Raw genomic sequence first — 71535 nt, 5'->3', positions numbered from 1 at the left:
ATGGCTGATGTGCACGGGAGAGTTGATGGGGGGGGAGGGTTGATGATGGAGGGAGGGTTGATGACGGAGGGAGGGGGAGGGAGGGTTGGGAGGATGAGGGAGGGAGGGATGAGGATGACGGAGGGAGGATGAGAATGAGGGAGGGAAGGCGGATGAGGAAGGCGGGGAGGGAGGATTAGAGAGGGAGGATGAGAGGGAGGGAGAATGAAGGAAGGTGGAGGATGGGGAGGAGCGAGGATGATGGAAGGAGGATGAGGGAGGGAAGGAAGATGAAGGAGGAAGGAAGATGAGGGAGGGATTGAGGGAGGGATGATGATGGAGGGAGGTGAGGGAGGGAGGATGGGGTAGGGAATGATGATGAGGGAGGATAAGTGGGGAGGGGGAGGATGAGGGTGGGAGGATGAGGGAGAGAGGGAGGGAGGACGTGAGTGGAAGAGGGAGGGAGTGAGGAAGAGGAAGGGAGGGGGAGGAAGGAGGGAGGATGAGGGAATGAAGATGAGTGTGGGAGGGAGGTGAGGGAGGGAGGGAGGTTGAGAGGGCGGGACGATGAGGGAGGCAGGGAGGGTGAGGGAGGGAGTGAGGTAGGATGGGGTAGGGAGGGAGGATGAGGGAGAGGGGGAGGGCTGGTGAGGAAGGGAGGGAGGTAGGATGAAGGAAGGAGGGTGGGTTGAGGCAGCGAGGGAGGGATGACGAGGGTGGGATGGATGGATGACAAGGATCGGAGGGAGGATGTGGGAGGGAGGGAGAGAGGATAAGGGAGGGAGGGAGAATGAGGATGACGGAGGGAGGATGATTGTGTGTGGGAGGATGAGGGAGGGAAGTAGGATGAGGGAGGGAGGATGGGGGAGGGATGTTGAGAGTGGGAGGGAGGGAGGAAAGGATGATGAGGATGACAGAGGGAGTGTGAGGGTGAGGGAGGGAGGATGAGGTAGTGTGGAAGGATGAGGGAGGGAGTGGGAGGGTTGGTGAGGAAGGGAGAATGGGGAGGGAGAGAGGGAGGGATGGTGAGGCTGGAAGGGATGATGAGGGAGGGAGGATGAGGGAGGGAGTGAGGGAGGGAGGTAGGATGGGGTAGGGAGGGAGGATGAGGGAGGGAGGGTGGGTGAGGGTTTGTGAGCAAGGGAGGGAGGTAGGATGAGGGAAGGAGGGAGGGTGGATGAGGGAGGGAGGGATGATGAGGGTAGGATGGGATATGAGGGAGAGAAAATGAGGGACGATGAGGATGTCAGAGGGAGGATGAGGTAGTGAGGGAGGGAGGGAAGGGGAGGGTTGGTGAGGAAGGGTGGGAGGTAGGATGAGGGAGGGAGGGAGGATGAGGGAGGGAAGGAGAGAGGATGAGCGAAGGAGGGAGGATGAGAATGAATGTGGAAGGATGAGCATGAAGGAGGGAGGGAGGGAGGATGAGGAAGGGAGGGTGGGAGGATGAGGGAGTGAGGGAGGTAGGGTGGGAGGGAGGATGAGGTAGTGTGGGAGGATGAGGGAGGGAGTGGGAGGGTTGGTGAGGAAGGGAGGATGAGGGTGGAAGAGAAGGAGGGATGATGAGGGAGTGAGTATGAGGGAGGTAGTTAGAGCAGACGAGGGAGGGAGGATGAGGATGATGGAGGGAGGATGAGGGAGGGAGGGAGCATGAGGGAGGGAGGGATGATGAGGGTGGGAGGGAGCATGAGGGAGGGAGGGATGATGAGGGTGGGATGGAGCATGAGGGATGATGAGAGAGGGAGGGAGAGAGGATGAGGGAGGGAGGGGGATGAGTATGACAGTGGGAGGATGAGGGAGGGAGGTAGGGTGAGGGAGGGAGCATGAGGGAGGGAGGGATAATGAGGGAGGATGAGGATGATGGAGGGAAAGTGAGGGTGAGGGAGGGAGGATGAGGTAGTGTGGGAGGATGAGGGAGGGAGGGAGAGATGGTGAGGGAGGGAGGATGAGGGAGGGAGGTAGGATGGGGTAGGGAGGGAGGGTGAGGGTTTGTGAGCAAGGGAGGGAGGTAGGATGAGGGAAGGAGGGAGGGTGGATGAGGGAGGGAGGGATGATGAGGGTAGGATGGGGTGTGAGGGAGGATGAGGGAGGGAGAGAAGGGGAGGGTTGGTGAGATAGGGAGGGAGGATGAGGGAGGGAGTGATGATGAGGGAGAGAGGATGAGTGAGGGAGGGAGAATGAGAACGACGGTGGAAGGATGAGGGAGGGAGGGAGCATGAGGATGGGGGGGATGATGAGGATGGGGGGGAGGATGAGGGAGGGAGGATGAGGATGACGGAGGGACTGTGAGGGTGAGGGAAGGAGGGAGGATGAGGGTGGGAGGAATGATGAGGGAGTGAGGATGAGGGAGGGAGGGAGGATGAGGGAGGGAGGGAGGATGAGGGAGGGAGAGAGGATGAGGGAGGGAGGGAGGTTGAGAATGGCAGTGGAAGGATGAGGATGACGGAGGGAGGAAGAGAGGTAGGGTGAGGGAGGGAGCATGAGGGAGGGAGGGATGATGAGGGTGGGAGGGAGCATGAGGGAGGGAGGATGAGGATGACGGAGGGAAAGTGAGGGTGAGGGAGGGAGGATGAGGTAGTGTGGGAGGATGAGGGAGGGAGTGGGAGGGTTGGTGAGGAAGGGAGGATGAGAGAGGGAAGGAGGGATGATGAGGAGGGAGGGATGATGAGGGAGGGAGGAATGACGAGGGTGGGAGGGATGGATGACGAGGATCGGAGGGAGGATGTGGGAGGGAGAGAGGATAAGGGAGGGATGATGAGGATGACGGGGGGAGGATGAGCATGAGGGTGTACGGGAGGATGGGGGCAAGTAGGATGAGGGAGGGAGGGTGAGGGAGGGATGTTGAGGGTGGGAGGGAGGATGAGAGAGGGATGGAGGAAAGTAGATGAGGATGACAGAGGGAGGGTGAGGGAGGTAGGGAGGATGAGGTAGTGTGGAAGGATAAGGGAGGGAGGGAGATAGGATGGAGTAGGGAGGGAGGATGAGTGAGGGAGGGTGAGGTTTGTGACCAATGGAGGGAGGTAGGATGAGGGAAGGAGGGGGTGGATGAGGGAGGGAGAGATGATGAGGGTAGGGTGGGAGATGAGGGAGGAAGGATGAGGATGACGGAGGGACCATGAGGGTGAGGGAGGGACGGAGGATGAGATAGTGTGGGAGGATGAGGGAGGGAGCTAGTGGGAGGGTTGGTGAGGAAGGGAGGATGAGGGAGGGAGAGAGGGAGGGATGATGAGGGTGGGAGGGAGGATGAGGGAGGATGAGGGAGCATGGAGGATGAGGGACGGAAGGAAGATGAGGCAGGAAAGGAAGATGAGGGAGGCGGGAGGGTTGATAAGGGAGGGGGGGATTTATGAGGAAGGTGGGAGGGATGATAAGGAAAGTGGAGGTTTGATGAGGGAGTGAGCGAGGAGGGAGGGAGTGAGTGAGGTGGGAGTGAGTGAGGAGGGTGGGGAGAGGGAGTGAGTGAGGAGGGTGGGAGGGGGAGGGAGGGATGTGGAGGGAGGGAGGTGGAGGGAGGAGGTTGGGAGAGGAGGGGGAGGGAGTTTGGATGGGTGGGAGGGGGAGGGAGGGAATGAGGAGGTGAGGAGGAATGGTGTGAGGAGGGAGGGAGAGAGTGAGAAATGAGTGAGGATGGAGCGAGGGAGTGGGGAGCGAGGGAGTGGGGAGGGATGGAGGGAGTGAGGTCATGAGGGGGAGGAAGTGAGGAGGGAGGGAGTGAGAAGGATAGGAAAGAGGGAGAGTGGGGAGAGAGGGAGGGAATGAGTGGGGCGGGAATGAGGGAATGAGTGATGGTGTGAGGAGGGACAGAGGGAGGGTTGAGGTGGGATGGAGGGTTGATGAGAGGCGAGGGTTGCAGACAGAGGGAGGGTGGAGGATTGGGGAGGGAGGGAGAGCGGAGGGTTGGTGAGGGAGGGAGGGATGGGGAGGGTTGGTGAGGGAGGGAGTGGGTGGGGAGGGTTGGTGAGGGAGTGTGGAGTGTAGGTGAGGGGTGGTTGTGGAGTGAGGGATGGGAAGGGTTGGGGAGGAAGAGGGGAGGGTTGATCAGGGAGGGAGGGAGGAGGAGGGAGGTGGAGGGTTGATGGGGGAGGGTTGATGAGTGAGGGGGAAGGTTGATGGGCGGAGGGAGGATGAGGGAGAGAGGGAAAATGAGGGAGGGAGGATGAGGGAGGGTGCGGGTGGGAGGGTGAGGAAGGATGAAGGAGGGAGATTGAGGGAGGGAGTTTGAGGGATGGAGGGATGATGAGGGAGGGGGAGGTTTGATGAGAGAGGAGGAGGGTTGATGAATGATAAGCATTTGAGGGTTGATGAGGGAGCGGGTGAGGGTTGATGAGGGAGGGGTAGGGTTGATGAGGGAGCAGGTGAGGGTTGATGAGGGAGGAGGGAGGGTTGCTGAGGGGGGAAACCTGATGAGGGAGTGGGAGGGTTGATGAGCGGGGGAGTGTTGATGAGGGGTGGGAGTGTTGATAGGGGGAGGGTTGATGAGGGAGGGAGGGATGGAAGAGGGTTGGTGATGGAGGGAGGGGAAGGGAGGGTTGATCAGGGTGGAAGGGGGAGGGTGGGTTGATGGGGGGAAGTTGGGAGGATGGGGGAGTGAGGGAGGATGAGGATGATGGAGGGAGGATGAGGGAGGGAGGATGAGGAAGGCAGGGAGGGAGGATTAGGGAGGGAGGATGAGAGGGAGGGAGGGTGGAGGATGAGGGAGAGCGAGTATGAGGGAGGATAAGGGAAGGAAGGAAGTGGGGAGGGGGTGGATGAGGGTGGGAGGATGAGGGAGAGAGGGAAGGAGGATGAGGGATGGAGCATGTGGGAGGGAGAGCGGAAGAGGAAGGGAGGGGAGAAGCGAGGGTGGATGAGTGAATGAGGATGAGTGAGGGAGGGAGGTTGAGAAGGAGGGAGGATGAGGGAGGCAGGGAGGGAGTTAGAATGGGTTAGGGAGGGAGGATGAGGGAGGGAGGGGGAGGGTTGGTGAAGAAGGGAGGGAGGTAGGATGAGGAAAGAATGGAGCTTGGATGAGAGAGGGAGGGATGATGAGGGTGGGAGGGAGGATGGTGGGAGGGAGAGGAGATGAGGGAGGGAAGGAGGGATGATGAGGGTGGGAGGGATGGATGATGACGGTGGGAGGGAGGATGAGGGAGGAGGGAGTGGGAGGGTTGGTGAGGAAGTGGGGATGAGGGAGGTATGATGAGGGAGGGAAGGATGATGCGGGAGGGAAGGAAGTTGCGGAAAGGAAGGAAGATGAGGGCGGGAAGGAGGAGGGAAGGAGGATGAGGGTGGGAGGATGAGGGAGGGAGGGAAGGAGGATGAAGGAGGAAGGGTTAAAGGGGGAGATTGGGAGGATGAGGGAGCGAGGGAGGGAGGATGAGGGAGGGAGGCGTATTGTGGGAGGGTGGGAGGGTTGGAGGGAGGATGAGGGAGGCTGATGGAGGGAGGGAGGGATGATGAAGGTGGGAGGATGAAGGAGGGAGGATGATGGAGGGAGGTGAGGGAGAAAGGGTGGATGGGGTAGGGATGATGGAGGGGGAAGATGAGGGTGGGAGGATGAGGGTGAGGGAGGGAGGATGAGGGGGAGGGAGGGTGAATGAGGGAGGGAGGTTGAATGAGGGGGATGAGGGAGGGAGGGAGTGAGGGTGAATGAGGGAGGGAGGAGGGGTTGATGAGGCAGGGAGGGAGGGAGGGTGGGTTGATGAGGGAGCGAGGGAGTGTGGGTTGATGAGGGAGTGATAGATGGAGGGGAGAGGAGGGAGGGAGAGGGAAGGTTGATGAGGCAGTGAGGTAAGTGGTTTGAGGGAGGGTTGATGAGTGTTGATGAGGGAGTGGAGGGATAATGAGGGAGGGTGGGGGAGGGTAGATGAGGAAGGGAGGTTGAGGGTGGGAGGAATGATGAGTGAGTGAGGATGAGGGAGGGAGGTTGAGAGGACGAGGGAGGGAGGAGGAGGATGATGGAGGGAGGATGAGGGATGGAGGGTGGGAGGATGAGGGAGGGAGGGAGAGAGGGGGAGGGAGGGAGGATGAGAATGGCGGTGGAAGGATGAGGATGATAGAGGGAGGGAGGGATGATGAGGGTGGGAGGGAGCATGAGGGAGGATGAGGGAGTGAGGATGAGGATGACGGAGGTAAAGTGAGGTTGAGGGAGGATGAGGTAGTGAGGGAGGGAGTGGGAGGTTTGGTGAGAAAGGGAAGATGAGGGAGGGAGGATGAGGGAGGGTGAGGGTTTTTGAGCAATGGAGGGAGGTAGGATGAGGGAAGGAGGGGGGTGGATGAGGGAGGGAGAGATGATGAGGGTAGGATGGGAAATAAGGGAAGATGAGGGAGGAAGGATGAAGATGATGGAGGAAAAGTAAGGGTGAGGGAGGGAGGATGAGGTAATGTGGTAGGATGAGGGAGTGGGAGGGAGAGAGGGAGGGATGATGAGGGTGGGAGGGATGATGAGGGAGTGAGGGACAACGAGGGAGGGAAGGAGGGATGACGAGGGTGGGAGGGAGGGATGACGAGGGTGGGAGGGAGGGATGACGAGGATCGGAGGGAGGATGAGGGAGGGAGAGAGGATAAGGGAGGGAGAGAGGATAAGGGAGGGAGGGAGGATGAGGATGATGGAGGGAGCGTGAGGGTGAGGGAGGTAGGGAGGATGAGGTAGTGTGGAAGGATGAGGGAGGGAGAGAGGATGAGGGAGGGAGTGAGGGAGGGAGATAGGACGGTGTAGGGAGGGAGGATGAGGAAGGGAGTGTGAGGGTTTGTGAGCAAGGGAGGGAGGTAGGATGAGGGAAGGAGGGAGGGTGTATGAGGGAGGGAGAGATGATGAGGGTAGGATGGGGGAAGAGGGAGGGAGAGAAGATGAGGGAGGGAGGGAGGATGAGAATGACAGCGGAAGGATGAGGGAGGGTGGGAGAATGAGGGTGGGAGGGATGGATGACGAGGATCGGAGGGAGGCTGAGGGAGTATGATGGAGGGAGGATGAGGATGACAGAGGGAGGATGAGGATGAGGGAGGGAGGATGAGGGAGGGAGAGATGATGAGGGTAGGATGGGGGATGAGGGAGGATGAGGGAGGAAGATGAGGGAGGAAGAGAGGATGAGAATGATGGTGGAAGGATGAGGATGAGGGGAGGGAGGTAAGGTGAGGGAGGGAGCATAAGGGAGGGAGGGATGATGAGGGTGGGAGAGAGCATGAGGGAGGATGAGGGAGGATGAGGATGACGGAGGGAAAGTGACGGTGAGGGAGGGAGGATGAGGTAGTGTGGGAGGATGAGGGAGGGAGTGGGAGGTTTAGGGAGGGAGGATGAGGGAGGGAGGGTGAGTGTTTGTGAGTAAGAGAGGGAGGTAGGATGAGGGAAGGAGGGAGGGTGGATGAGGGAGGGAGTGATGATGAGGGTAGGATGGGGTGTGAGGGAAGATGAGGGAGGGAGAGAAGGGGAGGGTTGGTGAGATAGGGAGGGAGGGAGGTAGGATGAGGGAGGGAGGTAGGATGAGGTAGGGAGGTAGGATGAGGGTGGGAGGGAGGGATGACAAGGGTGGAAGAGAGGGATGATGAGGGAGGTAGGGAGGGATGATGAGGGAGGTAGGGAGAGAGGATGAGTGAGGGAGGGAGAATGAGAATGACGGTGGAAGGATGAGGATGAGGGAGGGAGGGAGCATGAGGGAGGGAGGGATGATGAGCCTGAGAGGGAGGATGAGGGAGGGAGGATGCGGATGACGGAGGGACTGTGAGGGTGAGGGAAGGAGGGATGACGAGGGTGGGAGGGATGGATGACGAGGATCGGAGGGAGGATGAGGGAATGAGGGAGGATGAGGGTGGGAGGGAGGATGAGAATGAGCGTGGAAGGATGAGGATGAGGGAGGGAGGGAGAATGAGGGTGGGAGGGAGGATGAGAATGACGGTGGAAGGATGAGGATGAGGGAGGGAGGGAGAATGAGGGTGGGAGGGATGGATGACGAGTATCGGAGGGAGGGTGAGGGAGTATGAGGGAGGGAGAGAGGATAAGGGAGGGAGGATGAGGGAGGGAGAGATGATGAGGGTAGGAAGGGGGATGAGGGAGGAAGGGAGAATGAGAATGACGGTGGAAGGATGAGGATGAGGGGAGGAGGTAGGGTGAGCGAGGGAGCATGAGGGAGGGAGGGATGATGGGGTGGGAGGGAGCATGAGGGAGGGAGGGATGATGGGATGAGGGAGGAGAGGGGAGGGTGAGAGGGTCATGAGGGAGGAGGTGTGAGGAGGTGAGGGATGGTGAGGGAGGTATAGGAGGAGGGAGGATGAGGAGGTGTGATGGGAGGGATGATGAGGGAGGAGAGGGATATGATGGAGGGGGTGATGAGGAGGTGGAGGAGGGAGAGATGGGGAGGTGGAGGATGATGGATGAGGAGGATGATGAGGGAGAGGAGGGAGGTGAGGGAGGGAGAGGGGAGGAGGGTATGGAGGTGAGGGGATGGGATTGATGAGAGGGGATGGGAGGGTTTGAAGGAGTGGTCTTGAGTGGGTTGTGAAGAGGGAGGGAGGTTCTTTGATGAGGGAAATGAGGTTGATGAGTGTGAGGTGTGGAATGAGGTTGGAGATGGAGGGTTGGGAGGGTGTGGAAGAGGGTGAGGGGGAGGTGAGTGAGTGGGAGGGACGTGAGGTGGGAGGGAGGGTGGTGAGGGAGGTGGTGGGGGAGGGAGGTGAGGAGAGGGGGAGGGAGAGAGGGGAGGTGGTGGAGGGGAGGAGGGAGTGAGGGAGTTGGGGGGGGAAGGGGTGAGGGAGGGAGGGGGGAGGGGAGGTGATGAGTTGGAAGTCTGGTCGTGAGGGAGTAGGAGGAGGAGGAAGGGAGAGAGGGAGAGTGTAGTTGTGATAGGGGGAGGGGGTGTGGGGAGGAGGGGGAGGGAGGTGGGTGGGAGAGGAGGGGGAGGTTGGGTGGGAGGAGGGTTGAGGGGAGGGTTCATTAGAGGGAGGGAGGAGGGTTGGGTATTGAGATGGATGACGGGAAGGATGTTGGAGGGAATGAGGAGGATGAGGGGAGGTTGCAGTGATTTGGGAGGTGGGAGGGGGGGAATGGAGAGGGGAGAGGGTTGGGGATGGTGATTGGAGAGGAAGGAGTGGGGAAGAGTGGGGTGTCGATGATTGTGTTGAAGTAGGTGGAGGTGTGGGTTTGGTGAGGGATGGGGGGGAGGTTGAGTAGTTGAGGTGAGATGGAAGATGAGGAGGGAGGAGGGTTAAGGGGGGGGGAGGGGGGGGTTGATGAGGGGGAGGAGGAGGAGTTTGAGTGAGGGAGGGGAGGGGAGGGGAGGTTGAATGAGTTGGGAGGGGGGGGTTGATGAGGGAGGGGTTGAGGAAGGTAGGGAAAATGAGAGAGGGAGGAGGCTGGAGGGAGGGAGGGTGATGGTGGGGAGGATTGATGAGGGATGAGGTGAGGTTGAGTGGAGGATGTTGATGGGGGGTTGATGAGGGGGGAGGGGTTTGAAGGAGGGTTGATGAAGCGTTGATGAGGGAGGTGAGGGAGCGGGAATGATGGGAGGTGGGGATTAATGATGGGGGATGGAGGGATGGGGATGATGCGTGAGGATTGATGTGAAGGTGTGGATGTAGAGTGAAGTTGATTGAAGAGCGGGTTTGATGAGTAGGAGGGTTGATGAGTGAGTTGAGGGAGTGGAGGAGGGTTGAATGAGGCTTTCGTGAGAGGAGCTTTGATGTCGGGGGGGGGAGGCTAGACTGGTGGGGAATGTTTGATGAGGGAGGGAGGGAGGATGAGGCCGGAGGGAAGGAGGAGGATCGGAAGGGAGGATGATGGCGGGCAGGAGGGGATGAGGGCGGGAGGGGGAGGATGAGGGAGTTGATGAGGGATGGAGGGAGGGTGGGGAGGGGATGGAGGTTGGGGAGGGAGGAAGAGGGAGGGATGTGGATGAGGATGGGATGTTGGATGGGGGGATGAGGGTGGATGAGGTGGGAGGAGGAGGGGAGGATGATGAGGAAGGGGGAGGAGAGAGCCTGGATGAGGGAGGAGAGGGAGAGGGTGATGGAGATGCTTGAGGAGCGGTGAGGGAGTAGTTATGAGGGAGGATTGGGAGGAGGGAGATTGGGGTGAGGGAGGTGAGGGATGAGGGAGGGAGGTTGATGGGGGAGGGTTGGTTGGGTGGGAGAGGGAGGGAGGTGAGGGAAGGAGGTTGAGGAAGGGAGGATGAGTGAGAGGGGGGGGTAAGGTGAGGGAGGGAGGAGTAAGGGTGATGTCGGTAGGATAGGGAGGAGGTGATGGAGGGAGGGATGACGGAGGGAGGGATGATGAAGGCGGAGGGGGGAGGAGGGAGGATGGTTCTGGAGGGAGGGTTGATGAAGGGAGGTGAGGATGGGTAGGGATGATATGAGGGTGGGAGAATGAGGGAGGGAGGATGAGGGGGAGGGAGGGTGAATGAGGGAGGGAGGGTGAATGGGGGAGGATGAGGGAGGGAGGGTGAATGGGGGAGGATGAGGGAGGGAGGGAGTGAGGGTGAATGAGGGAGGGAGGGAGAATGATGGAGGGAGGAGGGGTTGACGAGGGAGGGAGGGAGGGTGGGTTGATGAGGGAGTGAGGGAGTGTGGGTTGATGAGGGATGGATGGATGGAGGGGGAGGGGAGGGAGGGAGAGGGAAGGTTGATGAGGGAGTGAGGTAAGTGGTTTGATGAGGGAGGGTTGATGAGTGTTGATGAGGGAGTGGAGGGATAATGAGGGAGGGTGGGGGAGGGTAGATGAGGAAGGCAGGGAGGAGGGAGGGTTGATGTGGGAGGAGAGGTTTGATGAGGGAGGGAGGGTTGATGAGGGAGGGTTGATGAGGGAAAGATGGAGGATGAGGGAGGGATGGAGGATGAGGTAGGGAGCATGAGGGAGGAATGATGAGGGAGGGATGATGATGAGGGGGAGGGAGAATGAGTGAAGCAGGGAGGGAGGGAGGATGAAGGAGGGAGGGAAAATGAGGAGGGAGGATGAGGGAGAGAGGGAGAGAGGATGAGGGAGAGAGGGGGAGGATGAGGGAGAGGAAGGAGGATGAGGGAGGGAGGGTGAGAGGATGAGGGAGAGAGGATTAGGGGCAGAACCTTGAGGGTGGGTGAGGTTGTGAGGGAGGAATGAGGACGGAGGATGACGGAGGAAGAGAGGGACGGAGGATGAAGGAGGGAGGAAGAGGGAGGGAGGATGAGGGAGGGCAGATGAGATAGGGAGGATGAGGAATGGCGGGAGGGGGGGTGTTGGTGAGGAAGGGATGATGAGAGTGGGAGCATGAGGGAGGGTGGATTGGGGGAGAGGGAGGGAGGATTGGGGGAGAGGACGGGAGGATGAGGGAGAGAGGGAAAGAGGATGAGGGAGGGAGGGAAGTGAGGGAGAGAGGGAAAGAGGATGAGGGAGGGAGGGTGGGAGGATGAGGGGAGAGAATGAGGATGAGGCTGGGAGGGAGGTAGGGTGAGGGAGGGAGGGAGGATGAGTGAGGGAGGTTGACAGAGGAAGGGAGGGAGGGAGGATGAAGGATGGAGGAAGAGGGAGGAGTGAAGAGGGAGAGAGGATGAGGGAGGCAGGCTGAGGGAGGCTGAGGGAGGCAGGATGAGGGAGGGAGGATGAAGGAGGGCAAATGAGGGAGGGAAGAAGGATGAGGTAGGGAGGGAGGATGAGGGAGGAAGGGGGATGGTTGGTGAGGAAGGGATGATGAGGGTGGGAGGAAGGATGAGGGAGGGAAGGATGATGAGGGTGGGAGGGAAGATGAGGGAGGGAAGGGAGATGAGGGAGGGAAGGGAGATGAGGGCGGGAAGGAGGAGGGAAGGAGGATGAGCAAGGGAGTGAGGGAGGGAGGAGGAGGAGGAAGGATGAGGGAGGGAGGATCAGTGGGGTAGGATGAGGGAGGATGAGAGAGGGAGGGGAGATTAGGTAGGGAAGGAAGATGAGGGAGGAAAGGAGGAGGGAAGGAGGATGAGCAAGGGAGGGAGAGAGGATGAGGGAGGGAGGATGAGGGAGGGAAGGGAGATGAGGGAGGGAAGGAGTAGGGAAGGAGGATGAGCGAGGGAGGGAGGGAGGATGAGAGAGGGAAGGGAGATGAGGGAGGGAAGGAGTAGGGAAGGAGGATGAGCGAGGGAGGGAGGTTGAGGGAGATGGATGAGGGAGGGAGGATGATGAGGGTGGGAGGGAGGATGATGGAGGGAGGATGAGGATGAGGGAGGGAGGGGTGGATTGGTGAGGAAGGGAGGAAGGTAGGTGGAGGGAGGGAACATGGAGGGAGGGAGGATGAGGGAGGGAGGATCAGTGGGGGAGGATGAGGGAGGGAGGGAGGATGAGTGAGGGAGGAAGAATGAGGGAGGGAGGATGAAGGAGGCAGTCAGGGAGAATGAGGGAAGGAGGATGAGGGAGGGAGGGTGAATGAGGGAGGGAGGATGTGGGAGGGAGGGAGGGTGAATGAGGGAGGGAGGATGTGGGAGGAATGGAGGATGAGGAAGAGAGGGAGGGAGGATGAGAGACAGAATGAGGATGAGGGAGGGAGATAGGATGAGGGAGGGAGGATGAGAGAGGGCGGATGAGGGAGGGAGGAAGAGGAAGAGGGTGGGAGGCAGGATGAGGGAGGAAGGATGAGGGAGGGAGGGCGGATGAGGGAGGAAGGATGAGGGAGGGAGGGCGGTTGATGGAGGGAGAATGAGGGAGGTATGGAGGGAGTGAGGATGAGGGAGAGGGGGAGGATTGATGAGGCAGGGAGGGTAGGTTGATGAGGGGAGGGATGGGGAGGGTTGATGAGGGGGGGAGAGTGGGGTTGATGTGGGAGGGAGGGAGAGGTGGGTTGATGATGGAGGGGCGGGTGGTTAATGAGGGAGGGGGGCAGGTGGTTGTACTTGAATCATAGAAGACACAGGTTGATCCATCTAGCATATCCAATGCTGACCTCGGATCACCAACAATCACCAACAAATCATTCCTTCATGCTTGTATCTCCACAGGAGAGGTGAAGAAACTACAGGCCAACTTGTAAAATATTCATGATGCCTGCAATTCCCTGCAGATTTGTGCCATTGTAATGGTGCATCAATGCGATAGGACCCAATTGATAGGGCACATTTACTAGCAAACTATAGTATTTATAAGTTCGACCGTTGCTTACACCGTTCTCTGTTTTCCTGAGACTTTTGAATTGCTCCATCATTGCCCTTTCCAAAACAGTTGAAGAGTTAATTGTCATAGTCAACACTGCATTACCATTGTGGTAGTTCTATGGTTATATTACTGAATGAGTAATCCTGTCGGCCCAGTCTAATGATCCAGAGATAAGAGTTCAAATACCAATATGGCAGCTGGGGAATTTAAACTCAGTTAATTTACTAAAACCAGAATAAAACGCTTGTATCACTAATAGTGACCTTGGAATTACTAGATTGTTGTAAAAATCCATCTGGCTCAGTAATGTCCTTTAGAGACAGAAATCTGCTGTCCTTACCTGGTCTGACCTAAATATGGCTCCAGTCAACGGCAATGTAGTTGACACTTAACTGCTCTCTGAAATGGCTAGCAAACCACTGAAAAAGTGTAATAACAAAATTAGATGGATCACCTGGCATTGATCTAGGCACTGAACACGGCAAAGGCACACGCAGCCTATTTGATCCTGTAAGTCGTCCTCACTAACACCTGGGGACTCATGCCAAAGTTAGGAGATATAGAAGCTCAAAACTGGGCAGCAGTGAGACCATCAATAGTAGCAAAACTGTATTCTACCACAATCTGTAACGTCATGGCATATACCTCACTCTATCATTATATTCAAGCCAATGGACTAAGACTGGCTAAATGAGGAGTGAAGCAGAGCATGCAAGGGCATCATCAGGCATAACTAAAAATGAGGTGCCAAGCTAGTGAAACTACAACACAGAACTACCTGCATGCTAAACAGTGGAAGCAGCATGCAACAGACAGAGCTAAGCATTCCCACAGCCATCTTCAGCCAGAAGTGCCAAGTGGATAATCCATCTCAGATCTGAGTGTCCAGAGATCTCTCATGTCATGGATAACAGCTTTTAGCCAATTCAATTCACTCAATTTGATGTCAAGGAATGGCTGAAAGCCCTAGATACTGTTGGCTTATTGGCTCTTAACACAAACGTATCAAACACAATGAAATGATTGGTGATCAAAAGGGTATGTTATTGCAGAATAATAGGATTTCACAGGAGATCTTCATACACATGTTACCTGCCGATCAATACTGCTCCAAATACTATATCAAATGTTGACTTGCATCACTTCCTGTGATGATGTATGCCAAACTATTTACATATTCAGCAGTGTGTTAATCAGTATGTTAAACTGCATGCACTACAAAGCAACATAATAAATAAATACAGCAAAGGCTATGGCTCTCGAAAACATTCTGACTCTAATGCTAAAGACTTGTGCTGCAGAACTAGCCGCTAAGCCAGCATTTGTTGCCCATCCCTAATTGTCCTTGAGCTAAGATATAACAGACCCTTCGGTTCCGCCCAGGTTTGGTAGCAGGGCTGGGTGAGGGAATAAGCTCTATTTTCCGACACAGCTCAATGACCTTCCATGTCTATTCTTGAGGACGGATGGGGATGAGGGTGGAGCTCTTGGAGTAAGCGGCTTTGTAGTTGGTGGCTGCCAGTGGCCAATGGTATCTCAGGGTATTTGGAAGTGGAGGCATTGGCAGTGAAGATGGCGACGGCTGTGCTTAGGTTGACTGGCTGCTCAGTTACCCTGAGCAGAGTGAGGATGACAGTTTCGTGTCCAGCTGTTCGGACTTTCTCCGTCTTTAGTGTCCATAATAACTGCTACACGTCTCGGCTCCTGGACACCCAGCGGCCGAATAGCGCGGGAGGGCTCCGCCTTACCGGCAGCTGCAGAAGCGGACAGGTAGAGTGAGTGAGGGTAGCCCAGCCCATGGAGGGGCTAGTGGTAGAGTTGGTTAGTGGTTTATGCAAGGGCCTGGGCTCTGGCTCAGGTCTCCCATCATCGTCTCCGAGCACTAGGAGGGGTGGATGGAGTGCTGCGGGCACCAGTGAACAAACTGAATCCTTGGGAAGTTTTTAAAGGCAGGAAAGTAAAACCGTTTAAGAGAAATTTCCGTGATTAATGGCTCGTTGGCTGCAAGATTCAGTATTGATGGTGGAGCTGAGGAAATATTCCATCATCAGAGGATTGGCGAGATAGACTGGTGCAAGACTGGAATAATTCCCTAAATATGGGGTATGATAACATATTGCAGTGATAATTGAGACCTGGCTCAGTAAAGGGCAGATAAAAGCAAAATACTGTGGATGCTAGAAATCTAGAACAAAAACAAAAATACCTGGAAAAACTCAGCAGGTCTGACAGCATCTGCGGGGAGGGGTACAGTTGACGTTTCGAGTCCGTATGATCCTTCATCTGGGGTCATATGGCCTCGAAAGGTCAACTGTATCCCTCTCCGCAGATGCTGTCAGACCTGCTGAGTTTTTCCAGGTATTTTTGTTTTTGTTTCAGTAAAGGGCAGGACTGGGTAATAAATATTCCTGGAGACAACAAGGTACTCTGGAAAAAGAGGGAAGGGGGAACAAAGGAGGCAGCATTGTAGATTAAGGAGTACATTATAGTGCTGGAGAGATAAAATGTTGTACAGAATCCGTTTAGAGCTAAGAAACAATGGTGGTACCATTACATTGCTGGATGTATTCTACAGGCCGCAAACTTATGGAAAAGATATAGAGGAAAACATTTGCAAGAAATTAGAGAGGTGCAAAAATTACAAAATGGGAACCTATTCCAATATGGACTGTGACAGTAATAGTGTAGAAACTCTTGCCCTTCTCTGTCCTTTAGAGTTACCATTCAGGATAATTTTCTACATGGGTATGCCCAGTCCAGTGAGGAAGGAGATATTGCTGGACCTGATCCTGAGGAACGGTGTGAGTCAACTGGATTACAAGTCAGGAGGGGACCATTTAGGGGACAGCGATCATTAAGTTTAAGTTAGTTATAGAGGAAAATGAGGAGCAGCCCAGAGTAAAAATAATTATTTGGGAGAGGACCAACCTCAATGGCATGAGAAAGGACCTGGCCCAGATGAATTGGAAACAAAACAGTAACGGAACAATGCACTCCCTTTAAATCGATGGTTTGGGTACAGTTAAGGTGCACATTGACGGGAAGGGAATGTCAGGCAAACAACTCTAGAGCTCCCTGGATGAGGAGAGAGAGTGAATAATAATTGAGAATCAAGCTGAATATAGAGAGTTCAGTGGAGAAGTGAAAAACAAATATGAGAAGCAAAAAGAGGGTACGAGAAGAGACTGGCAGCTAATATAAAAGGAAATTCTGAAGTCTTCTACAGTGATACAAATAGTAAAAAAGAGGAATGGGGGCTGATTCAGGATCTATAAGGGAATTTACACTTGGAGAAGAGGAGAATGACTGAGATACTAAATGAGCACTTTGCCTCTGTTTTTGCCAAGGAAGAAGATGCTGCCCAAACCATTGTCAAAGAGGACGTAGTTGAAATACTGCATGGGCTAAAAATTGATAAAAAGTATTAGGCCACCAGGACTGGATAGATTGCGTCGAAGGATACTGAGGGAAGTAAGGGTGGATATTGTGGAAGCACTGGCCATAATCTTTCAGGATTTTAGAATACAGCAAAGGAGGACCAAGAAACTGATAAAGGGAGAATAGGATATGATTATAAACTAGCAGAAAACAGAAATGGACTGCAAAAGCTTCTATAGGTATGTTAATAGGAAATGTTTGGCTAAGACAAATGTGGGTCCATTAAAGGCAGAGGCAGGAGAATTTATAATGGGGAATCGAGAAATGGCGGAGAAGCTAAATTATTACTCTGCCTTCACTGAGGAAGATACACGAAATCTCCCAGAATTAGATACTCAAGGGACTAAATTAAAACAAATTAGTATTAGTAAGAATGTTGTATTGGAGAAATTAATGGGACTGAAGGTTGATGAATCCCTGAGTCCTGATATTGTACATCTGAGTTTTGAAAGAGGTAGCTATGAAGATAGTGGATGCATTGGTGATCATCTTCCGAATTCTATATATTCTGGAATGGTTCCTGCAGATTGGAAGGTAGTGCATGTCACCACCCCCCCCCCCCATTTAAGAAAGGAGAGAGAGAGAAAACGGGACTACAGACCTGTTAGCCTTGCATCAGTAGTAGGCAAAATGCTAGAGTCTATTTTACAGGATGTGATAAATGGACACTTAGATAATAATGATCTGATTGGGCATAGTCAGCATGGATTTATGAATGGGAAATTATGTTTGTTGAACCTGTTGGTGCCTTTGAGGATGTTACTAACAGAATTGATAAAGGGGAGTTGGACCACGTAATATATTTGGAATTTCAGAAAGCTCCTGATAAAGTCTCCCACAGGAAGTTGGTTAGCAAAATTAAGCACATAGGATAGAAGATAATATACTGGCATGATTAAGCATTGATTAACAGGCAGAAAACAGTAGGATAAATGTGCCATCCTCGCACTGGCAGATTGATTAGTGGGGTACTGCAGGGATCAGTACTCAAGGCCTCAGCTGTTCACAATATGTATCAATGATTTGAATGTGGGGTCCAAATGTAATATTTCCAAGTTTGCAGATGATACAAAGCTGGGTGGGAATGTGTGTTGTGAGAAAGATGCAAAGTGGCTTCAGGGGGATTTGGACAGACTTAGTGAGTGGGCAAGAACATTGCAGATGGAATATATGTGGGAAAATGTGAGGTTATCCACTTTGGTAGGAGGAACAGATGTGCAGAGTATCTCTTAACTGGTAAGAAATTAAAAAGTGTAGATGTACAAAAGGACCTGGGTGTCCTCATCATTCAGTCACTGAAAGCTAACATGCAGGTGCAGCACGCAATTAGGAAGGCTAATAGTATGTGAGTCTTTATCGCAAGAGGATTTGAGTACAGGAGTAACGAAGTCTTGCTTAAATTGTATAGAACTTTGGAGTACCTGGAGCATTGTGTGCAGTTTTGGTCCCCTTACCTTAGGAAGGATATTATTGCCATAGAGGGAGTGCAACGAAAGTTCACCAGGCTTGTTCCCCAGATGACAGGACTGTCTTATGAAGAGAGATTGGGGAAACCGGGCCTGTGTTCTCTAGAGTTTCGAAGAATGAGAGGTGATTTTATTAAAACCTATAAAATACTGAAAGGGATAGACAGGGTAGATACAGATAGGATGTTTTCCCTGGTTGGGGAGTCGAGAACCAGGGGACAAAATTTCAGCATAAGAGGGAAGCTGCTTCGGACCAAGATGAGGAGAAATCTTTTGACTCGGTGGGTTGTGAATCTTTGGAACCCTCTACCCCAGAGGGCTATGGAAGCTCAGTCATTGAGCATCTTTGAAGCAGGGATTGATAGATTTCTAAATACCAATGACATAAAGTGATTTGGGAATAGTGTGGGGAATAAAGGCATTGAAGTGGACGATCAGCCATGATTGTGTTGAATGGCGGAGCAGGCTCGATTGGCTGAATGGCCTATTCCTGCTGCTATGTTCCAATCCTCTTTGTATGCAGTGGTGGCACCAGAAAACTGGAGAATTGCGAATGTTACACCCTTGTTCAAAAAAAGGCTGTAAAGATAAGACCAGTAACTGCAAACCAGTCAGTTTAACCTCAGTGATGGGAAAGCTTTTAGAAACTATAATTCAGCGCAAATTTAATGTCACTTCGAAAATGTGGATTAATTGAGGCAAACAAGCACAGATTTGTTAAAGGCAAATTGTGTCTAACTAACTTGCTTGGGTCTTTTGATGAGGTAACATAAAGGGTTAATGAGGGTAAAAGGCATTTGATAAAGTGCTATGTGATGGGCTTGTCAGTAAAATTAGAGCCCATGAAATTAATGGGACAGTAGCGGCATGGATATGAAATTGGCTGAGTGTCAGGAAATGGAGAGTAGTGGTGAAAGGTTGTTTTCAGACTGGGTTCCCTGGGCCTGTGTCAGTTCTTATCTTGATTTATATTTATGACCTAGACTTGTGTGTGCAGGGCACAATTTCAAAATTTGCAGATGACACAAACCTTGGAACTGCGGGGAGTATAGTGATAGACTTCAAAAGGACATAGGCTCCTGGAATGGGTGGACAGGTGCCAGATGAAATTTAATGCAGGTAAGTGTGAAAGTGATTCATTTTGGTAGCAGAGTTCAAAATGTATGGGGGCGGCAGGCAAATTCACCCTCAAGCCCCCAAAAGCCTTGTGAAAAATCAATGACAGGTGACAAATGAGAGAAGTCACCTCCTCCCCTGACGTGGGAGAGACAGAATCTATGAGGAGCCTTTCATCAAATCACAGATTCGGTGTGTCTCATTGCTCCAGCTCCTCCAATCACAGGTTCCCTCTCTCCCACCTTTGTTGCTCCTCAAGAGTCAGCATCAATGATTGGAGGAGCAGCAAGGTGAGAGGGAACGCGTTGGTGGAGTTGGAACATTTATTCTGGCTGGCCCTGTTGCCGCCCACCACTCACTTCAAGAGAAGGCCATTTAGAAGGGAGGTAAGAAATGGTTTCTGCCCACCGAAACCTGGACCCTCAACTGCAGATCCCCAAAACCCTTACTTGGACACCCAAAATCTGGATGCTGACCTCCTGAACCCTAATTCAGGACAACCAAAACTCAAGCATCTCTAAAATATAGATGCAGAGCATACTTAAACTTGGATTCAAACGCTGCAAAATCTTGACTCTGAGCCCACAAAACATGTACCCAGATTCTCTACAGCCTGGACCTGTACCTTTCAATACCTGGAAATCCCAAAACCCAGGGCCTCACAACCTGGATCTGGAGTACCCAAAACATGGATATGGCCTGAAAGATGGACCTGAACTACCCAAACACAATCCCAAAACAAGGTCCTGGAATCTCAAAAACCCAGACCCAAAACCACCAAACCCTGATCATTCAAAACCCTGGAGCTCCAAAAACTGGACCCAGACCCCAAAAGCTAGACCCACCAAAACCTGGATTTGGTTTCTCAAATCCAACTTGGACCAAGGCACACCAAAACCCGAACCCAAACCTCTCAAAAGCTGGACCGTCACAAATTGGAACCAGACAAGGCCAAGATCCATTGAAAGCAGGACTCAGACCTCCAAATCCTGGATGCAGGATTTGAGAACCCAAAACCTGGACCCAGAATCCCCTAAAATACAGACCTGCATATCAGACTGGGGAAATTAAAGATATTTTGGATATCCAGCATATCTCTGTTTTTATATTTGTGTACAGACTTTCAATGTCCTTTGTAAAAAGGCATTGGGGGTATGGTTAGTTCATTTTTAAAAATTCATTCAAGGGATGTGAGCTTCACTAGCTGGGCAAGCATTTATTGCCCATCCCTAGTTGCACTTGAGAAGGCGGTGGTGAACTGCATTCTTGAACCGCTGTAGTTTATGTGGTGTGGTGCACCCACAGTGCTGTTGGGGAGGGAGTTCCAGGATTTTGACCCAACAACAGTGAAGGAACAGTGATATATTTCCAAGTCAGGATGATGAATTACTTGGAGAAGAACCTCCAGGTGGTGGTGTTCCCATTTATCTGCTGCCCTTGTTCTTCTAGGTGGTAGTGGTCGTGGGTTTGGAAGGTGCTGTGGAAGGAGCCTTGGTGAATCCCTGCAGTGCATCTTGTAGATGGTACACACTGATGCTACTGAATGTTTGTGGATGTGGTGCCAGTTAAGTGGACTGCTTTTTCCTGAATGGTGTCCAGCTTCTTCAGTGTTGTGGGAACTGTACACATCCAGGCAAGTGGGGAGTATTCCATCACACTCTTGACTTGTGCCTTGTAGATGGGGGACAGGCTTTGGGGAGTCAGGAGGTGAATTACTCGTTGCATGTTCCTAGCCTCTGACCTGCTCTTGTATCCACAGTATTTATATGGCTAGTCCAGTTCAGTTTCTGGTCAATGGAAACCCCCAGGGTGTTGATAGTGTGGCATTCGGTGATGGTAATGCCATTGAACATCAAGGGGTGACGGTTAGATTCTCTCTTGTTGGAGATGGCCATTGCCTGACACTTTTATGACGTAAATGTTACTTGCCGCTTGTCAGCCCAAGCCTGGATATTGTCCAGGTCTTGCTACATTTGGACATGGACAGCTTCAGTATCTGAGGAGTTGCAAATGGTGCTGAACATTGTGCAATCATCAGCGAACATCTTCACTTTTGATCTTATGATGGAAGGAAGGTCATGGATGAAACAGCTAAAGATGGTTGGGCCTAGGACACTACCCTGAGGAGCTTCTGCATTGATGTCCTGGAGCTGAGATGACTGACCTCCAACAACCACAACCATCTTCCTTTGTGCTAGGTATGACTCGAACCGGTGGAGAATTTTGCCCATGATTCCCAATGTCTCTAGTTTTGCAAGGGTTCCTTGATGCCACACTCGCTCAAATGCGGCCTTGATGTCAAGGGCAGTCACTCTCACCCCACCTCTGGAGTTCAGCTCTTTTCCATGTTTGAACCAAAGCTGTAATGAAGTCAGGAGCTGAGTCGCCCCAGTGGAACCCAAACTGGGCATCAGTGAGCAGATTATTGGTAAGCAAGTGCCGGTTGATAGTACTGTTGATGACCCCTTCCATTACTTTACTGGTGGTCAGGAATAGACTGATGGGGTGGTAATTGGCCGGGTTGGATTTGTCCTGCTTTTTGTGTGCAGGACGTACCTGGGCAATTTTCCACATAGCCGGGTAAATGCAAGTGTTGTAGCTGTACTGGAACAGCTTGGCTAGGGGCACTGCAAGTCCTGGAGCACAAGTCTTCAGTACTACTGTTGGAATATTGTCAGGGCCCGTAGGCTTTGCAGTATCCAGTGCCTTCAGCTGTTTCAAGGTGTCATGTGGAGTGAATCAAATTGGCTGAAGACTGGCTTTTATGATGCTGAGGACTCTGGAGGAGGCCGAGGTGGATCATCCAATTGGTACTTCTGGCTGAAGATTGTAGCAAATGTTTCAGCCTTATCTTTTGCACTGCTGTGCTGGGCTCCTCCATCATTGAAGATGGGGATATTTGTGGAGCCTCCTCCTCCAGTGAGTTGTTTAATTGTCCCCCACCATTCACGACTGGATGTGCCAAGACTGCAGAGCTTAGATCTGATCCGTTAGTTGTGGGATTGCTTAGCTCTGTCTATCATTTGCTGCTTACGCTGTTTGACATGCAAGTAGTCCTGGGTCATAGCTTCATTTTTAGGTATGCCTGGTGCTGCTCCTGGCATGCCCCCCTGAACTCTTCATTGAATCAGGGTTGATCCTTGGCTTGATGGTAATGGGAGAGTGGGGGATAGATGGTAATGGTAGAGTGGGGGATATGCTGGGCCATGAGGTTACAGATTGTGTTTGAGTACAATTCTGCTGCTGCTGATGGCCCACAGCGCCTCATGGATGCCCAATCTTGAGTTGCTAGATCTGTTTGAAATCTATCCTATTTAGCACGGTGGAGGGTCCTATTTAGCACGGTGGAGCGTGTCCTCAATGTGAAGGTGGGACTTTGTCTCCACAGTGGTTGACTGTGCGGTGGTCACTCCTGATACTGCCATGGACAGATGCATCTGCGGCAGGCACGTTGGTGAGGATGAGGTCAAGTGTGTTTTTCCCTCTTGCTGGTTCCACCACCACCTGCCGCAGACCCAGTCTAGCAGCTATGTCATTTTGGCCAGCTCGGTCAGTTGTGGTGTTACTGAGCCACTCTTAGTGATGGGCATTGAAGCCCCCCACCCAGAGTACATTCTGTGCCCTTGCCACCCTCAGTGCTTCCTCCAAGTGATGTTCAACATGGAGGAACACTGATTCATCAGCTGAGGGAGAGTGTTACGTAGTAATCAGCAAGAAATTTCCTTGCCCATATTTGACCTGATGCAGTGAGACTTAATGGGATCCGGAGTCGATGTTGAGGACTTCCAGGGCAACTCCCTCCTGACTATGCCACTGTGCCACCACCTCTGCTGGATCTATCCTGCTGGTGGGACAGGACATACCCAGGGATGGTGATGGAGTCTGAAACATTATCTGTAAGGTATGATTCTGTGAGGATGTTCGTCAGGCTGTTGCTTGACTAGTCTGTGAGACAGCTCTCCCAATTTTTGCAGAAGCCCCCAGATGTTAGTAAGGAGGACTTTGCAGAGTCTACATGGTTGCGATTGCCATTGTCGTTTCAGCTGCCTAGGTTGATGCCGGGTGTTCCGTCCGGTTTCGGTGGTATGTTTACATTAAAAACACAGAGTGCTTCTGTGCTAAGGGATTCAAACCTATGTCTCATTAAAGTATGGATGATTATACGAGGAGGTTCATTTGCTTGGCGAAAGAAATCACTGCAATGTGAAGTAAAGCATTCGTTATCTGATGTTTAACTTGGTGCTGCAGAATTAATTTGTGTATTCCCTTGTTGCACAGTTGGACTTTTAGAAGGTAGTATCTTGACATTTGTCAGCATTCACTTTAAACAGAAATATTGAGGGAGAAAGAAATTTGAAATTGGCAGAACAAAATCAAAGAATTCTGTAGAGTGCTAATTGTTTGCAATTCATTTTTAAAAGGGTTGAAGAAGTAGTTAGAATTTTCATTTTGAACCATGGAGTTCAAATTAACAAAAACCTTTATAAATTCCAAGTTAAAAGATTTCATTATATATTACATAAATATACTGTCTTTTATGTTTATGCTACCTTCTATCTAAAGGAGGAAACCCTAACAACATTCAACACACATACAGAAGGTAATGTTACTATGTGACTGCATCACCTAATAAAGGAATTGGTGAGAATGAAAAAGGAGCCCCTGAAAACCAACAAGTTGTCCTTGAGAGAATCTCAACAAGAGCCTTTTTGTGTGTGTGTGTGTGTGTGTGTGTGTGTGTTGGGGGGGGGGGGGGGGGGGGGGGGGGAATTGACTCCTGTTTGTAGAAGGAATGAGGAGAAGCAATACAAGATAAAGGGTACAATTCCAAAGGGGCTGCAGGATCAGTTAACTTGGGGTATATGTGCAGATATCATTGAAAAAGCTAGGGCAGGTTGAGAAAGCAGTAAAGAAAGCATATGTGAACCTGGGCTGTCTAATAAAGGCATTGAGTGCAAATGCAAGAAAGGTTTGACAAAACACTGGTTTGGCCTCTTAACTGGAGTATTGTGTGCAGTTCAGGGCACCACACTTTGGAAAGATTGTAGGCATTAGAGAGAATGCAGCAAAGTTTCACAATGATTCCAGGGATTAGGAACTTCAGTTACATGGATAGATTGGAGAATCTATACCTGTTTTCCTTGGAGAAGAGAAGAATAGAAGTAGAGTTGATAGAGGTCTACAAAATGATGAGGGGTTTGGACAGAGTAGATGGGAAGAAGCTGTTCCCAATGGTGGAAGGATCGATAACCATAGGACACTGATTTAAGGCGATTGGCAAAAGAAGCAATGACAAGATGAAGAAAAACTTTTTTACGCAGCAAGTGGTTAGGATCTGGAATGCACTGCTTTGGATCCAAGCATGGCTTTCAAAAAGGATTTGGATAATTATCTGAAGAAAAAAAGAATTGCAGGGAAGCGTCAAAGCAGTAGGACAAAGTGAGTTGCATGTGTAGAGAACTGGCATGGACACAAAGGACTGAATGGCCTCCTTCTAAAGTGTAAACATTCTATGATTTTATAAGGTTACCTGAAACTATGAAGTGATTTAAAGGCGATGAAACATAGAATGGTCACAGCACAGAAGGAGGCCATTTAGCCTGTGACCAGCATCTTGAACTTGATTTGCTGGAACAAGGGACTTCTAGTGGGAGAGGACTTGGCCATAGAGCTGATTAGAGAAGTTTGTGGCATGGTGTGGCCCATGAAGATAATATTTGCTACTGCTGTCAGGGAGGGTTATAACCAGATTGGCAGGGGGGAGGAAATCTGACTGTAGATTCAGAAGGAAGAGAAGCAAAACTAGAAATAGGAAGCAGAAAATTCATAAACAAGCATAGTCGGCTGAGGCAACAAAGACAAAAAATAGACAACAAAGCAATTGTTCAGTGATCAGTGCTATGTACTTCAATGCAAGGGGTATTGTGAATAAAACAGATGAGCTGTGGACACAGGCACTTGGATGTATGATGTAGTTGCTACTGAAATGTGGCTTGAAGGGAAGGAATGGCAGCTTGAAACATTCCTGGTTTAGGGGTTTTCAGACACGATGAAGGGGCATGTAAGAGGTAGTGGGTCACAATATTAGTTAAAGAAACAGCTGTGATTAGGAACATATGCGAGAAGGAGCATCAAAAGAGGCCAGATGGGTTGGAGGGGGAATCAAAAAAAGGAAATCAGACTGCTGGCAGCATACTATTGAATACCCCCCCCCCACCGCCGCCCCACCCCACCCCCTCAATAGTCAGGTAGAGATAGAGTAAAATTATAGGCTGAGAAGTGCAGAAACAATAGGGCTGTCATTGAGGATTTCAGCTATCCTCATATTATCTGGGATTAATTAAGTGTAAGAGATACAGAGAGTGCAAAATTCTTAAGATGTATTTAAAAGAACTTTTTTAGGTAGTACTTAGCAAACCCAATAAGGGAAGGAGTAATTTTGGACTTAGCTTTAAGAAATTATTCTCGGCAAATGGAAGGCACATCAGTGGGGAGAGCGTTTTAGTGGTAGTAATCATGATTTAGTTAAATTGAGTAATTTTGGAAAATGATAGACCGAGATTGAAAATTTTAAAGTGGGAAAAGTCCAATTTTACTAAACTGAGATGTGATTTGACAATAGTGGATTGGAAACAACAATTTGAAGTTAAATCCAAGTCAGAGCACCAAGAGACATTCAAGCAGGAGTTAAGAGAGTTCAGAACAAATATGTTTCTAGAAAGGTCAACAGTGGGATTTTCAAATCTAGGCCTCCCCTGGATGTCAAAGAGCATACAGAGCAGGATAAGGCAAAAAAAAGCTTGTCAGAGCCAAGAGCTCAATGCTCCAGAAAGCCTAGAGGAGCATAATAAGCGCAGGGCTTAAAATAGGAAAGGAGATTAGGAAAGCAAAGAGAAGGCATGAAAAAACATTGGTAAGTAAAATCAGGGCAAAGCCGAAGATCTTTAATAAACATATGAAGAGCAAGAAGATAATGTTAGGAAATAGAGATAGTTAAGTAAGTTATATTTGTGTTTTTTGTGGGTGTTAGGAATGAGCTTTAGCTGTAATGTTTAAGTTTGATTTGTATTTCTGTATCTGTGTTAAGAAAGATCAAATTGAGTTTTAGTTTCATTTTAAAAGGTGCCTGCATCTCTAATGAGAGTTTTACGACTGTGACAGCTAAGCTAAACAAACAAGTAGAGAAAGTGGGCTGTTGCCTCGCAACAAGAACCCAGAGAGGCAGGTCCCTCCCACAGACACACACAGAAATTACTCAATTACTCGCACACAAAGAAACAGCAGTTTTCCTTTCAAATTTGAAGACAGCTGCCAAACAGAAGCCATCTAGAAGGGACAGGTAGCCACTTCCAAGCTAAAATTGGGTGAAAGTAGCTGCCAGAGAGAGACTGGAGCAAAAGGGACAGCTAGCAAGTCCCAAGCTAAAGAAAAAAAACCCAAAATCCACGGGAGTGGAACAGTCCCAAGCAGCCTTTCTAGTCAAAGGAAGGACAGGAACCTGCAATTACTTGGGCTATTCCTTCCTCCCTTCTAAACAGTGATTCAACGTTAGCAATCCTCTGGCATTGTGACTGTAGCCTGAATGTAACCTGGAAATAGGTCTTGTTCAGTGAAGTTAAGAGTGAGGGGCAGAGACGGAGGCTCCAAATTTCAGATTTAGAGACAAAAGCTGCAGAAAACAGATTTAAAGTGAGAACAGCTTGCAAGAGGCCAGAAGGTCCAGAAAGACAACTGAAGGTCTCTAACTCTTTGCTATGGGCATGTGAAGCTGTGGTGTATTGTTGATGGCTGAATTAGAGAGAGAGAGTGCATGGAAGAAAGCTTGAATGCATGTGGTGATCCAGGGGAGAAGAACATCGGAAGGAAAGTTTGAAACCCTTGAGGTGAACCCTTACGGAAGGCGTCTGAGAGAAAGTAAAAAAAATAAAAACAAAAAACTGCGGATGCTGGAAATCCAAAACAAAAACAGAATTACCTGGAAAAACTCAGCAGGTCTGGGATCATCGGCAAAGAAGAAAAGAGTTGACGTTTCGAGTCCTCATGGCCCTTCCACAGAACTGAGTGAATATAAGGAGAGGGGTGAAATCTCAGCTGGTTTAAGGTGGAGTGGGGGGGTGTGGTGTGGTTGTAGGGACAAGCAAGCAGTAATAGGAGCAGATAATCAAAAGATGTCACAGACAAAAGAACACAGATGTTGAAGGTAGTGATATCTAAATGAATTGTGCTAATAAAGAATGGATGGTAGGGCACTCAAGGTACAGCTCTAGTGGTGGTGGGGTGGAAAGACTAGCAGGGCATAAAAGATTTAAAATTAATGGAAATAGGTGGGAAAAAAAAATCTATGTAAATTATTGGAAAAAACAAAAGGAAGAGGGAAGAAACAGAAAGGGGGTGGGGATGGAGGAGGGAGTTCAAGATCTAAAGTTGTTGAATTCAATATTCAGTCCGGAAGGCTGTAAAGTGCCTAGTCGGAAAATGAGGTGCTGTTCCTCCAGTTTGCGCTGGGCTTCACTGGAACAATGCAGCAAGTCAAGGACAGACATGTGGGCAAGAGAGCAGGATGGAGTGTTAAAATGGCAAGCGACAGGGAGGTTTGGGTCATTCTTGCGGACAGACTGCAGGTGTTCTGCAAAGTGATCGCCGAGTTTACATTTGGTCTCTCCAGTGTAGAGGAGACTGCATTGGGAGCAATGAATGCAGTAGACTAAGTTGGGGGAAATGCAAGTGAAATGCTGCTTCACTTGAAAGGAGTGTTTGGGCCCTTGGACGGTGAGGAGAGAGGAAGTGAAGGGGCAGGTGTTGCATCTTTTGCGTGGGCACGGGGAGGTGCCATAGGTGGGGGTTGAGGAGTAGGGGGTGATGGAGGAGTGGACCAGGGTGTCCCGGAGGGAACGATCCCTACGGAATGCCGACAGGGGTGGGTGAAGGGAAGATGTGTTTGGTGGTGGCATCATGCTGGAGTTGGCGGAAATGGCGGAGGATGATCTTTTGAATGCGGAGGCTGGTGGGGTGATAATTGAGGACAAGGGGGACCCTATCATGTTTCTGGGAGGGAGGAGAAGGCGTGAGGGTGGATGCGCGGGAGATGGGCCGGACGTGGTTGAGGGCCCTGTCAACGACCATGGGTGGAAAACCTTGGTTAAGGAAGAAGGAGGACATGTCAGAGGAACTGTTTTTGAAGGTAGCATCATCAGATCTGACACTTCTCTTCCCTTCCTTGACCTGTCTGTCTCAATCTCTGGTGATAGACTGTCCACCAGTATCCATTACAAGCCTACTGACTCCCACAGCTCTTCACACCCCGCTTCCTGTGAGGACTGCATCCCATTCTTTCAGTTCCTTCGCCTCCGTCGCATCTGTTCTGATGATGCTACCTTCAAAAACAGTTCCGCTGACATGTCCTCCTTCTTCCTTAACCGAGGTTTTCCACCCACAGTCGTTGACAGGGCCCTCAACCGTGTCCGGCCCATCTCCCGCGTATCCGCCCTTATGCCTTCTTCTCCCTCCCAGAAACATGATAGGGTCCCCCTTGTCCTCACTTATCACCCCCACCAGCCTCTGCATTCAAAGGATCATCCTCCGCCATTTCTGCCAATTCCAGCATGATGCTACCACCAAACACATCTTCCCTTCACCACCCCCTGTCGGCATTCCGTAGGGATCGTTCCCTCCAGGACACCTTGGTCCACTCCTCCATCACCCCTACTCCTCAACTCCCACCTATGGCACCTCCCCATGCCCACACAAAAGATGCAACACCTGCCCCTTCACTTCCTCTCTCCTCACCGTCCAAGGGCCCAAACACTCCTTTCAAGTGAAGCAGCATTTCACTTGCATTTCCCCCAACTTAGTCTACTGCATTTGTTGCTCCCAATGCAGTCTCCTCTACATTGGAGAGACCAAATGTAAACTCGGCGATCGCTTTGCAGAACGCCTGCGGTCTGTCCGCAAGAATGACCCAAACCTCCCTGTCGCTTGCCATTTTAACATTCCACCCTGCTTTCTTGCCCACATGTCTGTCCTTGACTTGCTGCATTGTTCCAGTGAAGCCCAACGCAAACTGGAGGAACAGCACCTCATTTTCCGACTAGGCACTTTACAGCCTTCCGGACTGAATATTGAATTCAACAACTTTATAGATTTTGAACTCCCTCCTCCATCCCCACCCCCTTTTTGTTTCTTCTCCCTTTTTTCTTCCAATAATTTATATAGATTTTTCTTTTCCCACCTATTTCCATTAATTTTAAATCTTTTATGCCCTGCTAGTCTTTCCACCCCACCCCCACTAGAGCTGTACCTTGAGTGCCCTACCATCCATTCTTAATTAGCACATTCGTTTAGATAATATTACCACCTTCAACATCTGTGTTCTTTTGTCTGACATCTTTTGATTATCTGCTCCTATCACTGCTTGCTTGTCCCTACAACCACACCCCCCCCCCACTTCTCTCTCTCTCTCTCTCTCTCTCTCTCCCATGCCCCCCCCCCACCCCAACTTAAACCAGCTTATATTTCATCCTTTTCCTTATATTCACTCAGTTCTGTGGAAGGGTCATGAGGACTCGAAACGTCAACTCTTCTCCCCCGATGCTGCCAGACCTGCTGAGTTTTTCCAGGTAATTCTGTTTTTATCTGAGAGAAAGTGTTGCTTTTGGAGAAGACTCGTAGGCAAGTCTTTGGAGAGTGGAGATTGGAAACCCTCTTGTGAAGGATGGAGTTTAGTGAGATTGTTTGGCTCATGATGTGACAAGCATCTGGGGGAGTTGAGGAGCGATCCATAACATCTAATTGAGGTGGCATCTGTCACTTGGTTTCAGAGTTTCTGACCATGGTTTACATGACTGTGTACTTACTGTTGGCATTAGAGTATGCGATAGCTTTTATAACTTGTATTATCCTTACAAATCAGTATATATCTGTAAAAATATAGTTTTGGGTGAAGGAGTATTGTAATATAGCTCATCTTTTCTTGGTTTAATAAATGTATTATGCTTTTGTTGAAAGTTCGTTAGCTGACTCCAGTGACTCTGTTCCGTAGCCCCTCCCCACGTATCTAAACAAACAAATAAAAGTTGGGATCTATCAAGCTGGGTTCCATCCTGCGACCAGGCTTATCCAGTGGTAACCTCAGCTGGGGATCATAACAATAACCAGGTAAAGATTAGGGCCAATTAGAGACCAAAAAAGTAACTAGTGTGTGGAGGTCCAAGACATTGGACATGACTCTTAATAAATACTTAGTATCTCTTTTCACAAAAGAGAGGGACAAAGCAAACATAATAGTTAAGGAGGATGTGTGTGAAATATTGGATAGAACAAACATAGTGAGATGGGAAATATTAAGGGGTTTAGCATCTTTGAAATACATAAATTACCAGGCCCGATGAACTGTGTGATTGCTAAGGGAAACAAAGGACGCAATAACGGAGTCTCTGATCATTGTTTTCCAATCCTCCCTGGCTACAGCCGCAATGCTGGAGGATTGCTAACGTCCTATCACTGTTTAGTAGGGAGGAAGGAATAACCCGAGTAATTGCAGGCCAGTTAGCTTAAACTCAGTGGTGGGCAAAATTCTGAGACACGGTATAAATCATTTAGAGGGACTTGGATTAATCAAGGATGTTCAGCAATGATTTATTAAGAGTCTGACTAACTTGTTTTGAGGAAGTAGCGAGGAAGGTTAATGAGAATAGTGTATGTGTAGTCTGTGGATCTTAGCAAGGATTTGGCAACATTCCACATGTCAGACTGATGAGTAAATTAAAAGTTCATAGGATCAAGAGAAAGTGACCAGTTGGATTTGAAGCAAGATGGGAATGCAAACTGTGAGGGGGTCACAGACTGCAAAGAGATATGGACAAGTTAAGTGAGTGGACAACAAGGTGGCAGATGGAGTATAACGTGAGGAAGTGTGAGGTTATTCACTTTGATTATAAGTATAGAAAAGCAGAATACTTTATATAAAAAAAGCATGAAACTTGTAAATGTTGATGTTCAGAGAGATTTGGATGTACTCATACAAAGAAAACAAAGTTAACACAGGTAGAGCAAGCATTTAGGAAATCCAGTGGTGTGTTAGCCTTTATTGCAAGGGGATTGGAGTACAAGAATAAAGAAGGCTTGCTAAAATTATGAGGCTTTGATGAGACCACATCTGGAATACTGTGCAATTTTGGTCTCCATATTTAAGGAAGGATATACTTGTTTTGGAGCCAGAGTAGATAAGGTTCACTAGATTGGTCCCTGGGATGAGAAGGTTGACCTATTATGAGAGGCTAAGTACATTGAGTCTATCTTCTCGAGTTGAAAAGAATGAGAGGTGATCTCATTGAAATGTTCAAGATGATAAAGGGACTCAGCAGGGTAGATACTGAAACAAGCTGATTGTTTAGAACAATGATAAGAAATTTCTTCACCCAAAGGGTTGTGAATTTTTGGAATTCTCCACCCCAGAAGGTTGTGGGTATTGCCATCATTGAATATACTTAAGGCTGAGATAGACAGATATTTGGTATCTCAGGGAGCGTGGAGTTGTGGCCCAAGATCAGTCATGATCATATTGAATGATGAAGCATGCTTGACAGGCCATATTTTTTTCTCCTGCTCCTATTTCTTATGTCCTTATCCAAAATTGACTCCGTGGCAGGAAACAAAGGATTATGGTCGATGGATATTTTTGTGACTGGCAGGCTGTTTCTGTGGGGTTCTTCAGGGCTCAGTACTGGTTCCTTTGCCATTTGTGCTATAAATATCAATGAAATTGGACACAGTTATAGGGGCCATGATAAAGACGTTGCAGATGATGTGAAAATTGGCCATGTAGGTGACAGTGAGGAAGAAACCTTTAGACTGCAGAAAGGTATCAATGGCTTGGTTAGGTGGGCAGGAAAATGGAATTCAATCTGGAGAAGTATGAGGTAATGTATTTCAGGAGGATAAACCAGGCAAAGGAGTATGTAATAAATGGTAGGACTCTGAAAAGTGTAAAGGAACAGATAGACCTTACAGTCTATGGCTACAGTTTCCTAAAGCTGGCAGGAAAGATAAGGTGGTTTGGAAGGCATACGGGATGCTTTTCTTTTATTGGTTGTGGCCTAAATTATATGAGCATGGAGGTTATGAGGAAGAAGCTATTTCAATTAGCACACAGGGCAATAACTGGTGGTAGGGGGCATAGATTTAAAGTAATTGGTGGAGGGATTAAATTGGACATTGAGTAACTTTTTCACTCAGAGTGGTAGGGAACCTGATGCCTGAACGAATTCAGGTAGAAACCCTTATCGCAATCAAAAAAAACCTTGGACTTGCACTTGAGGTGCTGTAACCTACCAGGCTGTTGACCAAGAGGTTATATTTATATATGGGGCAGGAATTGCCTGATTAAAAAGAACTTACCTTCCATTTTGCCTTCTTCCATCGTAGTGATCCAATGTTAATAGAATTGTTGACTAATCATAGCAAACACAGTAGTTGTGTTTTACAATTTACCACGTGTAAATGCATAATTTTCTAAAGGTGAAAGATAAGTAACTTTTTTAAAAAAAAGCCAATACCATTTTTGGTACTTGGATAGTGTGCAAAGCTAAACATGTAAAACAATTTGCTGAAAGCACTGGTTAGGCCAAAGTTGTAGTATTTATAGTTTGGGGTACCTATAGAAAGGTCATTGATGTTTTGCAAACGAGAGTGTAGATTCACTAGGATGATACCAGGGATGAAGAGACACTTGAAAGTAATGCTGTTTCATTCTTGAGCTAAGCTGAATTACAAAGTATTTAACATTTTTAAAAGTTGATGGGATTTGAATAAAAAACCTATTCTGTCTATTTGGAGAGTTGGTGACTAGGGAGTCATCAACATAAAATTGTTGTTGGGAGAGAATGATTAGGAAAAAGTTCCTTGTATAAATCAAAGCAAAATACTGCAGGTGCTTGAAATCTGAAATAAAATAAAATACAGGAAATGCTGTAAAGTGACTCCATATTCAACACTGAGTTCAGCAGTTTCAGATCATCATCTCTGTCGCCATTTTTTTGAACAGCCAATATTGATGATGATTCCACTACTGTCATTTACATCTCCACTATACCTCTTTTTGCTTCTTTGTTTGCCCTATTATTATCCTCTTCTTGCCTCACACTATCATTCCTTTTGTCATTTAATCTCTCCTTCCACCTACCACAGATCTCCTGTGTTGTCAACACCTGTGCCAGTGATGTCAGCCTAAATCATGGCGTGTATTGGCATGATCAATGTCATTTAAATACATCATCTTATTTAGTATTTTCCTTAGTGTAATGGTACCAATACCCTAAATAAACTAGTGACAATTGATCTCTGAAATCAATGAAGTACTGAACCAACAGAAGAGATTTTAATGCAGAGCAGGAGACAGATCAGAAGTTACTTGAGATTACTGCCACTGCAGGAGCTGAAAGGAGGCATGGAAATTTCACTCAAAGATTGATGCAATAAAATGTACTAATCAGAGAATAAAAAACTGATAGGCAGAAGAAATTATTGCTTGTCTGGCCTGCAAATGTTTGCTGATGAGGAGAAATGTGTCCTTAATAAAGAGAAATTCCATTCTCTAGCACACATTCCTCAGCTAAATGAGGAGCAGAAATAAAACTGAATTTTAGTATCAGACTGCCTTTATTGAAGTTGATTTATTACTTAATACTAGTTGCCTAGTTCTGTACAGATGTAACAAGCACTTTTCTTGTGTGTGCAGATTAACCTTGCATTCTGTCAACCTTTTCGCTGCTTTTGCTCAGATGGCAATACTGTGGAGGGGCGACTGATTTACACTGGAAATTTGGCCAGAGCAGTACTTGGTAAGAGATTAAATCCTTCTTAATTTTAGCATTATTTCCAAATATTTTATACTGTAACGATGAAACTTTTTTTGATTATGAAATTAACACTTCTTCTCATGTCAAATATCTCTCTTTATTTTGTAGGGGTGAAGTTCTTCTCCTACTCCACCAGTATTTTTAGTTTTTGCGTGATCCCTTACATACTCTTGCAGTCTGGTCTTGGAATTCAGAGCCCTGCATTACAAATAGCTTTCTGCGGCACAATGGGATTCTTTACTTTTTTAAGTCCTATGATATTGCACCTCCTCACCAAAGGTTATGTGGTTCGCCTATATCACGATGCGAAAACTGACAACTATACAGCAGTCACTTACAATGTTCTCCTCCAGCAGAAGAAAACTGTTTTCCATCAAAAGGATGTGAAGGTTCCGGGAGTCAGCAAGATGTTCACCACATTTTATGCAAACAAAAAGTCACTGCTAGTAAATCCAGTGCTTTTCTGGCATCCAAGTGACTATAGTCACCTAATGGGTTATGATCAGCCCTTCTCCTTTAATTTGGATGAACTAAAAAAGTAATGAAAAGTGAAAGAATTAAACATTGGCAAGAAGAGGTTACTTCTACATTTTGGGTTTATACAGTAAAACTTGCTTTCTCTGTCTTCGTCGGTAGTCAGCCAAGTACTCTTTTTCATTTCATGCATTTTGTTTGAGCAAGAAGAACTCCCTGTGCTAAAACAAAAAAAATACTGCAGATGCTGGAAATCTGAAATAAAAACAGAAAATGTTATATCACTCAGTAGATCAAGCAGCATCCATGAAGATGTTGGGCTGACATTTCGGGTTTATGACCCTTCACTGGAGTCCTTGCTGAGGACAGATCTGGTATCTGAGCTGTTGAGTGTTTCTAAATGTTCTGTTTTTATTCCTGTTATATACTGTTCTAGTAAATATTATTTACAAATTACTTTTAGTGTTTTTTCCCCTGTATAATCTCCACCCATTTGAAGCTGTCCAATAAGGTGTGCTTGTGGCCATTTGAGAACTGACCTGAGTATCTTCTCTAACTTTAATTTTCTGCTGTTGACCAGGAACCAGCTGTGATCAAGAGGATAAGCAACTAACTCACCCTGGCCCCTACCATTATTGCTTTGAACTTGTTTTTGGAGGTTGTGGGAGCATTTTTTTTAACAAAGAAAAATTCCATTCCTTAGTAAATATGTTCCTCAGCTAAATGAGCAGAATTAAAACTGAGCATGGGGTGCTAGTGACTGAAATTTTAACATCTGACCTCCTTTATTGAAGTTAAAAATGTATTGCTTGATCCTAGTTGTCCAATTCTGGCACTGACCCTGTATCTCATATCCCTTGCTTCTGTAAGGAAATACCTGGTTGAGAACAGGAAACAGGAAAGTAATGACAGAGATCAGATCTCTTACTGCTCCCATGCCACCTCATTTTAATTGTTTCTCTTTCCCATCTTTGAGAATTTCACTTAAGTGAGAGCTTCAGGCTTGTGACTGAAATGGCACCCGAATATGCTGACCAATGGGACACTAAGAAATTACTTTTCATTGTTGGTTTTCCTAAGCTGTTGGAAATGTTCTGTACGTATTTCTAAAATACTTGTTCATTTGTTTAGTTTCTGTAAAATATTGGTTTGGATGGTGTAGTAACTGTGTAGAGGAAAAAAGTACCATTTGTTTCTATTGCACAGAAATCTTGTACAATTACATTTTCCTGAAGATCAACTAATAAATATACAACAGTGACAATAGGCTTTATTTTTTCTTAAATACTGTTTAGAGATATGTACTGACCTCTTATTCAGATTGTGAAAACCAACAGATATTTTACAGAGTTATTTTTTTATTATGCCCTATTGGTCAGCAAATTAAGGACTTGTCAACAGCTTATGACAACAGCTGATTACGCAGTGAATGTAAAAAGGGTGCCAATTTCACATTGGGGTAAAAGAAAGACTTGCATTTTTATCGTACCTTTCACAGCCTAGGGACATCCTAAAGCACTTTAAAGCCAGTTTAGTACTTTTGAAGTGTAGTAATGTACGAAACGTGGCAGCCATTTTGTGCATAGCAAGCACCCACAAACAAATGTGATATTTACCATATTTTTAAAAATAAGGTTGCAGCTAAAAGTGCAGCTTACTTTCCTTTTCATGTTAGGATTCTAGTTTTCAATAAAAAATATGTGGAACAACCTGATTATGGGTTGACTCTGTGTGGAGTACAGGTTTAACAAGTTTCCAGGGACGTTATGTGCATTCAAAACTACTTGTTACTTATTTAACATGACTTAAAATCTGTGAACTTAACTAATAATGCATTTGCTAACCAAATAATTTTTCAGTGTCTTTTCATTTCACTGGAATAAGGTCTATGGAATTGGTAAAGACTGATTCATTACAGGGATAATTCAGTAGTTAGCATCGCTAGTTAGTACTTAAAATCCTTTTAGAATTTACACTTTTGCCTATTCTCCAAGTTTTTGCTGTACGTCTGGTTGATTACCTATTGTCAAGACTACATGACTCCTGCTGTTAAGAGCAGGCCAGGATCTGTGGGTAAATGGCTTCATGACAATTATTGTATTTTCCTGCAAGCAGGGATGTGCATTGCTTCCAGTTGGTACCTCTGCATTGTAACTCAGCTGTGTTCCTATTTACTTTTTGAGTATTGCTGAAAAAAGAGACAGCTTTGTTGAAACTTTTCATCTTGCACTCATCAAGACAATTTGCAAGAATACTAAATGTGAAGGGAACAACAATTTATACTGTATGAGAAGAGATGCTGATTGGTAGAACAGTTGCCATAGAGAATGCTTGACAGTTAACTGTCAGTCACCAACTGGTGCATTCTCTACCAATGCTTCTACCAATCAGAGTATGCTTGCCAACCAATCAGCACTCTTCTCATACAGTATGATTGTTGTTCTCTTTACATTGGTACTCCTGCGAATTGTTCTGATGAGTGCAGGACAGAAAGTTTCGATAAAAATGTCTTTTTTTTTTTAAGCAATTTATTTTTTTTCTTCGCTTTTTTTTAAAAAAACAAACTTTTTGTGTAAGTATCCATTAGTTTTGGGACAGGAACTTTGACACAGGGAGGAGGAAAGCTCTTAATTTGATGTGGATGTTGATGGAGATTTGAAAGAAGCACTTTTTTTCAGCTGCGGTTGATATATAATAAGCAGAGCAATTAAATTCTGTGGTGGGGGTGCAGAGTTTGCATATCTAACCTGTCCTGTATATATCGGACACTTCATAGTGGGCTCTGGTTACAAAATTTTCACTTATGCTGGTTCTACTTATCTAAATCAAAGAATCCTTGACCTGACAGCAGTATTGGCATTACCCATCGCGATGCCTTCTTTGTTGAATGCTGTGGACACATGTTACAGTCAGGAGGTGGGTCAGTTCAAACAGCACCGATTTTTTTATTCCCTCTTACCACCCGTCTGTAAACAAAAAGGTGTTTTGAATTTATTTTGAATAAGTGGTGGTGTATTTCCTAACCCCTTTGGTTTTTATGCGATCTGATTTCTTCTAATGGCCCCACAGCAAACATGAGGTAGGATCAACTCAGGTTAGTTTATTGCACACATTTCAAAAACCATGAAAAGGAGGTCCACAACTCTCTTTCTCCACCCCCACCCCACAGACACTTAACAGTATAGAGAGGGGAGGTTTTACAGTTCAGAGACAACAGAAAATAAATATTGGTTCGTATGACTTCTGGAGTCCAGAATCAAAGTCCCATGAGGAATTCCTTCACTGAGTTTGGCGAGTTGAAAACCAGTGGTTCATAAAATTTGTTTTTCCTGTGGTGTTGACTTCGCAAAATGAAATAGGCACCAGACACCCAGAGATGAATCAGTTTGTAGGTGATGGTACAGAACTTTCAGCAGAGGCAGGGTAGATAGGCCAGTTGTCCAGCCTGGCCAGAGTTCCTGTGTGGTCTGCTAGTCGAACGTTAAAGCAGCAGACTAGCTCGCAGCTCAGGAAGGCAATATTAACTTGCTCAAAAAGCCAGATTCTTGGATCATGTGACTCACTCTCTCCACAAGGTCTTCAACAAAGGATGTTGATCCAGTGTCTGGAAATTGGCTATGTGTTCCCGGCTGATAACGTCTTAGCCGTTATGGGTTGAAAGATGCTATTTGTTGAGGCCTGGTGTTTGGGAAGTCATTGCCTTCGTAGACTATCTGACTCTGCTGACAAGCCTGCTTAATCAAATACACATGACATTCATGTAGCTCCCTTTGAAGTCGGGCTGTGCAGTCCCCAGGTGGTTTGTTAGTAGCTCCTCAGAAATAGCGAGGTGCGACATTTCCAAAACTGCGAAGTGGCTTCTTTTGTTCTGATGGCTCATAAACAGTAACTCACAGATATTGGGTCAGCCATCTTAATGATTTTTGTCAGCTGAAATGTCCAATTTAAATTTAAGAAATATCAATGTGGATATATTTTTTAATAAGATATATAGTTAGAATCTGTTCCGTCAAGTTTTGAAATAAAATGTCAGTGATTTAATGTGACTATCAAATGTATTGGGATATTTGCAGCAACACCTGAATGAAATAATATACACAGTATTGTGACCTAAAAGCAAAAAATGCTGGAAATATCGAGCCTGGGTCAGGCAGCATCTTGGAAAGAGAGACAGTTAATGTTTTGGGTTGATGACCTGTCATCAGAACAATATTGAGACTAGTAGTTATGGAGACATGCCTTGTTCTAGCCTTGTTTCTGCTGTAACATGTGAACTTGGCAGGCTTTGAGCGATGCTGCTTGAAGTTGGTGGCAATTTTTAAATGGTTTGATGTACTCAGCTAATAGTCATTCATATGCTAAATCAATGTGTTGAAGAGTGAAGACAATTACTGAGATAGAATTACCTGGAAAAACTCAGCAGGTCTGGCAGCATCGGCGGAGAAGAAAAGAGTTGACGTTTCGAGTCCTCATGACCCTTCGACAGAACTTGAGTTCGAGTCCAGGAAAGAGCTGAAATATAAGCTGGTATAAGGTGTGTGTGTGGGGGGCGGAGAGATAGAGCTCTCCGCCCCCCACACACACACCTTATACCAGCTTATATTTCAGCTCTTTCCTGGACTCGAACTCAAGTTCTGTCGAAGGGTCATGAGGACTCGAAACGTCAACTCTTTTCTTCTCCGCCGATGCTGCCAGACCTGCTGAGTTTTTCCAGGTAATTCTGTTTTTGTTTTGGATTTCCAGCATCCGCAGTTTTTTTGTTTTTACAATTACTGAGATGTTGACCCTGTTGTGAAATATGAATGTTTGATTCTGCAGTGCTCCATTAGATGTATTTTTAAGTATACTGCTATTAGGTGGCCAATATACGTGGTAATTAGCTCTAAGAACATAAATAAGAGCCGGAGAAGGCCATTTGGGTCTTCAAACTTTCTCTGCCATTCAGTAAGGTCATGGGTGATCTTCCACTACAACTTTACCTTCCCATATCCCTTAATTCCTTTAATATCAAAAATCTGTTGTTCTGTCTTGAATATACCCTGGTAATGATTTCCATTAAAAGACTGACATTTTGAATTGGAAATCACTTCATTTTAGACTAATGCCTTTTACCAGCAGATTATTGAGGAGCAAATGTTTGACTATAGTACCTGTCTAGTGATACTCAAGTTGACAACTAGCTGCAGCTTTATCTTTATACCCATTTTATTTTTGCATTTTTCTCATCCTACCAATTTTACCGCATCAAAGGAACAAATCTTTGCAGGTGAAAGGAAATGGACCTAAAGCCCCTGGTTCTTCTGTCTTTTTAAATATCAGTTGCAGTAATAGTGATTTTAATGAGAAACCAAATATTCAGATAACTAATAGCAATTCTATACAAGTGTCAGAAATTCCATTTAAAAATTCTCAATGACATTTTAGCTGGTTTATGCAAAATGAAGGCTGAACTCCCATATTGTGAATAATATTGATAATGCATCCATTGTATTGGATATATAATCTCTGCTCTTTTATCACACATGCTGCACATGGTGTGAAAGTCATTGAATTTGTAAAGTGTAAGTAATTTTTATACATTACAACAACCTGTGAACTCTTTATAATTAATTTACAGATTTATTTAGTAATATTATTGATACAAAGCATGCATTAAATTTACATATTTGTATACCTTTCACTCTGCTATTTTTATATATATATATACACATAAAATATTTGAACTGATCCTCATGATATTGAAGCAGATGATGTCCTTCGCTATAATCTAACATTATTGGGGATCCAGACTTACATCAGTTTAATTGAATTTTTTATTATTATGAAGTAGTCTGGGAAAGTTAACAGTATTTTTTTGTTTCAAATTATGTGATTGTCAGTAATTTTGTGGGAGTTAAAAATTAGCCATGATAATTTTATACATATATGTTAACTTATGCAGTGAATTTTGGGTTACGCTTTGATACTTAAATAGGAAGATGTTGCACATATGCAGAGTCCTGGTGAATTGAATAACCAGGGCTGTAGAGAGGGCTTTAAACTAAATAGAGGGGGGTAGAGTTCTGGAGAGGGGATAAGTAGGCTTACAAAACAAAGGATATGGCAGCATTGCAGGGCAGCTACCTAGGTAATGATACCCAGGGTGTGACAGGAAGGGACAGAGTGTACAAACATTAAAAAAAAGCAGAAAATAGGGTCAAAGAGGGAAAAATAGTTAAAAAGGCAAAATTAATGGCTCTTAAATGCATGTAATATTCAGAACAAAAATTAATTAACGGCACAAATAGAGGTTAATGGATATGATCTTATAACCATTATGGAGATAGGCTTACAAGGAGATCAAAGGAACTAAATATTCAGGGGGTGTGACTTTACGAAAGGACCGGCAGAAAGGAAAGGGTGGTGGGGTAGCTTTGATAGTAAGAGATGGAATAAGTATGATAGCAAGAAAGGATCTTCGATCTTTAGATAGGGAATCCATATGGGTGGAGGTAAGAAATAACAAGGGGAAGAAGACACTAGTGGGAGTAGTCTATAGGCTCCTTAACATTAGCTATGCTGTAGGACACAGAATAAATCAGGAGATAATGAGCGCATGTAAAAAAGGCAGTGTATTAATCATTGGTGACTTTAATATTCATGTAGATTGGGAAAATCAAATTGGCAGAGGTAGCCATGAGCAAGAATTCATAGTGTATTAGGGACAGTTTCTTAGAACAATATGTTGTAGATCCAACCAGGGATCAAACTATTTTGGATCTGGTAATTTATAATGAGGCAGGTTTAATAAATGATCTCAGAGTGAAAGATCCGCTAGGAAACAGTGACCATAACATGGTGGAATTTAGCATTCAGTTTGAGAGTGAGAAACTTAAGTAAGGGTGAATACAAAGGAATGAGCGTAGAGTTGGCTGGGAAAGGAGTCTAGCAGAAAAGACGGCTGATGAATAATGGCAGACGTTTATAAAAATAGTTCATGACTCACAACAACAATATATCTCAGTAAGGAAGAAGGATTGTAGGAAGGGGATAAACCAACCATGGTTAACCAGGGAAATTAAGGACACTATCAAAGTGAAAGAAAAAACATACTGTATGGCAAAGATTAGTGGTAAGCTAGAGGATTGGGAAAGTTTTAACAACCAGCAGAAGATGACCAAAATAGAGGGAGAAAATAAACTTTGAGGGTAAACTAGCAAGTAATATAAAAATGGACAGGAAGAGCTTCTTTAAATATACAAAAAGGAAGAGAGAGGCCAAAGTTAATATAGGCCTCTTAGAAAATGAGGCTGGGGAAATAATAATGGGGAGCCAGGAAATGGCAGAGGAGTTGAATAAATACGTTGCATCAATCTTCATGGTAGAAGACACTAATAGCATACCAAAAATACTAAGTAATTATGAGGCAAAAGGGGGCGGGGAGAATGGGAGAGGAAATAAATGCAATAACAATCACTAGACAAAAATTGCTAGGGAAATTAATGGGGCTAAAGGCCGATAAGTCACCTGGACCTGATGGGCTGCAATGTAGGATATTAAAGGAAATAGCTGCAGAGAAACTGGATGCACTGGTAGTAATCTTCCAAGAATCCTTATCCTCTGGGACTTTTCCAGAATCTTGGAAAACTGCCAATGTAACATCCATATTCAAAAAGGGAGGGAGGCAAAAATCAGGTTGCTATAGGCCAGATGGCTTAACATCTGGCATTGGGAAAATGTTGGAGTCTATTATGAACGATCTAATAGCAGCGCATTTAGAAATGCATAACATAATCAAGCAGAGTCAGCATGGCTTCATGAAGGAGCAATCATGCCTGACAATTTTATTAGATTTCTTTGAGGAGATAACAAGCAGGATAGATAAAGGGAGCCAGTAGATGTAATATATTTGGATTTCCAAAAGGTGTTTGATAAGGTACCACATTTAAGGCTACTTAATAAGATAAGAGCACATGGTGTTGCAGGTAGTATATTAGCATGGATAGAGAACTAGCTAACTAATAGAGTTGGAAAATGGAGGGAATTTTCAGGAAGGCAATCTGTAACTAGTGGAGTGCCACAGGGGTCAGTGCTGGGGCCTCAATTATTTACAATATATGTTAATGACTTAGCTGAGGGAAATGAATACTATTGCCAAGTTTGCAGATCTCACAAAAATAGATGGGAAGGCAAGTGGTGAGCATGATAGAGTCTACAGAGGGACATAGATTAAGTGAGTGGGCATAAATGTGGCAGATGGAATATAATGTGGGGAAGTGAGGTTATGCACGTTGGCAGGAAGAATAGAGGAGCTGAATATTACAAAAATGGATAAAAACAAGAAAGCTGTGGCACAGAGGGATTGGGGGGTCCTCGTGCATGAATCCCAAAAAGCTAGTAAACAAGTTCAGGTAATAGGGAAGGCAAATGGAATGTTGGCCTTTATTTCAAAGGGAATGGAGTATAAAAATAGGAAAGTCTTGCTAAAACTATAAAAAGCACTAATTAGACCACACCTACAATACTGTGAACTATTCTGGTCCCCTTTATCCCAGGAAAGATATAGTGGCTTTGGAGGCAGTCTAGAGAAGGTTCACTAGGTTGATCCCAGGGATGGAGGGATTTTCTTATGAGGAGAGGTTGAGTAGGTTGGTCCTGTACTCAGTGGATTTTAGAAGAGTGAGAGCTGACCTTATTGAAACATATAAGATTCCCATGGGGCTTGGCAGAGTGAATGTTGAGAGGTTGTTTCCCCTTGTGGGAGAGTCTAGGAGCAGAGGGCATAATCTCAGAGTAAGGGGATGCCCATTTAAAAAAGAGATGAGGAGAAATTTCTTTGAGGGTAGTGAATCTGTGGAATTCTTTACCGCAGAGAGCTGGGTCGTTAAGCATACTCAAGACTGAGATAGTCAGATTTTATTCACTAAGGGAATCGAGGGTTATGGGGAAAAGGCAGGAAAGTGGAGTTGAGGATCATCAGATCAGCCACGATCTCATTGAATGGTGGAGCAGACTTGATGGGCCGAATGACCTACTTCTGTTCCTAGGTCTTATGGATGATGGAGTAGTGAAAGGGTTGGGTAGTTGTTGCTGCTTTGACCGTGGTGTCCTTTGGTATCAGATTAATGGGAGGGGACGTTCCAATATATGGCAATACTAGGATTAAAGTGTTGAGAATGCAATAATGTTTAGGGGATAGTGGTAGGTGTGGGATAATTGTAGTGGGATTAGGAATATTGAGGGAGGATGTTGCTGCACGTAAGAGTGTTGAGGGAAGTCCCAGGTTTGTAAAGTGGGTTGTGAGGCACAATTTGAGAAAAGCTCCCTAACCACTAGCTTCTGAGCACTGGCGAGAAGTTCTTGAATTTGCCTACTATCTGTAATATAGGAACAGGAATTAACCATTTAGCCCCTTGAATTCTCTCTGCCATTCAATTATATCATGATTGATAGACATATTAATTCCATTTACCCGTTTTGCTCTTTGAAGCCCTGGTCTGACACACTGTTTTGAAAGATCCACAGACTTTTGGAGAAGAAAATTTTGGCTTTCTGCCATTTGTGTGAAAAGTGCTTCCTGATTTCACTCCTGCATGGTCTAGTCTAACATTAAGATTATGTTCCCTTGTTCTTGCCACCAGGGGAAATAGTTTCTCCAAATTACCTATCAGACCCTTTTTAACATTTGAAATACCTCAATCAGATCACCCCATAATCTTACATACTCGGGAGTACAAGTAAAGTTTATGCAACTTCTCCTCTCAATTTAATACTTTACGCTCTGGTATCATTTTGGTGAATTTATGCACCCATTCCAAGGTCAGTATATCCTACCAGAGATATGTCCTAGATGGAATACATTAATCCATAAAGGGTCTGTCCAAGGCTCTAGGCAATTAAGACATAACTTCCCTTTGTATTCCAACCCCTTTCTGCTAAAAATCAACATCCCATTAGCCTTCTGTACCTGTCTACTAGCTTTAAATTTGTATACTTGGACTCCTGAATCTTTTTTGCTCCTCTACTGTTGCTAGTTTCTCACCATTTAGAAAATATTACATTTTTCCACTCACTTTATCCATGTCCCTTTTCAGCTTCCTGCTCCTATCTGAAATATATGTTCCTTCTAACGTGGTGTCATCTGCAAACATGGGTATAGAACTCATTTCCTTCATCCAAGTTATCAGTAACTGGTGAAAAGTTGAGATATTAGCAAATTTCCAGCCTAATAATGCAATTTCTGCATTGAGATTTAGAAGATTATGATGCACTTCTGTAATTTCTTTATGTATTTATTTTAATATCCTGAGGTGGAAACTCAGGTACTGGAGGTTTATCTATCTTAGGCTCCGTTAATTTCCCACCTTGATTTAATTTTAGCTTCCCACCTATCACTGCTATTTTATCACTTTCCTGTACTGTCGAATTGGGTAGAAATAACTTATTAAATTTGCAATTTTCCCATCTATTGCAGTATCACCTGTGTCAGCCTTTAATGGGCCCATAGCTCCCTTAGCTGCTATTGTCGTTAATACCTTCCCAGCGCTTACAGGCATTGGTGTTAACATGCAACAGCTGATGTGCTTAACATGTTTAAAGTGCTGCCTTTGTAATGGACTGCTATGGCATTGGGTTAGTTTTAGTACCATTTGCCCAACCTAAGTGGCTGTTCAAGGTAACAGTCTAAGTGCTGGGGCTAGAGTTTAAAACATGATCAACTTTAGTAATCAGTAAAATTGGAGTCAGTGGGAATTGGGGAAACTTTCCACTGGCTAGAGTTGTAATTAGCACAAAGGAAGATGGTTGTGGTTGTCGGATGTCAATCATCTCAGCCCCAGGAATTCCTCAGGACAGTATCCTGGGCCCAACCATCTTCAGCTGCTTCGTCAATGACACGCCTATCACAAGGTCAGACGTGAAGGTGTTTGCTAATGATTGCATGTTCAATTCTATTGTCAACTCAAGCAATCAAGTAGTCTGTGTCTGCATGCAGTAAGCCCTGGATGACAGTGGCAAGTGTCCAACAAGACAGATTCTAATGATCTGTCCTTGACATTGAATTACTTAACCATAAATGAATCCCCTGCTATCAACATCACCATTGACCAGAAACTTAACTGCACCAGCCATATTAATACACTGATTACAAAAGGAGGTCAGAGCTGGTGTACTGCAGCAAGCAGCTCAACTCCTGATTCCCCAAAACCTACCATCTACAAAGCACAAGTCAGAAGTGTAATGGAATACTCACCTCTTGCCTGAATGAGTGCAGCCCTAATGACACTCTAAGCTTAACACCATCCAGGGCAAAGTAACCCATTTGCTTGTACCCCATCCATCTTAAACAATTACTCCCCCCAACACCAGTCCACAGTAGCTCTAGTGTGTACCATGTACAACATGGACAGCTGCAGATTACCATGGCTTCTATGGCACCTTCCAAATCTGCACCCTCTACCACCCAGAAGAATAAGTGTAGCAGACCACTATCTGCAAATGCTCCATGTCACGCTATCTTGACTTAGAAATATATTGGCATTCCTCCATTGTTGCTGGGTCAATATCCTGGAACTCCTTCCTAACAGCATGGTGGATGCATCTGCACCAGATGGGCCATTGGATAAGATTATGGCTGGTCTAGTTGTGGTCACAGTTCCACTTTCCTGTCTGTCCCCCATAACCCCTTGTCAGTCAAAAATCTATCTAACTGAGTCTTGAATGAATTCACTGACCCAGTCTCTGCTGCTTTCTGGGGGAGAGAATTCTATAGGCTAGCAACCCTAAGAGAAAAAAATTCTCATTTCCACCTTAGAAAGAAGTCCTTTTATTTTTAAACTGTGTTTCCTCCTTTGTACCTGAAGAGTGAATCTCCCCCACAAGAGGAAACATCATCCCAGTATCCACCCTATCAAGTTCCCTCCGGATTCTATATGTTTCAATAAGATCATCTCTCTTCTAAACTCCAATGGGAAAAGGCCAACCTCTTCAACATTTCTCCATGATCTAAGCCCTTCATCTCAGGAAAGAGTCAAGTGAACCTTCTCTGAACTGCTATTGCAATTATATCCTTTTTCAAATGAGACCAAAACTGTATACAGTACCACAGACGTCTTACTAAGGCCCTGTACAGCTGCAGTAAAACTTCTCTACTTTTATAAAAGCAAAATACTGCAGATGCTGGAAATCTGAAACAAAAACAAAAATAGCTGGAAAAACTCAGCAGGTCAGACAGCATCTGCAGAGAGGAATACAGTTAACGTTTCGAGTCCGTATGACTTCATCAGAACGAAGGAAATATAGAAATGAGGTGAGGTATATAAGCTGGGGTGGGTAAGGTAGAGCTGGATAGAGGGCCAGTGATAGGTGGAGGCAAAGAAGAGATTGCCAAAGGTATCATAGACAAAAGGACAAAAGGGTGTTGATGGTGGTGATATTAACTAAGAAATGGTGACATTAAGGGTAGAAAGTAGGATAAGCAAGTGACAGATAGCCCTAATGGGGGTGGGGAGGGGAGAGGGATTGAAATAGGCTAAAAGGTAGAGATAAAACAATGGGTGGAAATGCATTTAAAAATAATGGAAACAGGTAGGAAAAGAAAAATATATTTAAAAATTAAAATTAAATATTTTTTAAAAAAAAATATAAATTATTGGAAAAGGGGAGGGGATGGAGGAGAGAGTTCATGATCTGAAATTGTTGAACTCAATGTTAAGCCCGGAAGGCTGTAAAATGCCTGGTTGGAAGATGAGGTGCTGTTCCTCCAGTTTGTGTTGAGCTTTACTGGAATATTGCAGCAGGCCAAGGACGGACATATGGGCGTGAGAGCAGGGTGGTGTGTTGAAATGGCAAGCGACAGGGAGGTCTGGGTCATGCTTGTGGACAGACTAAAGGTGTTCCGCAAAGCGGTCACCCAGTTTGCATTTGGTCTCTCCAATGTAGAGGAGACCGCATGGGGAGCAGTGATTGCAGTAGACTAAATTGAAGGAAGTGCTGCTTCATTTGAAAGGAGTGTTTGGGCCTTCTTCCCCCCTCCTCACCGTCCAAGGGCCCAAACAATTATTATTAAATGCATTTCCATCCATTGTTTTATCTCTACCTTTACCCTATTTCTATATTTCCTTAGTTCTGATGAATAGTAATATGGACTTGAAATGTTAACTGTATTCCTCTCTGCAGATGCTGTCAGACCTGCTGAGTTTTTCCAGCTATTTTTGTTTTTGTTCCCTATTTTTATATTCCATTCCCCTTGTGATAAACACCAACATTCCATTTGCCTTCCTAATCACTTGTACCTGTTTACTAAAGTTTTGTTATTCATGTACCAGGATACCCAGATCCCACTGTACCACTGAGTTTTGCAACTCTATTTAAATAGTGTACTGCTTTTTTATTCTGTGGACACGTTCAAACTTTCCCACATTATGTTCAAAAAAGGTTGTAAGGATAAGCCCAGCATTAGCAAGACCAGTCAATTTAACTTCAGTGGTGGGCAAGATTCTGGAAACAATTATTCAAAATAGAATTAGTAGTCACATGAAAAAATATGGGTTGATCAGGAAAAGCCAGCATGGATTTCTAAAGGGGAAATCATGATTAACTAACGTGCTGGAATTTCTGAAGAGGTAACAGAAAACGTCGATGAGGGTAATGCTGTTGATGTGGTGTACATGAACTTTCAAAAGGCATTTGACACAGTGCCACACAACAGACTTGGAGAAAAGTTATTGCTCATGGAATAAAAGGGACAGTAGCAACGTGGATACAAAATTGGCTGAAACATAGGAAGCAGAGAGTAATGGCCAATGGATATTTTTCAGGCTGAATGAAGGTTAGTAGTGGAGTTCCCCAGAGATCGGTATTGGGACCCTTGCTTTTCCAGATATATATTAATGATATAGATCATGGTGTGCATGGGACAATTTCAAAATTTGTGGGTGATACAAAGCTTGGGAGTATTGTGAACTGTAAGGAGAAAGGTGTGGAACTTCAAGGGAACATAGACAAGTTGGTGGAGTGGGCAGATTGGCAGGTGAAATTCAATGCGGAATAGTGTGAGGTGATGCATTTTGGTAGGAAGAACATGGACAGACACTATAAAATAAGGAACAAAACAAAAACAGAATTATCTGGAAAAACTCAGCAGGTCTGGCAGCATCGGCGGAGAAGAAAAGAGTTGACGTTTCGAGTCCTCATGACTCTTCAGCAGAACTGATTGAATATTAGAGGAGGGGTGAAATATAAGCTGGTTTAGGGTGGGGGTGGGGGGGGTGGGGAGAGAAGTGGTGGGGGGTGGTGGTGGTGTGGTTGTAGGGACAAGCAAGCAGTGATAGGAGCAGATAATCAAAAGATGTCACAGACAAAGGAACAAAGAAGTGTTGAAGGTGGTGATATCTAAACGAATGTGCTAATTAAGAATGGATGGCAGGACACTCAAGGTACAGCTCTAATGGGGGTGGGATGGAAGGACTAGCAGGGCATACAAGATTTAAAAATAATGGAAATAGGTGGGAAAAGAAAAATCTACATAAATTATTGGAAAAAACAAAAGGAAGGGGGAAGAAACAGAAAGGGGGTGGGGATGGAGGAGGGAGTTCAAGATCTAAAGTTGTTGAATTCAATATTCAGTCCGGAAGGCTGTGAAGTGTCTAGTCGGAAGATGAGGTGCTGTTCCTCCAGTTTGCGTTGGGCTTCACTGGAACAATGCAGCAAGCCAAGGACAGACATGTGGGCAAGAGAGCAGGATGGAGTGTTAAAATGGCAAGCGACAGGGTCTTTCTTGTGGACAGACTGCAGATGTTCTGCAAAGCGGTCGCCCAGTTTACGTTTGGTCTCCAAAGTAGAGGAGACTGCTTGGGAGCAACAAATGCACTGGACTAAGTTGGGGGAAATGCAAGTGAAATGCTGCTTCACTTGAAAGGAGTGTTTGGGCCCTTGGATGGTGAGGAGAGAGGAAGTGAAGGGGCATGTGTTGCATCTTTTGTGTGGTCATGGGGAGGTACCATAGGTGGGGGTTGAGGAGTAGGGGGTGATGGAGGAGTGGACCAGGGTGTCCCAGAGGGAACGATCCCTATGGAATGCCACCAGGGGGGGTGAAGGGAAGATGTGTTTTGTGGTGGCATCATGCTGGAGTTGGCGGAAATGGCGGAGGATGATCCTTTGAATGCGGAGGCTGGTGGGGTGATAATTGAGGACAAGGGGGACCCTATCATGTTTCTGGGAGGGAGGAGAAGGCGTGAGGGCAGATGCGCAGGAGATGGGCTGGACACGGTTGAGGGCCCTGTCAACAACCGTGGTTGGAAAACCTCGGTTAAGGAAGAAGGAAGACATGTCAGAGGAACTGTTTTTGAAGGTAGCATCATCAGAACAGATGCGACGGAGGCGAAGGAACTGAGAGAATGGGATGGAGTCCTTACAGGAAGCGGGGTGTGAGGAACTGTAGTTGAGGTAGCTGTGGGAGTTGGTAGGCTTGTAATGGATATTGTTGGACAGTCTATCACCAGAATTTGAGACAGAGAGGTCAAGGAAGTGAAGGGAAGTGTCAGAGATGGACCATGTGAAAATGATGGGGGGGGTGGAGATTGGAAGCAAAATTAATAAATTTTTCCAAGTTCCGATGAAAGCATGAAGCAGCACTGAAGTAATCATCGATGTACCGGAGAAAGAGTTGTGGGAGGGGGCTGGAGTAGGACTGGAACAAGGAATGTTCCACATACCTCATAAAGAGACAGGCGTAGCTGGGGCCCATGCGGGTACCCATAGCCACATCTTTTATTTGGAGGAAGTGAGAGGAGTTGAAGGAGAAGTTGTTCAGTGTGAGAACAAGTTCAGCCAGATGGAGGAGAGTAGTAGTAGATGAGGATTGTTCGGGCCTCTGTTCAAGGAAGAAGCTTAGGGCCCTCAGACCATCCTGGTGGGGGATGGAGGTGTAGAGGGATTGGACGTCCATGGTGAAGAGGAAGCGGTTGGGGCCAGGGAACTGGAAATTGTTGATGTGACGTAAGGTGTCAGAGGAATCACGGATGTAGGTGGGAAGGGACAGGACAAGGGGAGAGAGAAGGGAGTCAAGATAACGAGAAATGAGTTCCATGGGGCAGGAACAGGCTGACACGATCAGTCTACTGGGACAGCTCTGTTTGTGGATTTTGGGTAGGAGGTAGAAGTGGGCCGTCAGGGATTGGGCGACAATCGGGTTGGAAGCTGTGGGAGGAAGATCTCCAGGGGAGATGAGGTCAGTGACAGTCCTGGAAACAATGGCTTGATGTTCAGTAGTGGGGTCATGGTCCAGGTAGAGGTAGGAGGAAGTGTCTGCGAGTGTCCTACCCAAAATCCACAAACAGAATTGTCCCGGTAGACCGATTGTGTCAGCCTGTTCCTGCCCCATGGAACTCATTTCTCGTTATCTTGACTCCCTTCTCTCTCCCCTTGTCCAGTCACTTCCCACCTACATCTGTGATTCCTCTGACACCTTACGTCACATCAACAATTTCCAGTTCCCTGGTCCCAACCGCTTCCTCTTCACCATGACGTCCAATCCCTCTACACCACCATCCCCCACCGGGATGGTCTGAGGGCCCTTATCTTCTTCCTCAAACAGAGGCCCGAACAATCCCCATCCACCACTACTCTCCTCCGTCTGGCTGAACTTGTTCTCACACTGAACAATTTCTCCTTTAACTCCTCTCACTTCCTCCAAGTAAAAGGTGTGGCTTTGGGTACCCACATGGGCCCCAGCTATGCCTGTCTCTTTATGGGGTATGTGGAACATTCCTTGTTCCAGTCCTACTCCAGCCCCCTCCTACAACTCTTTCTCCGGTACATCGATGATTACTTCGGTGCTGCTTCATGTTCTTGTCGGGACTTGGAAAAATGTATTAATTTTGTTCCCAATCTCCGCCCCTCCATCATTTTCACATGGTCCATCTCTGACACTTCCCTTCCCTTCCTTGACCTCTCTGTCTCAATTTCTGGTGATAGACTGTCCACCAATATCCATTACAAGCCTACTGACTCCCACAGCTACCTCGACTACAGCTCCTCACACCCCGCTTCCTGTAAGGACTCCATCCCATTCTCTCAGTTCCTTCGCCTCCGTTGCATCTGTTCTGATGATGCTACCTTCAAAAACAGTTCCTCTGACATGTCTTCCTTCTTCCTTAACCGAGGTTTTCCAACCACGGTCGTTGACAGGGCCCTCAACCGTGTCCAGCCCATCTCCTGCGCATCTGCCCTCACGCCTTCTCCTCCCTCCCAGAAACATGATTGGGTCCCCCTTGTCCTCACTTATCACCCCACCAGCCTCCGCATTCAAAGGATCATCCTCCGCCATTTCCGTCAACTCCAGCATGATGCCACCACCAAACACATCTTCCCTTCACCACCCCCCTCCCGGCGGCATTCCGTAGGGATTGTTCCCTCCAGGACACCCTGGTCCACTCCTCCATCACCCCTTACTCCTCAACCCCCACTTCTGGCACCTCCCCATGCCCACACAAAAGATGCAACACCTGCCCCTTCACTTCCTCTCTCCTCACCATCCAAGGGCCCAAACACTCCTTTCAAGTGAAGCAGCATTTCACTTGCATTTCCCCCAACTTAGTCCAGTGCATTCGTTGCTCCCAATGTGGTTTCCTCTACATTGGAGAGACCAAACGCAAACTGAGCGACCGCTTTGCAGAACACCTGCGGTCTGTCTGCAAGAAAGACCCAAACCTCCCTGTTGCTTGCCATTTTAACACTCCACCCTGCTCTCTTGCCCACATGTCTGTCCTTGGCTTGCTGCATTGTTCCAGTGAAGCCCAACGCAAACTGGAGGAGCAGCACCTCATCTTCCGACTAGGCACTTTACAGCCTTCCGGACTGAATATTGAATTCATCAACTTTAGATCTTGAACTCCCTCCTCCATCCCCACCCCCTTTCTGTTTCTTCCCCCTTCCTTTTGTTTTTTTCCAATAATTTATGTAGATTTTTCTTTTCCCACCTATTTCCATTAATTTTAAATCTTGTATGCCCTGCTAGTCCTTCCACCCCACCCCCACTAGAGCTGTACCTTGAGTGTCCTGCCATCCATTCTTAATTAGCACATTCGTTTAGATAATATCACCACCTTCAACACTTCTTTGTTCCTTTGTCTGTGACATCTTTTGATTATCTGCTTCTATCACTGCTAGCTTGTCCCTACAACCACACCACCTACCCCCCCAACCCCACTTCTCTCTCTTTCCCCCCCCCCCACCCCCACCTTAAACCAGTTTATATTTCAACCATCTTCTAATATTCAATCAGTTCTGCTGAAAGGTAATGAGGACTCAAAACATCAACTCTTTTCTTCTCTGCCTATGCTGCCAGACCTGCTGAATTTTTCCAGGTAATTCTGTTTTTGTTTTGGATTTCCAGCATCTGCAGTTTTTTGTTTTTATCACTGTAAAATAAGGGTTGAAATTTTAAAGGGGTTGCAGGAGCAGAAATACTTGGTGGATATGTGCATAGATCATTGAAGGTAGCAGGACAGGTGGAAAAAGCAGTTAACAACATAGTATCCTGGGCTTAATTAATAGGAGCATAGAGTACAAGTTATGCTTAGTTTATATAAAACATGAGTTAGACCTCAGCTGGAATATTGTATATAGTTCTGGGTGCCACTTTATAGGACAGATGTGAGCACATTGGAGAGAGTGCAGAAGAGGTTTACATGAATGGTTCCAGGGATGAGAAACTTCAGCTATGAGGTTAGATTGGAGAGATTGGGACTGTTCTTGGAGAAGAGAGAGCTAAGAGGAGATTTGATAGAGATGTTCAAAATCATGAGGGGGCTGGATGGAGTAGATAGGGAGAAGCTGTTTCCGCTCATAAAAGGATCAAGAATGAGAGGGTACAGATTTAAAGTGATTTGCAAAAGAAGGAAATGTGACATAGAAAAAACTTATTCACACAATGAGTGGTTTGGATCTGGAATGCACTGTCTGGAAGTGTGGTGGAGGTAGTTTCAATTGAGGCATTCAAGAGGGCATTAGATGATTATGTTTCTATTCAAAATGTGCAAGGGTACGGGGAAAAGGCAGGGCAACGATATTAGGTCATAATTCTCATTTGGAGAGCTGATGCAGACACGATGGACTGAATGGCCTCCTGTGCTGTTAAAATTCTGTGATTCTTGAGATTTTACACCATCTGCCAGAGTTTTGCTCACTCACTTAACCTATCTTGGCCTTTGTGGACTCTTACCTCCTCTTGACAAATTTACTTTTCTACCTATCTTTGTGTCATTGACAAATTTAGCTACCATACATTCGGTCCCTTCATCCAAGTCATTGATATAAATTGTAAAAAGTTGAGGCCCCATCTCTGATCCCTGTGGCACTCCACTAGTTACAGCTTGTCAACCTGAAGAAGACCAATTTATCTCTACTCTCTGCTTCCTGTTAGCTAACCAATCCTTTATCCATGCTAATATGTTACCCCTATCCATCTTGAGCAGTAAACTTTGATGTGGCACCTTTTCAAATGCCTTCAGAAATGTGAATTGTGCTAAAAGACTGAAGAGTGGCAAATGCTCAAGAAAGAGACAAAAGCTTCAATAAGAAATCTCTTGGCTAATGCCTGCAAGGAGCAAAGGCTCAGGCTGCAGCTAATCTCTTACTGTCCTCGTGTGTAATAGCCCTCCACAGCACGACATCTGTTAGCATCCTTGTAGCAAATATCATAGCTCTGTGCCTTTCCTGAGGTTTTAAGAAGTCAGATCGCCATAGCATTTTTTCATTTGTATGTACAAAATTAAACTTTGTGCTTCCAGACAACTTTTCCTATTGTGAATTCCCATGCCCACATTTTAATGGAAACTGCCTGTATAAATATGTTTTGCTGCAGTTACATTGATTTGCCACTGATGGCACTAGCATTTCACTTTTGTGTTCCCAGCTCCTCCCTCTGTATTTAGGAACATATGAATGGGAGTTGATAATTCAATGACATTGCAGCTGATCTGTGATCTAACTCCATATATTCTTTGCCCCATATTCCTTAATACCTTTGTTAACAAATGCACATTAATCTCAGACTTAAAATTAACAACTGACCTAGTGTCAATTGCCATTTGTTGAACAGAGTTCCAAGCCTCTAGCACCCCTTGTGTGAATGCTTCCTAAGTTTACTCCTGAAAAATCTGGCTTTAATTCTTAGCCATCCCTCCTATTTTTGCACTCCCCAATGAGTAGAAATAGGATAAATAGAAAGAAACTATCGGTAGAGAAATGGCTGCATATAATGACATTACTGTTCCCAGTCAGATTGGAGATGATTGGATAATTCTCCCATCAATCATGCCTAGAAACTGCACTGCTGTAAGTGACTAGGATTGATTCCAGACACAATTTGTGCTACGTAGCTATCCTCCACCCTCTGCTGCTCTCTGGAGTAATCACTTTTGCTTTGATCAGTAAAAACTGCTGCAGTTTTGACCATGCATGAATTCTATTTGCTGCAGTTCCTGGATACACTTTTTAAAATTGACATCATCAGTAGACGTAATAAACTTTGCTGTAAAATACACATTTGCTGTAAGACCTGCTGTAGATATTGCCCAGCCTCCAACTCATTGGCTGACAGTAGTGACAAGATACTCCAGAGAAACTCTGTGCTTCAACCAACTCTCTTTGCCAAATTGCCATATGTTTTGATATTTAATTATAACATGACTTCAAAGAATTAATAAAAACAAGGGCAGAATGTAAAACTTCAAAATGATCAAGGACAACTACGCTCAAAGTGTAATATGGTCTACTCCACCTATTTCTTATTTCCTGCTTTCTAATTCTACTTTATTACTGTTAGGAAATAGAGATAGTTTAAGTAAGTTATATTTGTGTTTGTGGGTGTTAGGAATGAGTTTTAGCTTTAAAGTTTAAGTTTGATTTGTATCTCTATATCTGTGTGTTAAGAAAGGTCAAATTGAGTTTTAGTTTCATTTTAAAGGTGCTTGCATACCTATTGAGAGTTTTATGACTAAGCTAAGTAAACACATAGAGAAAGTAATGCTGTTGCCCAGCAACAAGGGCCCAGAGAGGCAGGTTCCTCCCACAGGTACACTTACATGAGGAAAACAGCAAGATAAAAGCAAAATACTGTGGATGCTGGAAATTTGAAACAAAAACAAAAATTGCTGGAAAAACTCAGCAGGTATGACAGCTTCTGTGCAGAGAAAGACAGAGTTAACATTTCGAGTCCAACAGAGAACTCAGAAATGTTAAGTCTGTCTTTCTCTCCACAGATGCTGTCAGACCTGCTGAGTTTTTCCAGGAGTTTTTGTTTTTGTTTGTGAAGGAAAACAGCACTTTGATTTTGGAAAGTGTATGAGTTCAGTTCGTTTTGAAAGTAGCTGCCAGGAGAGACTGGAGCAAAGGGACAGATAGCCAGTCCTAAGCTGAAGAGAAGACTCCCAAATCCAGGGGAGTGGAACAGGAGGAAGTCCTAAGCAGACCTACTAGTCAGAGGAAGGATAGGAACCCGGAAAAGATCCTGTTAAGTGAAGTTAAGAGTGAGGGACAGAGAAAGGCTCCAAGCTTCAAGTTTAAAGCTTCAAGCTGCATAAAGCAGATTTTAAAGTGAGAACAGGAGGCCAGAAGGTCTAAAGAGACAACTGAAGGTTTGTAACTAAAATAAAAACAAAAAAACTGCGGACGCTGGAAATCCAAAACAAAAACAGAATTACCTGGAAAAACTCAGCAGGTCTGGCAGCATCGGCGGAGAAGAAAAGAGTTGACGTTTTGAGTCCTTATGACCCTTTGACAGAACTTGAGAGAATGAATGAAGGTTTGTAACTCTTTGCTATAGGCATGTGAAGTATTGGTACTGTTGGCTGCTGAGTTGGTGAGAGAGAGTGCATGGAAGACAGCTTGAATGCATTGGTGGCCCAGGGGAGAGGAACATCGGAAGAAGTGTTCGAAACCCTGCGGGTGAACCCTTGTGGAAAGCATCTGAGAGAAAGCATCGGTTTGGAAGAAGATTCCAAAGCAAGTTCTTCAAGAGTGGAGATTGGAAACCCTAGTGTGAAAGATGGAGTTCAGGGAGACTAGTTGGCTCACAGTGTGACAAGTGTCTGGGGGAGTTGAGGAGAGATCCATAGCATCTGGCTGAGGTGGCATTTGTCACTTGGTTTCAGAGTGTGGTGTTTCTGACCACAGGTCGCTATAGGTTTACATGGACTGTGTATTTACTGTGAACATTACAGTAAAAGATAGCTTTTGTAACTTGTGTTATCCTTACAAATCTGTATATATCTGTAAAGTATAGTTGTGGGTGAAGGGGTATTGTAATATAATTCACCTTTACTTGTTTACTATTTTATGCTTTTGTTAAATGTTCATTAGCTGACTCCGGTGACTTCATTCAGTAGCCCCTCTCCACGCACCTAAACAAACAAATGAAAGTTAGGATCTATCAAGCTGGGTTCCACCCTGGGATCAGGCTTGTCCAGGGGTAACCTCAGCTGGGATCGTAACAAAGTGGAGGTGCTTGCAGGATTTGAAACGTAGACAGCGAGTGATTAGACACAGAATAATAATTGGCCCAGGATTATCGATTATAAGGTGGGATTGGAAATCCTTAAACATTGGTGGAATCTGTGAACCTTTATGAAACGAATATGCTGAGGCACTGAGGTACTGAACCTAGGAATTGGAGTCACTGTGAGGTATATTATACAGGTTGAAATTCAACATGGCCTTGGAAGTTGCTAAGTCTTTTCCACTGATGGAAAACATGACCATGACTGGTTTACAGAAAGCAACCATAAGTAAACTAATGGAATTTGTGGATAAGCTGCAGTTAGAATTACCTGAAGGGGCAAGAAAAGTAGACATAGCTGAGATAATAGCACAGCATTTAAAATTGGAGAGGATACTAGAGAGACCACATTCTCTAGTGAGAGAGTTGGAGGTAGTGACTTCAGTTGCAAATGAAGAAACTTGAATTGGAAGAAAAGGAAAAAGAGAATTGGAGTTGAAAAGGCTAGAGGCAAAATTAAAAGAAAATGGCAGAAAAGGCAAAAGAGAGTATTTCAAAGAGAAATGGAAATGTGAAAACTCAACATCCAAAGGGAGAAGTTAGAAATGGAGGAAAGAGAGAATGAATGAGAAAGGGAATACCAGCTTCAAAGGCTGGACATTAAAAAAGAAATCTCAGATTCTGAGGAAAGTTCTGTTGATGAAAAAACCTTCAACCTAAAACCCAGTAGTGAGATGTCTAAGTTTGTGCAAGTTCTCCCAAAGTTTGAGGAAAGGGATGTAGAGGCATTCTTTATTTCATTTGAAAAGGTAGCGAGGCAAATGAAGTGCCAAAAGAAATCTGGTCATTACTTTTACAGTCTAGGTTGGTAGGTAGAGCTCGTGAGGTTTATGCTTCAGTATCAGAAGAGATGTCAGTGGATTATGATGCAGTAAAAAAGGCTATTCTGAGTGCGTATGAGTCCTGAGGCATACAGGCAGAAATTTCGGAATATAAGGAAACAGCCAGGGCAGACTTATATTGAGTTTGGGAGGGTAAAGCAAAATAATTTTGACCATTGGATACAGGCATTAAACATAGAGACAACATATGAAGTTCTTAGGGAAATAATCCTCTTGGAAGAATTTAAAGATTCACTTCCTCTTTTAGTTAGAATCCATGTTGAAGACCAGAGGGTTAAAACAGCTAGACAGATCAGTGGAGATGGCTGACGATTATGAACTGGTCCATAAATCAAAACCCTTTTTCTGTAATCCCCATAAACCTGAGAAGGATAGAAGATGGGAAAGTGAAAGGAAGGCAAGTAGCCAGGGAAGAGAAGGTACAGTTGGGAATTCTCAGGAAATTACTCCTCAGACCAGAAAGGAAGGTGCTGAGGGTGGAAATGACATTCGGAAGCCTATGTGTTTTCATTGTGACAAGGTGGGACATGTTAGGGTAGATTGCTGGATATCAAATGGTAGACCTATTGCAGTTGTAGGAACATCTAAGGAATCCTCAGGAAAGGTTGAATCAGAAAAGGAAATGGTTGTTAAAACTGTAGCAGTGGTACGGGTGAAATGTGTTCCCTCAGAATATGTTACAGGAAAGGGGGGTATGGTTCAAGGTAGTCCAGAGAATTCTTCTTTGATCACTGATGAAGGAAGTCAGGCTAACAGAGGGTCTGGATATTTTGTGTCAAAAGGAGAAATGTTTGCTTATTCCTCTAACAAAATAAGTAAACAGATTAGAATCTTGAGGGATACAGGGGCCGATCAATCATTGATGGTGGCTGATGATAGAACTTATGTTCTAGATGGTTTAATGAAGGATGAAGTATTAATAAGGGATATTAATGGAATTTATAAACCTGTTTCTTTGTAAGGTTAACTTACAAAGCCACTTTGTAAATGGAATTGTTATGGTGGGAATTATCCCTAAATCACCTATTGATTGTTTTCTGGGTGATGATTTGGTTAGTGGAAACAGTAATGTGGCAATGACTGTATCACAACAGGCGGTGATCATGTTGATGTTAACAAACTTCAGAAAACTACTGTGGCCACCAATGAGATGTTTCTTGCAGATAACAAGAAATTGAAGGAAAACCTGATTAACGTAGAAAATCAACTTTCATGTATGAAAGAGGAGTTTGCTAATGAAAGAAGAGAATTGGCGAGAACAATTGAGAATCAGTGACAAATTAGAGCATTTGACTGAGAACTTGAAATGTCTAAATGATAAACTTGTAGAAGCAAATTTGACAAAGATCAATCTTCAGTTAAAACTTGATGAACTTCAAGCATCAATAGTTGCAATGAAATATCAGGGAAAACGACTTGAACAGGGAAAGAAATTGTTGGTAAATCAGAATAATTGGTTGAATGCAGAATTAAAAACCAAAGCTAACGAACTGTTAGAACTTTGTTGTGAAAAGAGTAATGAGATTCTCGAATAATTTACAGAAGATCATTCTGGAAATGAGTGGAATGATATGTTTTGTGGATTATGCAAAATAATTGAAGGGTTGGAATGAACTATGAAACTACACAGGGAGAACATAATTGACATTTCTCAAAAAGAAGGGGGAAAGACCTGTTTGAAATGGAATCTGGAGAAACAACAATATCACAAAAAGTTTAAAGATCAATCCAAGCAGGAATATGAAACCCTATTGTGTGAACATAAAAAACATCTCAACAACATCCTTGAAATGGCAAAAAGAGATTTTGACCAGAGAAGAAAAGAAATGTTAATGCACAAGAATGCCATTTTGACTTTGCTAAGTCGAAATGAGAATTTACCATATTTGAATTTGGAAAATGAGGTGGAATTATGCCTACAACGAATGAAGAGGATAATTGGGCTGTAGACTTAAATGAAACATTCTTTGCTGAGTTAAAGACTGGGAATAAGAGGAAAAAGAAACATAAGTGTTGAGTTATGATAATATTATGATGTGCAAATTCTATTAATCTTGTTACATTCATTGACTTTGTTTAAGTATGTTTTTGTAATTGTACAATATGATGCGTAGTTGTGAAATAAAACTCAAAATTTACTTGTATAGTATATATTAAGCTATTGTTAGATGTTTATGATGTTAAGTTTGTGTGAGGCAGATGTAAGGCCATTGTAAAGAAACCTTCACTGCTGTGAAGCTTTCTTTCCTTCAAAGGGGAGGTGTTAGGAAATAGAGCGAGTTTAAGTAAGTTATATTTGCATTTGTGGATGGTAGGAATGAGTTTTAACTTTAAAGTTTAAAGTTTTGATTTGTATTTCTGTATCTGTATTAAGAAATGTCAAACTGAATTTTAATTTCACTTTAAAAGGTGCTTGCATATCTAATGCGAGTTTTACAACTATAAACTAAGTTAGACAAATAAGAGTAGAAAAAAAGTGATGTTGCCTAGTAACTTGCCAGAGAGACAGGTCCCTCCCACAGACACACACACACACAAGGAAAACAACAGATTGATTTTGGAAGCTGTTTGAGTTCAGTTGGTTTTGAAAGTAGCTGCCAGGAGATTCTGGAGCAAAGGAGACAGATAGCCAGTCCCAAGCTAAAGAAAAGACCCCAAAATCCAGGGGAGTTGAACAGGAGGAAGTCCCAAGCAGACCTTCTAGTCAAAGGGAGGACAGGAACCTGGAAAAGGTCCTGTTAAGTGAAGTTAAGATTGAGGGGCTGAGAACGGCTCCAAGTTTAAAGCTTAAAGCTTCAAGCTGCAGAAAGCAGATTTAAAGCAAGAACATCTTGCAAGAGGCTAGGAGGTCCAAAGAGACAACTAAAGGTCTGTAACTCTTTGCTACGGGCAAGTGAAGCAGTGGCACTGTTGATGGGTGTGTCAATGAGAGCGTGTCTGGAGAACAGCTTGAATGCATTTGGTGACCCAGGGGAGAGGAACATCGGAAGGACAGTTTGAAACCCCGGAGGTGAATCCTTGTGGAAGGCACCTGTGAGAAAACGTTAGTTTGGGAGAATATTCCAAAGTGAGCTCTTTGAGAGTGGAGATTGGAAGCCCTCATGTGAAAGATGGAGTTCACTGAGACTAGTTGGCTCACAGTGTGACAAGCGTCAGAGGGGAGTTGATGAGGGATCCATAGCATCTGGTTGAGGTGGCATCTGTCACTTGGTTTCAGAGTGTGGTGTGTCTGACCACAGGTCACCATAGGTTTACATGGTCTATGTATTTACTTTGAACATTAGACTATAAGAATGCATTTGTAACTTGTGTTATCCTTACATATCTGTATATATTTGTAAAGGTCTAATTGTGGGTGAAGTAGTATTGTAATATAGTTAACCTTTTCTTATTTAATAAATGTTTTATGCTTTTGTTAGAAGTTTGTTAGCTGACTCCAGTGACTCTGTTCAGTAGCCCCTCTCCACGTATCTAAACAAACAAATAAAAGTTAGGCTCCATCAAGCTGGGTTCCACTCTGGGATCAGGCTTATCCAAGGGTAACCTTCACTGGATCATAACATTACACTTCCAATGTGCCATATTAAAATGTCATCACAATTTTTGGCTGTAGTTTTGTACCAAATCAATCCATTATAAATCAGTATGTCGATACTTTTCATTCAATTTTCACTATTGTGCTTTGTTGATAAACCATTGAATCATTTCAAAATAGTTTTGCAAAAACCTGCACTCATTTTTCTCTAACTACAATTTCCAGTGTCATCAAAAAGATTTTAAACACATTAAATTTATCAGCTGAATTGTTTTTGTGTCTTTTGTCATGGACAGTTTTAAGGTAATTACCTTTTATTGCTTATGATCAAATGTGTGGATGTGGGTATTTTCTTACCCTTGGAGTGATTCAGTCAATTTAATTAACCCAGCAGTAAGCTTTTGCATTTTAAAAATGAAGGTTATTTATTCCTCACACACTTGTCCCGGAGGTTAATAAAAACCCAACGTCTCACATGACTCACCTGCACTATCTCACACACATAAAAACTAGATACAGTTGAAAGTAAAACAGTAAATACATAAATGGAATTTAACTCAGTGTCCATTTAAGTGCAGGACTGATATTTTGTAGTTGAGTTTTTGTTTTAGCTGAAGTGAAGATCTTGAAAATGCAAAGATTTCTCAGTATTGTGATAATGTTGATATGCCCAGAGGTTTTTTTCACAGGTATGAAGGTGGAGTAGGTTCGAGGGGAGAGAGGTGTTCCTACAGGACTCTGAGGGATGGAGTTCCAGAGATTTGACCAAATGACAATGAAGGAATGGACATATCTTTCCAAATTAGGATTGTTTGGAACTTGGAGGGTAATTTCCAGGTGCTGCATTTCTCATGTGTTTGCTGCCTTTGTTCTTTTGATGTTAAAGGTTGTGGATTTGGGAGGTGCTGTCAAAGAAGTCTTGGCTTCTAGCTTCTATTCCTTTCTTCCTTGTGTTTATCTAGCTTCCCCTTGAGTGCAGTTATGCTATTTGCTTCAGCACTATTAGACCAAGTTCCACATTCTTACTCTCTGGTTCGAGAGGTTTTTCCTGATTTCCCTTTTAGATTCTATCTTACATTTATGGCCCTTGTTTTGGCCTCCTCCCACAAGTGAAAACATGTTCTCAACATCTACCCTATCAAATACCTTCATAATTTTAAAATCCTTTATTAGGCTATCCCTCAGTCTTCTCTTTTCTAAAGAAAATAACTTGTTTAGCCATGTAAGCCTATTAGTTCTGGCTCCATCAGTACAGTGCTTCACCCATTTGGGTGCATTAGGAATTAAAATAATGGATAGAAAATTGTGGGGAAGCAAGCCTGCAAAAATTCCTGATGTACTTTCCCTGCATGTTGAAGCCTCCACATGGAGAGCACATTCATAAAATTACTCTGGTGCGTTCAAAGAACCTCTGTATTTCTTTTAGCAGCACCAGCATTCTTCTCTCTGAATACTTATCACTTTGTATTTGCTTCTCTCTGTCTACTTATTTTGGCCAAAAACCTGTTAGCTATGAGTAAAAATTGCAATGTTTGCTGCTCAAATGATGAAGGAACCCATTTTGGTTAACTATGCATGGATTTCCTTTCAGATTACAGTTTATCTAAACACTGTCTCAGCTGTTCCATCTTGCCCTAGCTATTGTTTTTACCTATTGTTTAGCATAAGTCTGCACTTCACAGTGGAAGTAATACTTCTCTATGAAAAAACTTTTAAAGAAGAATCAGTTGATGCTACTTACCTGAAGATATATTACGAATGTGTTTGCTTATAGAATTCATGCACAGCTTACATATTGTTTCATTGTAAAAATAATTCCCTTTCAATTTCTTACCTCTCCTGATGGCACTGACTTCTGGGATACTCATTGTTGAATGCCAGCAGCTCTCCAGTGTCTTATTCAAGCAGCCATTTTCCATATGTGAGGATGGACAGTATTTACAAATAATTCCGCTTTTGAAAACATTAACCTAAGCCCAATCCTATCCTTATTTGCAGCCTACCCACAAGCACTTTCCAGCAGGGGTCACTGGATAACTTACAACTGTGACTTTTAAAAAAAATTCACTTTCTTCAATCAAAGGCTCTAAGACTAATTCTACCACTTCTTTTCCCATTCCAATTACCAGCCACCCCATGCTTAGCTCATCTATCCAAACCTTGTTTTAATAGTACCAATCTTTGTTTTGAGGATATATAAAATGAGTAATTAGGTCTGTTTTAAAACTGCATTAATATTTTCTACCGGAATAATATTGTGAAGTGTACTACTGCATTGTCATACATTAAGCAATCAGCCTTGCTCTTGGCTGTGTAAATTTGATCTTCACAATGAATGCTTAGCACTACTGAGGATCAAGCAGCTAATATAATATTGCTATCAATATGAATACTATAGTACAAGTCTCAACACATTTAAGATAATACAATACTGATATGAGGCCTTCAGTTACATATTTCCTTGTATTACTTCAACTTATTCTTGCCACTTTGTGACTCTTATTTCACAAATAGAACTTGAATTTCTACCATGTGACACAATTTTGAAATGATACAGGTGTGTAAGCTGTGACAGAGCTGGATTTGGTCAGATATCTTTAGAATTAACTGTACACTTAAGCAAATAATTTGGTATAAGGCCCTGCAGTAATTTAACATCTTATTTGAAAGCTTTCCTAACTTAAAACCAATCACAGGATCATTAGATTGCCAATGTTGCATGGTCACCATATGTATCACTTTTGATACCAAGAGTATCAGTCTCACCTGCCACCATTTGTAATTTCTTTCCATGAAATCTCCTGTACTCTGCTGATTAAAAAAAACTCTTGAGAGTCTTCAAACAGATGAAAATCATGTGCAGTGCACCACTGATTTCCCAACATGCACTGTTGGTTGACTAGACTTCCCAATTGCAGCATGAACTTGGAAAATAAGCCTTTTTCTTCACTCGGCATATTTTCAAGAATCTTCCCCACGGCTTGTTGCTTTCAATGAACAGCAGAGGTTCTGAAAACTCAGCAGGTATCATGTTTTCCTCAAGAGCCTGAGGAATATAAGAAAGATAGTAAGCTGGGCAGAATTCTCTTAAAACTTAAAGATTCACTTCTTGCCAAAAATGCTCCTGTTTTAAATATGCAACAGCTTATTTTAAATATTAAAGCTATCGGTAGTGGTATGTCAATGAATGTAAGTGCAAATGTCTGATTTTCTCATTGGGATATGTTGTCCACTCAACCCATCCCTATGAAATGGGCTCATGGAAATGGATAGTCCACTTTGTGGACTGTCAGCTGGATCTTTCATGCAACCATTTTAATTGTTTTTAAAAAGCAAAATACTGTGGATGCTGTTAATCTTAAATAAACCAAAGTGCTGGAAATCTGAAGTAAAAATAAAGTGCTGGAAATACTCAGGAGGTCTGGCAGCATCTGTGGAAAGAGAAACAGAATTAACATTTCAAGTCGAATATGACTCTTTCTTAATTTGTTCTTGGAATGTGGGCATCACTGGCAAGGCCAGCACTTATTGCCAATCCTAATTGTCTTTGAGAAGGTCGTGGTGAGCTGCCTTTTTGAACTGCTGCAGTTTACATGATGTAGGTACCCATAGCACTTTTAGGATGGAGTTCCAAGATTTTAACCCAGTGACAGTGAAGGGACAGTGATTTAGTTCCAAGTCAGGATGGTGTGTGACTTGCAGGTGCTGTTGTTCCCATGTGTCTGCTGCCCTGTCCGAGGTGGTAGAGGTGATGAGTTTGGAAAGTGCTGTTGGAAGGAACCTTGGTAAATTGATTTTAGACTTTAAACTTTTGAGAGCTGAACAAGTGATTTTTTTCCACCTTTCCAGCTAATTTGTCCTTTTTATTGGAACTTTTCCAACAAGGTCTTTGATTAAACAATTAAAAATCTAGATAAGGGAATATTTCTTTTGTTCTTGAAGGGCAAGGGTTGTTCAGAATGTTTGCTTATACCAGAAGTGGACTATCTGCACCATCTCCTAGTGATGCAGCTGTATCTACAGATACAGATAAATTTGCCTGGGAATGTCGAAAGAAAATGATCTTTGCATATGTTGTTTCACCAGGCTTGCAGTAACAGGGTTTTCTTCTTCCGGAATCTGACCCAAGCCAATTTCGACAACTGGAAAGACAGGATCAATAAGAGTCATCACAATCATAAACATTTAGGCCACAGATTCATTCCAAGCTACCCATTCAGTGCACAGGTATATAAGATAGCCATTGGGTCCTCTGACTCTACGTCCCTGTGAATTCCATCCCTTTGTCCAACGATTGGTAGCAGAATCTTTACCTGCTGTGAGAAATTTTTGGTGATTTTCATGGAAAAGATTCAGATATAAGTTATGTTAAAGTGTTGAGGTATTGAGTTTTAAAACAACGATTTCACGCTGGTTTTTAAAGCCAACAGAATTAAGCTACATACAGAAAAAGGTTGATTTTTTAATGAGACAGGCATTAAAGACATGCCTTAAAACCAGATGAGCCAATGTGTGGACTGCTGTGGCTCAGTTTATTGAAGCTAAGAAAATGAGGGAAAAATGTCTGACCTCAGGCCCTTTAAGTCAAAATGGCCCTTATTTATTTTGAAGATAACAGGAATTTGGTTATTTAAATCCACATACAAAGGATTGGAGGAAGAGAGGAGACAGGTTTTGTGGATAGGCTTCCTGGTGAACCACTGAGGAAGAGGTCTGCATTATTGCTCTCCCAATGGGTGGGAAAACAGAAAAACAGAACCCTTATTTTCATCTACATTCTTTTATGACCTCACCTCACCATATCTCTACAGCCTTCTTTAAGGCTATGTGCCAACATTTGCCTTCTTTTTGACTCTAACTATACTTTTGCTCTCATTAGCCCCACCTCCACCCCAATCCACTTCATTACAGTCCTTTCTGCCAACTCGGCCGTACGTTCTGAAATTATCTTCCTAAATTCCCTACTTTAAAAGCACCCTTAAAAATGACTATTTTGATCTTATCTTTGACCTTTCCTAACTCATCTCCCTCCACTGCTCAGAATGTAGTTTTTTAATCCCTGTAATTGTTGTACAACATTGTATAAAAGCTGCAATACAAACGCAGTTTTTGTTCCATAGTTAATGTACTTTTGCTCTCTCGTAGCTCTCATACCTAGCTTTTTGAGCTTTGACCATGCACATGAGTAGACTATTTGATTGCAGAACGTTCACAGCAAACAGCAAGATCTCCTTACATGCTATTTTCCAGTAGGTTCCCTGGATATTGGGGTAAAGCATGTCCCTCTTATGCACCCTTAATGCACTGTTGTAGCAGACAGACCAACAGGACTGCAGCCACAGACCTGAAAAAGGTAAGATTTTAGAAATGCTTTCTTGTTTTCACCTCATTACATACATAATTTTCTCAGGTAACTTTGTGCTTATAATGTTTCTTTTCATTGGCCAAGGAAGTGGCAAAAAGCAAATCCTCTAAAAGAGGAATAGAAACAGGGATTGCTAGATGCAAAAAGATCAAAGTCCATCTAGTATACCTTTTAGCGCATGACACAATGCTAATGTAGTCACTGACTAATCATAGCAATCAATCTTTTATTGCCTTTTGTCCAGGTGAATTCACAGTGAGACAGATGCTTGTTTCTATTGAGTAAACACTCCTGCTCTATACAAACTGAAGAGTGCCACTGAGCTGTGCACCAGCAGCATCACAGGGCATAGAGTCAATATTTGATAACAATAACAATTAGTGATAGCTGAATAATAGGCCATTTACAAATGTGGGCTTGCTTCCTTTACTGTGCATATAGTCACGAATATTGCAAATGCATTTTCCTTTCATTTAGCATTTAAGATGCCACATGTTGATTCTTTTTCCAGTTTAGACAGCCTGGTCTCAGTGAATTTGCTGGGAATCTAGGAATTCACTCTGTCCTGTGTAAGTTTTACAGTTTCATGCTAATCTCTTGTGACAGCTGGAAGAAAGTCCACTGAATTACATGACAAAAAGAACACATAAAGCAAATGTTGCCCTTCTGCCTAGTATTGGAAAGCTGTGGTTGTATGTTTTCATAACTAGTCACTGTCTTAAATACAACGCATCATCATTGTTATCCTTCACGTTAATGAATAAACAGTTAGTTCAGAATGTCTCTAAAAATTTAAGTGTAAGACATATCTTTAATGGCCTGTGAGTAATAGCCAAAGAGATACTGTGGTGCTGGTCTCTGGCTGCTATTTAGAAACCATTTGAGTATGTGAACCTGCTGATTTTAAACTGACTAATGAGTCAGGTATTATTGATGCACTTTGGTACTTTTGGGGTAACCCATTTTTAATTATGTGGATGGCAAGATTGTCCAGTTTGGCCTGTGTACATTGAACTGAACAGATAATAAATCTGGGGTTTAGAGTTCAAAACAGTGACCAAGGACTTCCAGCCCACAAAGCACTTCTCTCAATTTTGGTTCCTACAATGGAGAAACAATCAGGTTACCTATGCCCATCCCTAATTGCCCTTGAGAAGCTGGTGGTGAGCTGCGTTCTGGAACAGGTGCAGTCCATTTGTTGAATCTACTCTTATAGTGCTATTAGGGAGGGAGTTTCAGGATTTTGACCCAGTGACAATGGATTTCCAAGGTGTGTGATTTGAGGGAAGCCTGCAGGTGGTGTTCTCCTCCACCTGCTCTTCTTTTTCTTCTGGAGGTAGAGGTCATGGGCAGAATTTTCTGGGTGATGTGTGGGGGGGGGACGCTGATTTTGAGGCACCCGTGCGATCTTCGGCTTGGCGCAGGGGCGCAACGGGCAGGTAAGTGACTTTTTAACAAAACTCATCCACAGGTGAGATATGTGGGCTCAGTGGGGTTGTCAATGTTTTATGTGAAATATTTATTGCAGCAAGTATTTTAAACTTGCCTGTGTGATCTGTAGCAGTTCAGATCGATTTCCAGCAGCTTTCTCTGTACTTTGAAGATTCAGCTCAGCACTCTGCAGACAGTAATCTTTATCGGGCCTGCAGCTTTCTGGGGACCTCCATTTAGCCTGGGTATGGGATCTGACATCTCCACTGGAGGCAGCTTCTTCTGAGGAGGAAGAGAGGGATAGAATAAGGAGGAGGCCAGGAGTGGACAATCAGCCGCCAGGGGAATCACGTTTGGGAGACCAGGCGCAGGAACAAAGGGCGCAGGGCCAAGAGGTCGTCCAAGGTGGAAGGGGCCACAGAAGATGTCACTATCCTGCTGCCAGGGTATACAGGTGGTGAAGCAGCTACCTCAATATGACTGAGGTCCAGTGCTGAAGGAGGCTCCGACTGTCAAGGGAAACAGTCATCTATATCTGTCAGATGATTGCCCCTGAGATCTCTCCTAACAGTGTGGATGGGCACCCCATGCCAGCGGCTCTAAAGATCACAGCTGCCCTCCACTTCTATGCATCTGACTCCTTCCAGGGCTCGCTGGGTGATCTTTGCAGTGTCTCCCAATCAGCTGTCCACACTTGTGTCAAGCAGGTTACAGACGCTCTATTCAAACGTGCATTGACCTTCATCCGCTTCCGCTGTGACCAGGCAAGTCAGGCACAGCGAGCCAAAGGCTTCGCGGCCATTGCTGGCTTCCCCCGCATCCAGGGTGCTATAGACTGCACACATGTGGCCATCAAGGTGCCAGCAGGTGAGCCCAGTGCCTTTGTCAACAGGAAGGGCTTCCACTCCATGAATGTGCAGATAGTGTGTGATCACAGGATGCAGATTCTGCAAGTTTGTGCAAGGTACCCAGGCAGCTCCCACGAAGCCTACATCCTCAGACACTCCCAGGTGCCAGGGCTCTTCAGTGCTCTGACTCAGCTGGAGAGTTGGCTGGTGGGTGACAAGGGCTATCCCCTCAGAAGGTGGCTCATGACGCCTCTCGCTATCCAAGAACAGAAGCTGAGCAGCGCTACAATAGGAGCCACGAATCCACCAGGGCTGTGGTGGAGGGAGCCATTGGTCTTCTCAAGATGCGCTTCCGAGGCACACTCCGGTACCCCCCAGATCGTGTCTCTGTGATAGTGATTGCATGCTACGCTCTCCACAATCTTGCACTGGAAAGGGGGGATGAAGCAGATGATGTAGACCTTGACACAGTGGATGCGGCTGCACACGATGACTCCAACGGTGGTTCAGAGGATAGGAAGCACAGGGCAATGATGAGGGGCAGCACGCCGACCTGCTACTACACCAAGAAGGCAGGGACATCCAGGGCACTTTAATCCAATGAATCTTAAGTTGGCTCCACACAAATGAATCTGCAGGACCAGCATTGCCTGGCGCTTCCATATGCGGCACTTAAGTGCTACATCTTCCACTTCATCAGCTGCCATTAAGGGCTTAGTACAGAAACATTAATGTCCACTCAAACACTTATGAGATGCCTGTGAAACAGACAAACGCAGCACAAAGGAGACACCCTCAGCCGTGGTCACAAATGTGGACTTTATTCCCATCCATCAGGCGGTGCCACAAAAAAAAAACAAAACGATGCTCCGACGTTGATAAAAATAAATTCCCTAATCTAGGGCCAACAGAAAAGCGCCAGTGACAAACCCATGGAGCGCCTAAGGTGCCTTATGCTTACATTTGCGGGTGCTACGTCTTAGTGCCGCCCCATCACTGGGAGTGGATTGGGAGACAGCCTGCTGACTCTGCTGTCCTGTTGGCCACGATGACCTCGGCGGGCATCCTCTGGCCCGTGGTGCCTGTGCTGGCCCTGCCTGGGAGGGAGTGGCCAGTTCCAGAACTGGCACCTCCCCAGTTTTCGCAGCCTCAACAGATGCAACGGTCACTGGCAGAGGGGCGGAGGAGCTGCTGCCCTCATCCGGAGCGCCCTGAGAAGAGCTCGCAGTGAGGACAGGCAGCTGCTGCGCCGACGTGAGGTCACTTTGGACATCCCTGCTCACCGCAGATGGATGGGCACCAAGCTGGTACACTTGGTGCCCAGAATATCTCCCACATTGCGAATGACCACCTGTGGCCATTACCGCGGTGAGGGCTTGCAGATCAGAGCATAACCTGATCAATCCTTTGGAAGTCTCTCTCCATGAGAGTCGCCAATCTCTCAATGGAGGAAGCCTGATGCTCTGACATGAGGTTCATGCCATCACTGACACCCTGCCTGGATTCCTCTACCACAGAGACCAAGTGAAGCACATTCTCATGCAACCCTGCCAGGTGCTCCCGCGCACCTTGCCGCTTGTCCTGCAGCTGCTGCATGGCGGACATCTCCAGAGGCACATCATCATGGCCCGACTCAGCATGTGCCTGGTCCCCTGCAGTCCTCCGGCTGCTGGCACCATCGGCACTCTCTGTCCGTGCCATCTCCTCCAGCGATTGTGAAGTGCCCTCTCCACTGTGCCCCGGGACACTAGCCGATGTTATATTTCCCACCGATGTGGTAGTTGCTGCTCTGGTGTCTGGCCCGCTGAAATGGTGTGATGCTCATGCCAACTGACGCCCCTCAGGTGTGTAAGGGGGAGTCTGGACATCCTCCTGGTGGCCATGCTGTGGTGATGCTGAAATTAACAACAAGGACGGTGGTTCAGTTAGCATTCAGTCAGTAACACAATTCATCCCTTTCCCCCCCAGGCTCATCTTGCGCTCAACCTTCAAGAACCTAAGGAGACAAACATTGGTGGGGTGGTAAATAGTCAAGAGGAGGCCCAAACATTACATGTGCATACAGACAGGCTGGTCAGATGGCCTAAGGAATGCCACATGGAACGTTACCTGGATAAGTGTTTGGTTAAGCGCTTGGGCAAGACAAACAAGGTATGGGAATACAGGAGAAATCGTAGGACCATTGGAAAGTAAGGATGATTACAGGGACCTTGCTGGGCAGACCCGTTAAGGTAGCAGAACAGGAACATAAGGCATTTAACAAGGTAAAAGCCAGACTTGCCTTTATTAAGACCATAAGACCTTAAGACATAGGAGCAGAAATTAGGCCATTCGGCCCATCGAGTCTACTCCGCCATTCAATCATGGCTGATAAGTTTCTCAACTCCATTCTCCCGCCTTCTCCCCGTAACCTTTGATCCCCTTACCAATCAAGAACCTATCTATCTCGGTCTTAAATACACTCAATGCCCTGGCCTCCACAGCCTTCTGTGGCACTGTGGAATAGAATGTAAGAAAAGGGAGGTCATGTTGCAAGTGCAGAAAACGCTGTTGAGGCCACAGCTACACTTCTGCGTTCAGTTGTGACCTGTGCTT

At 45.2% G+C, this 71535-nt stretch overlaps 2 protein-coding genes across 3 annotated transcripts; one reads left to right on the top strand and one right to left on the bottom strand.

The window, feature by feature from the left end:
- Positions 1 to 6546: 6546 nt before the first annotated feature.
- LOC121278806 (protocadherin-15-like) lies at positions 6547 to 8615 on the bottom strand (the record flags this gene model as incomplete). Its single annotated transcript, XM_041189259.1, has 2 exons — positions 6547 to 6591; positions 8574 to 8615. Coding segments are annotated over 2 exons (87 nt in total), but the record flags the coding sequence as incomplete, so codon positions are not given.
- Positions 8616 to 14578: 5963 nt separating this feature from the next.
- On the top strand, positions 14579 to 36091 carry tmem70 (transmembrane protein 70). Of its 2 annotated transcripts, none has more exons than XM_041189461.1 (3): positions 14579 to 14803; positions 33788 to 33890; positions 34017 to 36091. In XM_041189461.1, the coding sequence occupies exons 1-3, from the start codon at positions 14606 to 14608 to the stop codon at positions 34448 to 34450; spliced, it is 735 nt and encodes a 244-aa protein (XP_041045395.1). In that variant the 5' UTR covers positions 14579 to 14605; the 3' UTR covers positions 34451 to 36091. The 2 variants fall into 2 exon arrangements, with proteins under 2 accessions (XP_041045395.1, XP_041045396.1); XM_041189462.1 differs by lacking the exon at positions 14579 to 14803 and adding an exon at positions 18225 to 19056.
- The last annotated feature ends 35444 nt before the right edge of the window (positions 36092 to 71535 follow it).

This window comes from Carcharodon carcharias, chromosome 6 (assembly GCF_017639515.1).
Source record: "Carcharodon carcharias isolate sCarCar2 chromosome 6, sCarCar2.pri, whole genome shotgun sequence".
Lineage (NCBI taxonomy): Eukaryota > Metazoa > Chordata > Chondrichthyes > Lamniformes > Lamnidae > Carcharodon > Carcharodon carcharias.
This window is presented reverse-complemented; position numbering and strand designations above follow the sequence as displayed.

What these genes read in the sequence shown, in the direction of transcription:
- tmem70 (XM_041189461.1), top strand. Translation starts at nt 14,606, where the DNA reads ATGGCGACGGCTGTGCTTAGGTTGACTGGCTGCTCAGTTACCCTGAGC. An exon ending in GCAGCTGCAGAAGCGGACAG is followed by an intron (nt 14,804 to 33,787) that starts GTAGAGTGAGTG and finishes TTGTGTGTGCAG; the next exon opens with ATTAACCTTGCATTCTGTCA. An exon ending in TTTGGCCAGAGCAGTACTTG is followed by an intron (nt 33,891 to 34,016) that starts GTAAGAGATTAA and finishes TTTATTTTGTAG; the next exon opens with GGGTGAAGTTCTTCTCCTAC.